This window comes from Coffea arabica, chromosome 6e (genome assembly GCF_036785885.1).
Source record: "Coffea arabica cultivar ET-39 chromosome 6e, Coffea Arabica ET-39 HiFi, whole genome shotgun sequence".
Classification (NCBI taxonomy): Eukaryota; Viridiplantae; Streptophyta; class Magnoliopsida; order Gentianales; family Rubiaceae; genus Coffea; species Coffea arabica.
In genome coordinates, this window is record NC_092321.1 from 27,403,727 (window position 1) to 27,475,815 (window position 72,089).

The 72,089-nt window shown below is 36.6% G+C and overlaps 1 protein-coding gene and 1 pseudogene across 2 annotated transcripts; both read right to left on the reverse strand.

The window, feature by feature from the left end:
- Positions 1–11,544: 11,544 nt before the first annotated feature.
- Positions 11,545–36,736, reverse strand: LOC113696671 (uncharacterized; annotated as a pseudogene).
- A 9,655-nt stretch (positions 36,737–46,391) lies between these two features.
- LOC113695585 (cytochrome P450 81C13-like) lies at positions 46,392–48,758 on the reverse strand. Of its 2 annotated transcripts, none has more exons than XM_027214713.2 (3): positions 48,576–48,758; positions 48,248–48,338; positions 46,392–48,147 (listed from the first exon to the last, which is right to left on the reverse strand). In XM_027214713.2, exon 3 carries the CDS (start codon positions 48,094–48,096, stop codon positions 46,561–46,563), a length of 1,536 nt encoding a protein of 511 aa, XP_027070514.1. In that variant the 5' UTR covers positions 48,097–48,147; positions 48,248–48,338; positions 48,576–48,758; the 3' UTR covers positions 46,392–46,560. The 2 variants fall into 2 exon arrangements, with proteins under 2 accessions (XP_027070514.1, XP_071911798.1); XM_072055697.1 differs by having other exon boundaries at positions 48,606–48,756.
- Between the last annotated feature and the right edge of the window lie 23,331 nt (positions 48,759–72,089).

Here is a 72,089-nt window from a genome sequence, read left to right on the forward strand (position 1 = left end):
CAGAATTTGACGGTCAAAATAGGTCTGAGTATTTCATTTATAACTCAGGTTATACCACTCCGTTAATCCTGAAAATTTACAGGGATATCCAGGACTTAAGGGGCTACAACAATGTAGAAGGCCTCTCAGTCCAAATCCTAGCACAACTAAGTCAAAAATGCAGAAAACCAACCCAGAACCGTAATTGCAGGTTCCCACAGTCCAAGTCAGTCTATACAGGTCCAAAAGCATTGATTCCAAAGGCATATGAAAGCTAAGACATCAAGCTACATTTCATCAGAAGACACCAACAACAAAATCCAAACCAATTCCAGTCAAAACAGACAATTACTATCGCAGTTCGGACATTCTGTTCACCCAGAACAGCAACAGTAAAAATGGCATAACTCACTCTACACTACTCCAAATGCCCTGAAATTTTGCAGGCACTTCAAACTCATCAATACCTACAACTTTCATGTTTTGAGCAAAGTCCAATTGGTCCTCTATCTATGACCTAAAATTTCGGACAGAATGTTCAACCAAGAACCCTAATTTTTCAGAAATTCTTCCAAATCCAAAATTGATTGCATTTATCACTAATTTGCACCTACTAGAGCCTATATAGACCATTACCAATCATCATAAACAACCACACCATCATAATCCAATTAAACCAGAAAAATCATCATAAAATGAAAAACTTCAACAAAACTCTTCAAATCAAGAAATAAATCACATATTCCATTACTCAAGCCACCATTAGGCACAAAATAACCATCATTAAGTATAGGAGGGAAGTTTAAGCATCAGTCACGCTTCATTAAGTGTAGGAGAAAGTTCAAACACCACTTACCTAGAACACAAGAGAGGAAGAGTTGTTGGACACCTTAGCTTCTCCAAACACTTCACCAATCAACTCACCACCACCAAAAGAAGGATTTTTATGGAGCAATTCTAAGTTTAATTGGTTGGAATGGAAGATTGAGCTAGTTGGAAGCTTGAAATTTGGAGAAGTTTTCTTTCTTTTCCTAGAGAGAGAGCCAGCCAAGACGATGAAGACAAGAGTGAATTTTGTGTGATTTTTGAGATATTTAAGCAATTGGTCAAAAAAGTCAAGAAAATGAATAGTTGTCCTACAAGTGCCACCACTCACCAAGTGACACTTGTCACTACATTTAAAGCATTTCTATCCCTTAAGTCTCTCTCACATCAATCACATCTCAACCTCTACTTATCTCTTAACACGCGATAAATTTCAACCAGTATCCAAAACTTAACCTAATTGGCCGAATTTTTCCGAACTTTTCGCACTAGTGGGTCCCACGTCCGATATATATCCTTAATTTTTCAAAAACTCTCCAATACAAGAAAAATCATCTAAAAACTATAATTACTCATAAAATTCACCAGGAAAATTTCCTAAGCCAGAAAATGCAGAAAACATGCCATTAAAGGGGATAAACCCTAGGAAAATTATTAAGAGGAATTTACGGGTTCTCACACTAAGCATCACTCACAAAAGGTAGAGCAAAAGAGTTTTATTAGCTTTAAGTTTTGAGTCCTGGCGCGAGTTAAGCAGGCGGCCCGCCGATACCCTTGGGTTCGCCCTTGGGAGAAATGGGGTCGTCACATGTACTTTATCACGCTCGACCTAAATGAAATGTGAAATTTTCAATGATTTAATGATTGAAACATTAGTTGCGCATGATGTAAGCCTTTTGGCTGAATTGGGCCCTGCCCTTCGTTACCGATCGACTCGAGCCAGAAGCGGACTCGGTCGGGCGATATGGTGACCCTGGGTGAATTTGGTATACTTGAGTATTACCTTGTAGTCCGGCCACGTCCGGATGGGTGGAGTCCGGCCAACGTCCGAAAGGGGATGAATGAACAAACGAAGGCACGAGGGTTTTATTTCTCAAAAGGAAATTTTCAAATAATTGTAGGAATAAGGGGAAAGGTCAGGGGAACGAACGAACGAACGAATAGCTCCATGTGAGCCAGTATCCTTTTAATGAATGTGTTACTATCGCTTTCCGTTGTAAATATTTCTTGACTTATTGATACTCCATGTTTAATGTATTGAATTGATTATGTGTTAGGAACCTCACTGAGCTTTTAGCTCACCCCTTTAGTTTTGTTTTCCTTAACAGGGGACGGCGAGCAGGATGAGAGCATAGACTAGCCTAGTCTAGTTCTTTTGTTTTTTCTTTGTAATGGTTCTCACCCTAGTGCTTGGCACGGGCTGGACTTATGAAGGATTGAGAATCTTTGTATATTCGATCTTTGTACTCCCTTTTGGGATGGCAATGTATATAAGTTCCGCTTTAAGTTTGGATCGCTGCCCTATTTATTCTTGTGATTTATTCCTATTTTAATTGAGGACTGTAGTGAACGACTGAGTCCCGGCGAGAGCTGGGCAGGCGACCCGCCGAACCCTGGGGTACGCCCTAGGGGGAGGTGGGGCCGTCACAGAAGAGAGAGGGTGTGTTTGCTGAAAATGAAGCTTCCTTGGGAAGCTTAAATGTGTGGTTCAAATTGTCTCAAAAGTCAATTCTCCCTCCGCGACCGCACGCACGCGTTTTGTGCTCGATTTCTCTCGAGTTTGTTTCACTAGTGCACTAAACCTCTAATGCACTTCTATTCATACTATTATTATTCACTCTTAATAGTCTAGAATAAATTTCTTAAATCTCCAATTAACCGCTCCGTCTTGATATACGCGAACTTTCAATTCGCGCGCAGTACGGCAAAATTTCTAAGGAACTCTTATAACGATGGTATCACTAACTAATACTTGAGTACTTAAACATAAAAATACCTATTTTAAGACTAATGTATAAGTCTCCAATTTTCCAAACTCATTGTACTCTCGAATCGGTTATTGTTTCCAAATGCGCATTCTCTATTCTCACTTAACGAGGTTCAAAAATTAAATTTTGAAACAAGTCACTTTAAAAATATAAGTAAGTCATAGTTCCATGTAATTGAGTATAAAGAGGTTGAAATAAAATATTCAAAGTAAACGGCCAAATAAATATTTAAACGAGCTCATAATAGGAATTTAAAATAAGAAAATTTGCGAGTTCTCACAGAATGACTGCTTGTTTTGTTGAGGCTAAATGAACCTTGTAACTTTTGATTGCCTTCTAATACAACTTAATGAAGGCGACATGTAAATATTGTTCCTCAATGAATGAAATATATGCAAATATTATCCAGAAAGACATTCCAAAAATTGAATCTAGTATTGAAGTTTTTTAATAACCATTACTGCTTACAACCAAGATTGTTGCTACCATATAAAGCCTCAAATTAAGTGCATGTAATTGAGTTTTGTCTCGAACTTTTAAATAATTGTTGCTGTTTATTCATTAAACTTCAATAAATACATTTTTGAAAAGTCTTACTTCATGATAGAATAACACATATAGCTTCAGCATTGCTATTTGAATTTGAATTTGGTGATTGATTTGAGCTTTTAATGTGAAACTTTTCAACATTCCTTAATTGCATGATAAATCCTATAGTTGGCAATGGATGTATTTTCGTCATGTTGAATTGAATTCAAATGGTCCTTCACATGTAGCTAAAAATACAAAATACTTCTCAGTTATAACATACTTCTCATTGTGCTTCCACTGGATCAAGTTTTTGATTTTCTGCCATTGATTAGTTTTGCTCTTATTTGTGCCTTTCCTGGTTACTATACCTATTATTCTTTGTTCTACAGTTTCCATTTTTACATTGACTTTCATAATCTCCCATTTCGTAGTTAGTGTTTGAATCCGCATAATTATTTTGACCTTCCTCATATGTTATGCAAGCTAAAATTGATGGTTTGTATTATCATATTCGGTATCATATTAGCAACATTAGATATCTGAACCAATGTTTTAAAAGACGAGGGCATTGGGTGAGGCGTCCTATGTTCGCCCAAGCGGGGTGAAAGCCCCAAGGTGTCCGGCGTAAGTCTCACAAATTTTGATTTTTTAAATATATAAAATAATGCTACAAAATTATAATATTCATACATATATTTGTGTATATATGTTAATAATAAATATTAAAATTTTTGATAAAATTATAAAAACTATAAAAAAATTATTGTTTTAACAAGTAAAATCACAACATAGCTCTTAACTCATACATTAGCCATCCAGAGTCATGTTAATAAAAAAATAGTTATACTTTGGAATCAAAGAAAAAGAAAAAAAAAAGGGAAACAAGGTCATGGATGATTTTATTTTGTATTTCTCCCAAACTATTTTCAAAGAGAAAATAAATGAAATAATTCTTCAAAATTATTAAATAATAATAAGGACATGAAACAAAGATAAGAAAAATAAAATAGTAAAATTAAAGTTCAAAATTTAAAAAAAATAATAATACAAAAACGTCTCTAACACCCCAAATGCCCAACGCCGCCCTAAACACCCAGGTGTTTGCCCCATACCTATGCCTCAAGACATAGCATGAGGCGAACGCCCAACAACACTTACGCCTCGAGGCATTTGGGACTCGCCTCAGAAATGCTTTTTAAAACAATTGTGAGAACTCGGAAATTTATATGTACACTTTGAACTTATTTCATTACATTTAATCTGTTATTAGAAATATTATATGTAACAAATGAATGATTAAATTAAATGCATAATTGAATTCCTATAAAATTTAAAATTTAGGAAAAATAATAATAAAAACAATAATAATAATGATAAAGATAAAATATATGTATATGTATATTAATAAACAAATAATAGAATGGTGTAGAAAAATTTAGATAATCAAATAAACATATGATGGACATATTGCAAATTGTGACATTTGAATTTATTATATAGTTGAATTAGGTACATGTCTAGTTAATTTTCTTTAAAAGCAAATGTGTGAGAACCTACTGGATCAAGGAATACAAATAAGGTTAGGAGTTAACGTATGAATTAATAAAAATTGCAGTTTTAGTAAGCAAATGAGCTAATGTTAAAAGACTTAACTAACCCTGAACCTTGGCTAAACTATTATGCAACCAGCAGGATATCTAAGCTTTAGAAGTAGAAACTGAGTGGAGGAACTTTGTAATCATCATCCACCGACTGAAGAACAAGTTTTGAGTGATCAGCCACTTTGATATCATCAACCGAGAGGAAACAAAAGAAAGAAAACAGAGCAACCGAAACTTTTTCCCTTCTTTATACCCAAAACCGTGAGGAAAAGTGAGAGTGAGGGAGCATCTCTAGTTCCTTCCAGCCACAACCAAGTGAGTAAGAGAGTAAGGTAGAGAAAAAGGGGAACTTGGAGCATCTCATCATAAAGAATCGAAGGAGGAAGGAGTCTGCCTGCATTTTTCTTTTTTCGGCTTTGATTGTAGGAAAAGGGAGGTAAAATGCTGCAACATTCTCTTGCTTATCTGGTATAATTGAATGCTTAAGCTGCATGTTGAATTTTAGCTAGGAAAATGGGTTTTAGCTAAAGGGAAATCTTGTTTAGTGACTGACTAAGTGTTGAAAAAGAAAACTAAAATAACCGAGAAGATGAAGCTGGAATTGCAGCTTGTTACCCGAGTTTTCTTTGGAGAATAATATTAGGAAAAGCATGTAATCCTTAAGTATTATAGGAGGATTAGCTGAAGAGACTTGTGAAAAGCTGGAAATTTGGGTTGAAAATTTGGTAAATATATTAGCACCATTATCATTTGTATGCGCTTTCTCAAGTGTCAATAACTTGAAATCCAATACTTCTCGAATCCAATAATATCTCACATCAATGTGTTTGGATCGAGAGTGAAATGTGGAGATCTTACACAAATGAATAGCACTCTGACTGTCGCAATAAAGACCATACTTCTCTTGTTTCATACCCAACTATTGAAGGAATTTCTGCAACCAAAGAGTCTCCTTGCATGTTTCAGTGGTTGCGATATACTCCGCCTCCGTACTAGAAAGGGCGATACACTTCTGTAACTTGCTTTACCATGACACTACTCCCCCTGCAAAAATCATCAAGTACCCAGATGTAGACTTCCTATTGTCAAGATCACCTACCATATCTGCATCAGTGTATCTATCTAACATAGTTTTACCATTGTCGAAAGATAGACACAATCTAGAAGTTCCCTTGAGATACCTGAGAATCCATTTGACAGCATTCCAATGCTCCTTACCAGGAATAGAGAGATACCGACTGATTACTCTAACTGCATGAGTAATATCTGGCCTGGTGCAAACCATAGTATACATCAAACTACCAACAGCCGAAACATAAGGAACCTTCTTCATGTCTTCTTTATCTTTCTCACTTGTGAGACACTGTTTGATATTCAGTTTGAAGTGACCTGCAAGTGGAGTTGAGACTTCTTTAGCATTGCTCATGTTAAACCTGTTGAACAATTTCTTAATGTATTTTTTTTTTGAGATAACCAGAGCTTTCCATTTTGCCTGTCACGTGAGATTTTCATTCACAGTATCTGTCTAGCCGGACCCAAATCCTTCATTGCAAAGGATTTACTTAACTCCTTTTTCAACTTGTCAATTTTTAAGTGTCACGGCCAACAATCAACTTGTCATCAATATATAGCAAGAGAATAACAAAATCACCATTTGAAAAAATTTTCACAAAAACACAGTGATCAGATGTAGTCCTGTGATACTCATGGTCTGTCATGAAGGAGTCAAATTTCTTATACCACTGTCTCGGTACCTATTTCAACCCATACAAACTTTTCATGAGACGGCATACAAGATTTTTCTTGCCACTTTCTTTGAACCCCTCCTGTTGCTCCATGTAGATTTCCTCTTCCAAGTCGCCATGCAGGAAAGCTGTCTTCACATCAAGTTGTTCGATCTCCAAATTCAAACTGGTTGCAATATCAAGAACAACTTGAATTGATGACATTTTTACCACAGGAGAGAGAATTTTTTCAAAGTCTACACCCTTCTTTTGACTAAATCTCTTCACAACCAATCTTGCTTTGTACTTTGGTTGTGAGTTGTGCTCCTAAGTCTTCAACCTACAGACCCATTTGTTCTTCAGCACTCTCTCGCCCTTAGGCAGTTTCACTAGCTCATAAGTGTGATTATCATGCAGGGACATCATCTCCTCTTGCATGGCTCGCAACCAATCTTCTTTATTCTCATACTCTAGAGCCTCACCGTAGGACTCTGACTCTCCTCTATCTGTCAACAACACATATTCATGAGGATTATATCTGCTAGAAGGTCTCCTCTCTCTGGTAGATCTCCTAAGCTCATCTTGTGGTGGCGGTGATGGAGTAGATGGTGCCTCATGCTCAGGTTCATCAGCAGTAGGATTATCACCATCATTAACATCCTCTCTCTGCTCTGTCTCAACTCCCCTTGATTAAAATCAACAGGTACTGAAATTGGATCTGGATCTAAATTTGAACTAGCAGGTATGTCATTTGAGCATGTTGAGTTATCATCTTTATCAATGTATTCAATGGTTTGATCTTCAAAGAAGACAACATCTCTGCTCCTGATCACCTTCTTCCCAATAGGATCATACAACCTATAACCAAAATCTTCATGTCCATAACCCAAGAAAATACACTGCTTTGATTTTACATCAAGTTTTGACCTTTCATCTTTGGGGATATGAACAAATGCCCGGCAATCAAAAACTCTCAAGTACTTAAAATATATATCTTTTCCCGTCCATACTCTCTCTGGGATGTCACTATCTAGGGGAACTGATGGAGAAAGATTAATAAAATCGACCGCAATCCTCATTGCCTCACCCCAAAAGGATTTTGGCAACTTAGCATTGGAGAGCATGCATTTGATCCGTTCAATGATGGATCTATTCATCCTCTCTGCTACTCCATTCTCTTGAGGAGTTTTTGGCACAGTCTTCTCCAATCTGATCCCATAGGACTTGTAATAGATTTCAAATGGTCCTCTGTACTCACCACCATTATTAGCACGTACAAACTTTAACTGTTTACAAGTTTCTCTTTCAACTTTGCTATGAAAATCCTTAAATACATCCAAAACCTAAACTTTGGATTTCAAAGCAAAACACCAAACCTTTCTAGCAAAGTCATCAATAAAAGTTATAAAATAAACAACACCACCAAGAGACTTATCTTTCACATAGCAAACATCAGTGTGCACCAATTCTAACGGATTCAATTTTCTAGATGGAGGAAAATTTTGAAATGCAACTCTGTGTTGTTTCCTATAAATGCAGTCAACACAGGGTTTAAGTACATTATCTCTAACTTCAGGTAAGAGCTGTTTACGAACAAGTGTCTGAATCCTTTTTTCACCCATGTGCCCAAGTCGTCTATGCCAAAGATCAATTGATGAATCACGAACTGCATTGACTTCTCCCTTCCCCAACTTGACTTGCATCAGGTAGAGGGTGCTCTGCTTTTTTCCTCTAGCAACAACGAGATTTCCTTTGCTGAATTTCCATTTACCTACACCTTGCAAGTTATGATAACCCTCATCGTCAAGTTTTCCTATAGAGATAAGATTAAAACGAATATTAGGGACATGTCAAGCATTTCTTAATATCAGCTGGCACTCGATATCTGTATCCAAATATATGTCTCCCATGCCAACAACTTTGCATGAGATCTCATTTCTCATCCTAACATATCCAAAATCTCTTTCGGTGTAGGTTGAGAAGAAATGCCTGTGAGGAGTAACATGATAGAATGCACCCGAATCAACTACCCAATCACTGTCATAATAAATAATATTCACCTGGCCATCATCACAGAACACAAACATATCATCATGAGCTGCTGCAACTACTGTAGTCTCTTCATCACCTTTTTCCTTCGTCTTACCTTTTTTCTCAACTTGTTCCCATTTTAGAATTCTGCACTCCTTCATATAATATCCATTCTTTCTACAAAATAGTATGCAACATTTTTTCGCAATTTAAACCTGCCTCTGGATTTGTCATTCTTGTTGTGGGGTCCTCTACTTTTGCTTCTCCCTCTTCTTTTTTTCTTTTCTATCACTAGGGCCTGAGACTTATAGACAATTCCTTGTTTCTTCCTCCTGAACTCTTCATTCATACGACCTCTTTTGCAATGGTCATGGTCAACACACCATTCGGAGCGGAATTGCTGACGGAGACACCATAGTTTCCCAACAATCCGATAGTGAACTAAATAATAATGAGCCTGCACTTCATCATCCAACTTCAAATTTAACGTAGTTGTCTGGTTTATCAATCCCTGAAAATTACTCAAGTGTTCAGTCATATTTTCCCCATCTTTATATCTCATTCGAGTAATTTACTTCAGACAACTAGCCTTAATCAAACCGGTCTTCCATTCATACATACTTTCAAGCTTTTTCCATAATACGTCAGCTCTGGTGTCATTCGCAAAATGTTGAAAAATACTTTGACCAATCCATTTTCTAATATTGCCAACAATTTTTCTGTGCATAACAGTCCATTTTTCATCACTCATATCACTTGGTCTGCCTTTATCCCCTAGAACAGGTTCAAACAAATCTCTACAATACAGGTAGTCTTCCATTCTAGACTTCCAAATCGAATAATTAGTAGCAATCAATTTTATCATGCAACTATTATCCGAATCGTTCATTTTTAACCAGTATAATTGAGCAGCCTAACCTGACTGCTCTGATACCACTTGTTGGAAAAAGGGTACCAGTACAGACACACAATATCAGAGTTAGCTCAGGACAAATTTCTTTTTTCTCAAGTACCAGTTAAAATAGTAACAAACCAAATCACCAAGTAATAGTATCAGTAGTGATAATAAAATGTAAGAAAAATAAAGGCACAAGACACCAAGATTTTTACGTGAAAAGCCCAAATTGAGAAAAATCACGGGACCTAGTCCAGTCAAAAAATCTCCACAACCACAATAATGGGAAGAAATAATTTTAGAAACCTCCCCTGAGGTTTCGTGAAATATCACTAAGCTCCCCCCACGTTTTCAAAATCGCTCTTACCACCCCTCAAGTGATTGTGGTGTCACATGTCACTATCAAAATGGATAAATTGTCAACAATAACCTCATGCCCTCTAGCAATTATTTAGCATATGAAAAGCAAAAAAAAAAAAGAGAAAGAAAGCATGTAATAGCCTAAAGCCCGGGAAACAATTGGTCCATTTACAAAAAAAAAAATTTGTTTTGATTTCTAGTTCAATTTTTTCCTTTAACATTGGACTTTATAATTTGACTTGAATTTGGGGCCAATACATAATAGTTTTGACTTTTCATGTGCACTTAGTATAAACCATTATTGATATTGTGCAAGCGTCTTGATAATTTTTTAATATAACCAAATAGTTTTTAAATAAAAAATCACCCATGGCCACCTTTGCTTTTAGTTTCATACTTGCCTTAGTTCACTAGTTATTTCTTAATCTATTATCCTTAGTTGGGGTAAAGAAATCAGCACCATGTCTTTTGACATCTAACACTGGTAGCAAGTTTAGAAATGAGAATAGGATCTTTATTATTACCCTTTCGATACTTTTTTAATATTTTTGTTTTATTTTAGTTTTCTTTCAATTTTCTTCCTTACACTCATATAATCAGAATATGTGGCTACGATAATGTTCTTTGGAATATCAAATTTTTTTATGCATACATCCAATAATAATACCCTTATAACAAGGGTGAGTTGAAAGGAAACTAACTTTGTATATATTGAAAAAAACTGGGGTGGTTTTGAATGGTTTTCTTGGAAGTTTTTGTCAAAAAAAGTTAAATATATAATTTTTCTATTTACATTGCTGATTACAAAAGTTTTAAAGTTCCAAGAAGGTGTACAAATAACATAGCACAAACAAATAAATAAGAGTAAAATGTCATACTTTTTAATAGCTGGTCATTTTCTTGTACCAATTTCCTCTCAATCTGCCCATTTTCTAAAGCTATTTCTGCCTTTTAATATTGCTGCTGGGAAGCCAAAACTAACTTTGCCTTCCTAACGGTCATTCACCTTTCTCACTTGCAGTCCAATTTTCATGCTTTTCACACTTTGACCCTCTCACTTTCACTACAAGAAATTTGACCTTTAGTGACAATCTATTGTTGTCACAAAAAAGTAAAAAGTCATCACTAATGGATTTTACTGACAACTTTTCGGTCGTCACAGGGTCGTCACTGAATGCCCGTCGGTAAAAGTATACACTGATGACTTAAAAGTCGTCAGTGAATAAAGAGCTTTTGTGACAACTTTTCTCATCAATAAATGCTTTAAGTTTAGTGACAACATGACTTCTTATCAATGATGCATGAAACAATATCGTCACTAAAACTCAACAATGGCCATCAGTATATGGTCCAATTACTAGCAATTTTGTTGTCACTAAACACCTTTCAACAGTGACAACATATTGTTGTCAATATAGAATTTAATTCAATTACAACAATTGTTGTCAATAAAGACATTTGATTTACTGACAATAGGCACTTGTCATTGGAGAAATGTGATTCAGTTACAATATCTTGTCACTGTGTAGTTTGATGTATTTCTTGCTAGAGTAATATAAAAAAATGGGAGCCACCAACAATGCTTAATGAATAACAAACACATTCACCCATTACAATAGAAAATGCCAAAATATTATAATAATCCTTCCAATATCATAATCATGTGCAACATCACATTATAAAGAGTTTGACAAGTAGTATTAGAATGAGTTGTATCATATAAGGCAAGGGAGCAGTACAAAACGAATCCAAGTCCCACAACATTTTTGTGTTATACGAAACATTTCCTAAGCATAAGATAGCACTATAACCAGTTTTTGAGCTAATAAGTAGCCTCGGCTACTCATCTTCCAAAACTCTAAAATGTGCAATATATCTGCAATAGAAAAATACAATTATTAGTAGATGACAAAACAAACTTGAGACAAGGAAAATCAAATGAGGATTCACAAAAAATAAAGTCTCATTTATTTAAACTCTCATCCAAATAGTGACTACATAAAGAGCAGAATAAGAGACAAAATAAAAGCAAAGATAGCTCTTAATATGCACATAGGAACCAATTATAGAGAGTAAAAACTAGGTATTGTCACAGACAAAGAAAACTCTTAATATCAAAGACGTATAACAGCCTTCAAATTTTCTAAATAAAAAAACAAAAGTAACAAGCATTTACTAAATTCTTTGGCAAATTACATGTTAATATTGTCACAGACCAAGGATTAAGGTTCAATAACTTATGCTATTTTTGAATCGCAACAGCCACTGTATCTATAATAAATATGCCTTAGTCACAATTTAAGGTCTCATATATGCTGGAAAATTACAAGAGCGTCTCATTTACAAACATAACACAATTTAGACAAGTATATATAGTTGAAAATAGGTTTATGCTGGAAAATCACTTGTTGTCCATAAAAGGGCAGCAAGTAACATAATGAAGACACGGCAGTTAATTTAATCTTCCCAAACAACAACAATGAAAAGTAAACAAAATGGAACACAACCATATTTGAGATTGTCATGAACTGGAGCAAGAACACAAAAAAGTACAAAAAAAATCATAGTAGTTAGTTTTAGCTATTAAATCACATTAACCACTGTGCACCTACATATGCATTATATACATAGTGCATTTAGTAGCTGTATAGCAACATTTCAATTTTTGGGATGATTTAGAAAGTATAAATTTATAGTGAATTGGATTGGCTATAAATAATAGAAAAAAAGAAGCAAAGAGGAGATAGAGAGTATAAGGGTACCACAAGCGAAAATGGTAGCTTGATTGGTAGATTGTAATATCCTAGACCCAAATCCGAATCCGAAGCCTCTGTCAACAGGTTCAATTGCTGCAAATAATAACAAAAATCAGTCGACTGCAGGAGACATTAAGAAGCTAACTTGAAGCTAATACTAGCACTAGAAAACTATAGAAGGAATTCTTGGTCCTAAAACTAATTGAGAGCCCTCTTGGCCAATAAGTCAGCAAACAATAATGCAAAAAAAAAGGAAGCTGAATCAATTACTCTCACACAAACAACTCAACTAAACCATGCAAAAACTTCCAAAAGGAAGGAAAAGAAAATTACTCCTATCATATTCATTAATTGGCAGGAAAATCAAACACAAATCAGAGACCACTTGTAGCTTGTTTATATGCAAATGTCTCCTAGAACAAAGTGAAAATTGTCACTTTTACAAAAACTTTGTTGACAAGACCCAACCATTTGAAACAAGTCTAACATAGATAGAAAGGAGTATATACTTACCCAAACATCACAATAATTGGGAATTCCATAGCAGGGACCAATAGCATCAGCATAATGAGCTGCAAGACAATAACAAACCAATGATGTCCCTACGAAATGATAATGTGCATTATAAGCTCGAAGACAATGAATAAAATGGTAGCTGTAGTTCTTATAAGAAAATGTTTGCATATAAAACATATGTTTTCTTCTTTTAATTTTGATACTAATCTATACTTGTACCTAATTACGTTACAACTACATATTCCAAGAGCACTACATAATCATCAAAACTTACATATTCATTCGATTTATTTATTTATATTTTTTAAGTCCAAATATAAGCAATTGGAACACCTATTCATATCACAGTAATAATGATACACAACTTTCAGGCTGAGTTCCAAGTTCAAAATAAGCTACTCATTACTCGCGTATAATCTACACCTATACCTACATAATTCCACATACAAACTCACATTCAAGAATTAAAGCAAATTATCTCATTCACTTTTGATATCACTTAGAAACCAAAAGGATCTCAGGCTTTTTAGCCTTACTGGGTGTATTAGCATTGGAGGTAGCACTGGTAGCTGCAACTGTAGCAACAGCCTCGCGTGCCCTGTTATCTAGCTAAATCAGACTGCTAGTCGCCAAAATGGCCTGCGGGTTCAGGTCATGGGAGGCCCAGCATACAAGCTCCTTATTGCCACTGAAGTTGCTGCTTTCACATCCTCTGTAATCAAATGCCCTAGCAAGCAGTGCCCCAAAATCCTCAATGCCGGCTGTAATAACTCCCATGGCAGCGGAATTCTCACCCCCTGTGACCTCAACTCGTCATCCCTCCCCTCACTTCGCAAATGCCGAATTTCTTCCACAACATCCTCAATCTCATTGTGACCCCTCGAGTCACCCGAAAGCCCATGGCTACTTTCAGTAAAATTATCAGGTTTTTGGGTAGTAAAATCATCGAAATCAGATTTACAAGGGCAATCCTGACTTGCCCAATCTGCCGAAAATTTGCAAAAATCAAGCTTTGACCAACTGGGCATTTGCGAGATCTGCTTATAATAACAATCAAGGGCAATGCCTACAATGGAAGCTCGTTTAGTAGACTTCACCGCCATCTGGGGTTCGAGAGGAGGCGATAGAACGCCGACTAGAGGCCGAGACGAGGGGTTATTGTTAATGGGGTTCGATTTATTCGAAGGGGGATTTCGAGAGGAGTGATAAAGAGAAGGTTGAGAGAGATCAGGGATTGAAATGAGCACGGGTATACCCGAATGAGCCTTGACTTCAGATGAGTAGAGGACAAGAAGGAGAGCTTCGAAGCCGGCGAGATTAGGGGTGGGGGAGATAGCGGATGTGGTGGAGGAGGAGTGGATGCGGGATAGATAGAAGGAGGAGAGGAGAGGGATATAGCAGAGGACAACGAGGCGGAGTTCGGAGTCAGCGGAGAGGAAGGTGTCGTATAGCCACAGGCAAAGAGAGTCGTCGTCGGAGCCGGATGAAGGGGAGGAGAGGGAAGATGAGATGGAAGAATAGGCGGCGGAAGAGAGGAGGAGGGAGCGGGCAGGGCGGTCGGAGTCGGCAAGGAACGAGAGAACTGAGGAGGTTTCGGGGAGAAGAGTGGAGAGGAGATGGATTCGAGTGCGGGCTTTTGATATGGACTCCCACCAGGATTGCATCGAGTCGGAGTTATTTGCTCCGGCAGTGATGCGGTGGGGAGCAGGACCACCGTTTTGGTGGTTGAAGGAAGTGGAGGTAGATGGGTTAATCTCGGTGGAAGAGGTGGATGAAGAAGGGGATCCACTCCTACCACTATAGCTAATTAAAACCTTCACCTTCGTCCCCAAACTCAATCTCTCAAACCCGTTTCCACCACCAACTCCGCTGAAAACCTTTATCTTGCACAATAAAAAAATGAAGTAATGGTATTCACAACTAAAATAATTCTAGTAGAGATGATTTCGCCCATAACTCAAACAATATCCAAAAAACTTGGGCACAAATTTTCATATCAAATTAACTGATAATCATTCTAAGTTAAGTAGTCACAAGTTTATTTACACTAATGAATTATTTATTTATTCAATTATTTTTATTCTAATGAAGTTATTACATATACAAGAAAATTAAATTAAGAAGGAGTCTCATAAGTATATAACAGTTAAAAATCATTAGAGAACACATAATGATTACAAAAACACAATGCTTTTTTTTATTTTTAATTTGGTTTGAAGCATAGATTTTATTGCTATAGTATTATTCTTTATTTTTTAGTACAAAAACACAAATTTTCATCAATATAGGTGGCAAAATTTGTTAATTACATATAAGTGAAAATATACTTTTATAATTTGCAAATATTTTAGCCCTGCAATTTTTTATAATTGCAGCACTAAAGTACATCATTAATTGAAAATAACGAAAGTCAAATTCTATGGTTATAACAGACTTTCATTAAAAATAATCAAATGCTATTAATAAGACATTATTGTTAAGTCAAAATCAAAGAAAATTTAGTGATGACATAATGTTATCACTAATTTATTCAAGATTATAATGACAAGAAAAGTCGTCATTAATTAAATTGCTAGTTTTTAATACTTTTGTGAAAATATTGATAATGGTAGAGAAAATTTTGTTACATTACCGCAAGTGATAAATGTACTTTTGTTCTTTTTGAAACATTTATTTTAATGTTTAATTTTGTTTAAAACTATTGTACTAGTATAGATTTGCAAGACAAAACTTAAGTTCTCAATAGTTAAAAAATTCATTACAGAGAAAATACAAAGTAGTAGTTGCAAAATGTGTATAAATTACCAATATTTTAATGTGTATAAATTACAGTTTATTTTAATGTTTAATTTTGTTTGAAACTATTTTACTAGTATACATTTGCAAGACATAGATTTATGGGTAATTTCTTTTTTTTTTCCTTTCACATATTTAATTTATGTTAAATACAAAACCTACCAGTTTCCCTTCCATAAAAATATTAGTGCAACACTTTTTTGAATTTTACTTACAAACATTTATGTATTTAACATAAATTAAATGATTCGGAGTGAAATGCCCATAAAGAGCAGAATATTTGTTCATGTAATGGAGGAAACCCACAAAGAGTTGGTATTTTATGGGCCATTTCTTTTTTTAAAAAAATTTAATTTATGTTGAAAAGATAACCTGCCAGTTTTCGTTTTGTAAGAAATCAGTGTAACACTTTTTGAATTTTACTTACAAATATTTATAAATTTATCATAAATTATATGTTTGAGAGTAAAATGCCCATAAAAAGTTGGTACTTTGAATAGATAATGCTCATTTGCCCATAAACTACACTCCCTGAAGGCTATTTTGTTAATTACTTTGTAGTACTTTGTTATTCCTTTGCTAATACTACTTGGCATGTAGTACAAAGGATAAATCTGGCATAAATTTCTTATTCCATTGATAAAAAGACATGTCTGCCTTATAACTATTGTAATGAAAGATATATCTTTAGAGTTTATAACAAATTATTACTTAAGTTTGAGAAAATTATAAAATATTTATGCATAGTTTATCAAGATACCATTCGCAATTTCCTAATAAAAAAATAGGGGCTAAATTGTAAAAGTTAGGGTGCCATAATAGAAATAATAAAATTGGTGTATTACATATGGGGGTTAAATTGCAAAAGTTAGAGTGTCATAGTAGAATTAATGAAATTGGTGAATTACATATGGGGCTAAATTACAAAAGTTAGGGAGTAATAATAGAATTAAAGAAATCGGTGTACTACATATGGGGCTAAATTGTAAAAGTTAAGGTATCATAATGGAATTAATGGAATTTTTTACAACATTTGGGGCTAAATCGCAAAAGTTAGGGTGGCACAGTAGAATTAATGAAAGTGACTTAGAAATAAGTACTTTAAACAGTGACGATCAATTCTTGTCACTAAATCCGAATCGGTAGAGTGACAGTGACGATATTAGAAGTTGTCACTATATAGAGCATTTTAGTGACAACTTTTTCAAGGTCGTCACTGAAGACTTAGTTGCTTTGAGCAATTATGACAACTTTCCTTGTCGTCACTAAACAACCTCGTTTTGTGACGACTTTTGTCGTCACTAAAAACTGTTGTCACTAATGACCATATTTCTTGCAGTGTAGTTTGTGACGAAAATAACGGGTCGTCACTAAACATTTAGTTGCTTTGATGCAATTGTGACAACTTTAGGTGTCGTGACTAAAGAAGCTCCTTTTGTGACGACCTATTGTCATCACTACAAAATGTTGTCACTAATAACTTTTTTTTTTAGTGATCAGTGACGACAACAAAATGTCGTCCGTAAATAGGCCAAGCAATAGTGATGATGTTCTTAATGTCGTCAAAAGTACTAAGTTTTATTTTTCTTTTAATTGCACGTTTTTCCACATTTTATTGATTTGAAAAATTGTGAAAATAATTTTTATGAGTAAATAGAGTTTTTAGGTGATTTTTCTAGTATCGGATAGTTTTTGAAAAATTTAGAACGTATAACGGATGTGGGACCCGCTAATGCGAAAAGTTCGGAAAAATTCGGCCAGTTAGGTTAAGTTTTGGATACTGGGTTTAATTTATCGGGTGTTATGAGATATTTAGAGGTACCAAGTGCATAGGTGTGAGAAAGACAAAAACAAGTTAGGCATGAATTAATGAGAGGGACATGTGTCACCATATGATTAAATCTTGTTTTGACTTACTATTCAACCTTTTACCAATTACTAAATAAAACCAAAAATTGACCAAATATCTTCCATTTTTCTTCAAGCTTGGCCGAATTTCTCTCTAGGAAAGGAAGAAAGAAAACCTCTTCAACTTCTTGATTCTCTCTTGCTCAAATCCAAGAATTCAACCATCTAAACTTGTTTTTGTTCCATAGAAACACTTAAGGGAGTGATAGTGAGTTGTTTTGTGGAGTTATTTGGAAAGCTAAGAGGACCAATAACTCTCTCTCTCTTGTTTCTAAGGTAAGTTGTGAAGAACCACTTTCCTTCCTTGATTGATGCTTAAATCATGCTTAGTGGTAGTATGAGATGCCATTTTATGGATTATATTTTGAGTTGTGGTTGAATTGATGAACTTTTATATTTTTTGGGGATTTTTCTGTTTTAATATAAGCATGATTGTGTGGCTATCTATGATGATTGGAAATGGTCTATAATGACTTAAAGAGGTGGGAAAAGTGATTAATTGCAACCAATTTCTGTTTTGGAAGAAAATTGAAAAACCTAGGGTTCTTAAGGGAGCATTCTGTCCGAATTTTTAGGTCCTAGATAGAGGCCGAATTGGCCTTAGCTCAAAACATGAAAGTTGTAGGGAATGACATTTTAGAGGTGCCTACAAAATTTCAGGTCAATCTGAGTAGTGTAGAATGAGAAAAGTCGAAATTACTATTGCTGTTCTGGTTTTACCCGAAATTGAGAACTGCGCCTGTAATTGGTTGTTTTTCCTGGAATTGCTTCCGAATTGGTTATTGAGGCCTTCTGATGAAATTTATCCCTGTTTCTTAGCTTTCAGTTGGTTTTGGAATTTCTGGATTTGGACTTGTAGAGCCTGAGTTATGATGTTTCCGCTAGAATGCGTTTTGGTGAATCTGTTTTACGTTGTTGATGTAGTATCTTGCATTTTTGACCTGTTTGTACTCAAAAATGGGTTGAGTGACATTCTGTGATCTTGTAGCCCTGTCTTTTAGCTTCGATATGGTGGGTCTTTCACCCTCATCCGATAAGCGTAGTGAAATTGGTACCATTACCGCAAAATGAGGACAAAAACTGTTTTTTCAGGGCCAAAGCTAGTTACATTTCCGAAATTTCTGGTTTCCTCTAATGCTTATATATGCTTATGGAACCCTATTGTGATCGTGTTGGCATCGGTTTATGACTTGTAATCGAGTCTTCTTGTGCTTATTGGAATATTCTAGGGCTTGACTTTTATTTCCGGTCATTTTCCTAGCTAACTTTTGTACTTGGATAACCTTGAGCCTATTGAACGGCTGTGGTGATGAATGTATATTGAGTATGACTTTGGGAGTTGATTGCGAAAAATAATGAAGCCTTGATGGCTGGAAAAGTAAGAAATTTAGGGGAAGTGCTGTCCAATTTTCTAGGCCGTTTGGTTCCTTTAAGTTTGAATTGACTTTTGATAGAAATGAACGGCTTTTGGGTTGTTTGAGCCTAGGCCTTCATGTTACCTTTTCGTTCCCAAAAATCATGTTTTGCACCCTTGCATTAGTTGTTTTTGGCGAGGCATACGACTAGTTGTCGAGCCTCACATGTGTGTTTTGTTTACTCGAATCTGGATGTGAAACCTTCAATTGGTTTACTTTGATTATTTTAGGGTTTCTTGGCGATTAAAGCCAATCCGAAGTGAAAACTTTTGAGGTATCTGTACTTGAACCGGTGAGTGTACCACTCCCCTCCATTGCAGTTTAACTTGATTTCTGCTCTGCAATCTGTTTAATTTGTTTGAGACGAGGGTGTACTTTATCACACTCATTCTCTTGTCTGTTCATATGCCAATTTTGGTGTCAATCTGAATCTGTATCTGTATCTGATATCTGTATCTGTATCTGTATCTGTATCTGTTCGGACGTCGTTTGGAAACTTATAACCAACGACCTTTCTGTGACCTATGAGCTCAAATCCTGTGGCTAAGTTATTCGAGTCGGGCCGGCAAGGGCCTGGACGATTAGATAACGAACCACGGTAGTCTGTTTTGGGATCTTTGGGTATTGAGACCCTTGATTCCGGTATACTCGAGTATTACCATTTCTGTTTCTGTTACGGTGAGCGGGCCCGGTAAAGGGGTGTTTGGTGGACGGAATTTGGTGTAAAGTGGGGTCTACGGACGTGTTGGTTCTATATACGTTGACGGAGAGTCAACCGGCTTGGATCAAGTACTGCACTGGAAAGCTGGCTCCTGAGAGCCACCTGTATCCTTCCTATTTGAGTTCTTGTGTTTACCTGTCTTACTTTATAGCGAGCATGTGTATCTGGTTTGTATAACGTGAACTACCTGATTTTTCTGCTACATGTTTGGTACCTCATTGGGCGTAAGCTCACCCCCTCCTCGTTATCTTTGTTTTCCTTACAGGAACCTCTTTTGGAAATCATGATTTTGAGAAGCTAGTTGAGCTAGTTAGAAAATCTTTTGTTCTTTTGTATAGCTCCTCGAGAATGAGCAAACCCTAAATGTATTTCGTTTCACTGGTTCCATTTGAATTGTAAACCTAGTGACATGTATATATGAAAGCGTTTTCTCCATGTTTAAGCTTGGCGGTCTTCAAGCGCTCATTTCTTTTGGGTTCTCTCGCGTAATATCGGATTTGTGTGATTCGACTCCCCACCTTACCCTAAGGCGAACCAAAGGGTTCGGCGGACCGCCTGCCCAGCTCTCGCCAGGACTACGGAGTCGAATCACACAAATCCGATATTACACAAGATAGGACCCAAAAGAATTGAATGATTGAAAACCGCCAAACTTAACAGTAACTTACCAAAATCACATGGAAAAAAAATACATTTTCATATATACATGTCGCTAGGTGTACAATTCAGATGGAACCAGTGAAACGAAGTACATTTAGAGTTTGCTTCCCCTCGAGGAGCTATACAAAAGAACAAAAGATTATCTAACTAGCTCAACTCGCTTTTCAAAATCATGATTTCCAAAAGAGGATCCTGTAAGGAAAACAAAAGGAACAGAAAGGGGTGAGCTTGCGCTCAATGAGGTACCAGACATATAGCAGAAAAATCATGGCATTTCACATTTAACAAATCAGATACACATGCTAGATGTAAAGTAAAGTAACTCATGATTCACATAGGAAGGATACAGGTGGCTCTCAGGAGCCAAATTCCCATTTGCGTCACCGAAGCTTGATCGACGTTGACACTCCGCCAACGTATATAGAACTAACGTCCGTAGACCCCTCTTTACACCGAATCCCGTTCACCAAACACCCCTTTACCGAGCCCGCTCACCGCAAACGAACAGAAATGGTAATACTCGAGTATACCCGGAATCAAGGGTCTCAATACCCAAAATCCCCGAACAGACTACCGTGGTTCGTTATCTAATCGTCCAGGCCCTTGCCGGCCCGACTCGAATAACTTAGCCACAGGATTGATAAAGAAAAAGGGTAACAATTATACTCGAGCGAATTATACAACCGACGGCATGTGGTAACAATATACGAGCGAATCAAAAGAAAAGGGATATATCGTCCCAAACCTCTAAAATAACCCCGTCCGGTCTCTCACATCACCTATTATCCAAATGAAATATCCATTAATCTCTTGTACTCATTCCAGTCGAACAAAGCCTATTCATGTTCCCAAAATGCAAATCTCACCTATGAACACCGCATCAACTCTGGAGTACTCAGGCACAAGAATCCGAAATAAGACAATTCAGCTCTCGAGCTGGCCAGTCCCAAGAGTAAACCATCTACAATCGAAATTCCCACCAGACGTACCGATCTATGATCCTCAGATACCACAAGAAAAGTTCAGGCCTATAACATTCACAATTCAGAGCTTAGGCTCGAACGAGCACTTAATCCTTCATACCTATTTACCACTTAGTCCAGGCTCACTCCGCGCAGAGACCACGCGAAGTAGGCTCTGATACCACCTGTGACAGCCCCACCTTACCCTAAGGCGAACCAAAGGGTTCAGCGGACCGCCTGCCCAGCTCTCGCCAGGACTACGGAGTCGAATCACACAAATCCGATATTACACGAGATAGGACCCAAAAGAATTGAATGATTGAAAACCGCCAAACTTAACAGTAACTTACCAAAATCACATGGAAAAAAAATACATTTTCATATATACATGTCGCTAGGTGTACAATTCAGATGGAACCAGTGAAACGAAGTACATTTAGAGTTTGCTTCCCCTCGAGGAGCTATACAAAAGAACAAAAGATTATCTAACTAGCTCAACTCGCTTTTCAAAATCATGATTTCCAAAAGAGGTTCCTGTAAGGAAAACAAAAGGAACAGAAAGGGGTGAGCTTGCGCTCAATGAGGTACCAGACATATAGCAGAAAAATCATGGCATTTCACATTTAACAAATCAGATACACATGCTAGATGTAAAGTAAAGTAACTCATGATTCACATAGGAAGGATACAGGTGGCTCTCAGGAGCCAAATTCCCATTTGCGTCACCGAAGCTTGATCGAAGTTGACACTCCGCCAACGTATATAGAACCAACGTCCGTAGACCCCTCTTTACACCGAATCCCGTTCACCAAACACCCCTTTACCGGGCCCGCTCACCGCAAACGAACAGAAATGGTAATACTCGAGTATACCCGGAATCAAGGGTCTCAATACCCAAAATCCCCGAACAGACTACCGTGGTTCGTTATCTAATCGTCCAGGCCCTTGCCGGCCCGACTCGAATAACTTAGCCACAGGATTGAGCTCATAGGTCATAGAAATCCGAACAGATGCAGACACAGATAACAGATTCAAATTTTGCATGGTAAATTGGCATATGAACAGACAAGAGAACGAGTGTGATAAAGTACACCCTCGTCTCAAACAAATTAAACAGATTGCAGAGCAGAAATCAAGTTAAACAGCAATGGAGGGGAGTGGTACACTCACCGGTTCAAGTACAGATACCTCAAAAGTTTTCACTTCGGATTGGCTTTAATTACCAAGAAACCCTAAAATAATCAAAGTAAACCAATTGAAGGTTTCATATCCAAATCGAGCAAACGGAATGCACAAGTGAGGCTCGACTACACGTCGTATGCCTTGCCAAATAAATACTAATGCAAGGGTGCAAAAACATGATTTTCTTGGAAACAAAAAGGTAACATGAAGACTTAGGCGCAAACAACCCAAAAGCCTTTTATTTCTATCACAAGCCAATTCAAACTTAAAGGAACCAATCGGCCTAGAAAAAAATGGACAGCACTTCCCCTAAATTTCTGACTTTTCCAGCCATCACGGCTTCATTATTTTCCTCAATCAACTCCCAAAGTCATACTCAATATCCATTCATCACCACAGTCGTTCAATAGGCTCAAGGTTATCCAAGTACAAAAGTTAGCTAGGAAAATAACCGGAAATAAAAGTCAAGCCCTAGAATATTCCACTAAGCACAAGAAGACTCGATTACAAGTCATAAACCGATGCCAAGTATGACCCCAAGAGGGTTCCATAAACATATACAAACATGAAAGAAACCAGAAAATTCGAACATGCAATTAACTTTGGCCCTGAAAAAAAACAGGTTTTGACTTTACTTTGCGGTAATAGCACCAAATGCACTACGATTATCGAATGAGGGTGAAAGACACACCATTTCGAAGCTGAAAGACAGGGCTACAACATCACAGAAGGTCACTCAGCCCAGTTTTGAGTGCAAACAGGTCAAAAATGCAAGATACTACATCAACAACGTAAAACAGATTCACCAAAATGCATTCTAGCGGAAACATCATAACTCAGGCTCTACAAGTCCAAATCAAGAAATTCCAAAACCAGATGAAAGCTAAGAAACAGGGCTAAATTTCATCAGAAGACCTCAACAACCAATTCGGAAGCAATTCCAGCCAAAACAACCAATTACAGTCGCAAATCCCAATTTCTCACCATTGACTTAAATAACCAAAAATGACCCAAAAATCCTCAAAAAAATCCTCCTTGAAGCTGGCCCTCTCTTGCTCTCTTTCTCTCTCTCTTACTCCAAGCACAAGGAAGAAAACACTTCAATCTTGTTCCAAATCATCAAAACTAACCATCCAACCTTGATTTTGCTCCATAAAATCACTTAAGGAAGTGTTGGTGAGTTGTTGTGTGAAGTTTTTTGGAAAGTTAAGGTGACCAATAGCTCTCTCTCTCTTGTTTTTAAGGTAAGTTGTGTAGAACCACCCTCCTCCTTTAATTGATGCTTAAAGCATGCTTAGTGGTTGTATAAGATGCAAGTTTATGGATTAATTCTTGATTTGTGGTTGAATTGATGAAGTTTTATTATTTTGGGGGAATTTTCTGTTTTAATATAAGCATGATTGTGTGGCTATGTTTGATGATTGGAAATGATGTTTAAGGACTCTATGAGGTGGGAAAAGTGATTAATTGCAACCAATTTCTGTTTTGGACCAAAAATTGAAAAGTGAGGGTTTTGTGATGAACATTCTGTCCGAATTTTTAGGTCCTAGATAGAGGCCGAATTGGCCTTAGCTCAAAACATGAAAGTTGTACAGAATGACATTTTAGAGGTGCCTACAAACTTTCAGGTCAATTGGAGTTGTGTAGAGTGAGAAAAGTTGAAATTACTATTGCTATTCTGGTTTACCCGAAATTGGGATTTGCGACTGTAATTGGTTGTTTTGGCTGGAATTGCTTCCGAATTGGTTGTTAAGGTCTTCTGATGAAATTTAGCCCTGTTTCTTAGCTTTCATCGGGTTTTGGAATTTATGGATTTGGACTTGTAGAGCCTGAGTTATGATGTTTCCGCTAGAATGCATTTTGGTGAATCTGTTTTACGTTGTTGATGTAGTATCTTGCATTTTTGACCTGTTTGCACTCAAAACTGGGCTGAGTGACCTTCTGTGATGTTGTAGCCCTGTCTTTTATCTTCGAAATGGTGGGTCTTTCACCCTCATTCGATAATCGTAGTGCATTTGGTGCTATTACCGCAAAGTAAAGTCAAAACCTGTTTTTTTCAGGGCCAAAGTTAATTGCATGTTCGAATTTTCTGGTTTCTTTCATGTTTGTATATGTTTATGGAACCCTCTTGGGGTCATACTTGGCATCGGTTTATGACTTGTAATCGAGTCTTCTTGTGCTTAGTGGAATATTCTAGGGCTTGACTTTTATTTCCGGTTATTTTCCTAGCTAACTTTTGTACTTGGATAACCTTGAGCCTATTGAACGGCTGTGGTGATGAATGTATATTGAGTATGACTTTGGGAGTTGATTGAGGAAAATAATGAAGCCGTGATGGCTGGAAAAGTCAGAAATTTAGGGGAAGTGCTGTCCATTTTTTTCTAAGCCGATTGGTTCCTTTAAGTTTGAATTGGCTTGTGATAGAAATAAAAGGCTTTTGGGTTGTTTGCGCCTAAGTCTTCATGTTACCTTTTTGTTTCCAAGAAAATCATGTTTTTGCACCCTTGCATTAGTATTTATTTGGCAAGGCATACGACGTGTAGTCGAGCCTCACTTGTGCATTCCGTTTGCTCGATTTGGATATGAAACCTTCAATTGGTTTACTTTGATTATTTTAGGGTTTCTTGGCAATTAAAGCCAATCCGAAGTGAAAAATTTTGAGGTATTTGTACTTGAACCGGTGAGTGTACCACTCCCCTCCATTGCTGTTTAACTTGATTTCTGCTCTGCAATCTGTTTAATTTGTTTGAGACGAGGGTGTACTTTATTACACTCGTTCTCTTGTCTGTTCATATGCCAATTTACCATGCAAAATTTGAATCTGTTATCTGTGTCTGCATCTGTTCGGATTTCTATGACCTATGAGCTCAATCCTGTGGCTAAGTTATTCGAGTCGGGCCGGCAAGGGCCTGGACGATTAGATAACGAACCACGGTAGTCTGTTCGGGGATTTTGGGTATTGAGACCCTTGATTCCGGGTATACTCGAGTATTACCATTTCTGTTCGTTTGCGGTGAGCGGGCCCGGTAAAGGGGTGTTTGGTGAACGTGATTCGGTGTAAAGAGGGGTCTACGGACGTTGGTTCTATATACGTTGGCGGAGTGTCAACTTCGATCAAGCTTCGGTGACGGAAATGGGAATTTGGCTCCTGAGAGCCACCTGTATCCTTCCTATGTGAATCATGAGTTACTTTACTTTACATCTAGCATGTGTATCTGATTTGTTAAATGTGAAATGCCATGATTTTTCTGCTATATGTCTGGTACCTCATTGAGCGCAAGCTCACCTCTTTCTGTTCCTTTTGTTTTCCTTACAGGAACCTCTTTTGGAAATCATGATTTTGAAAAGCGAGTTGAGCTAGTTAGATAATCTTTTGTTCTTTTGTATAGCTCCTCGAGGGGAAGCAAACTCTAAATGTACTTCGTTTCACTGGTTCCATCTGAATTGTACACCTAGCGACATGTCTATATGAAAATGTATTTTTTTCCATGTGATTTTGGTAAGTTACTGTTAAGTTTGGCGGTTTTCAATCATTCAATTCTTTTGGGTCCTATCTCGTGTAATATCGGATTTGTGTGATTCGACTCCGTAGTCCTGGCGAGAGCTGGGCAGGCGGTCCGCTGAACCCTTTGGTTTGCCTTAGGGTGAGGTGGGGCTGTCACAAGTTAGAAAGTCGTCAATAAAGGATCCACTTTTGTGACAACTTTTTTTCGTCACAGAGAAAAGTTGTCACTGATGACCAATTTTCTTGTAGTGTTTCTACGTAGATTTTTTTTGGTCAGCTTAAGGGTATTCAGGGAACTAAAACACTTTCTCTCCTCCAAAATGCATTTTCTATTAATACTTTTGGTTAGAGGGACCGACATTGTGGCAGCCCCACTTCCCCCTAAGGTGAACCAGAGGGTTGGCTGGCCGTCTGCTTAGCTCTCGCAAGGACTCACACAAGCAAACTATCCAACTCCTTCCGAAGAATAACCTAAACTATTACAACACCGTTTCCTTCCAAATAGGCTGAAGACTAAAACCACATTAACTTCAGAGATAACAGCATTTTTAAGATAGCCAATCGTCGACTCTTAAATACCTTACGCGTTACAAACCAGGCAACAAAAACATACAATCCAAATACATTAGTACAAGCCAAATAACAATTCCAGGGTTTACACTTTTCCAGCTTCAAGCGGCAATCCAAAATAAAAGATACAATGTTTAACTCAAACTACATGCATAAAAGTGAAATTAGATTTCAAGTCTTGCTCAAGTGCCAGGACCTGTCAAGGAAAACAAATGAACGTGGGGTGAGCTAAAGCTCAATTGTGCCCCAAAACATGCAATCACGTAAATCAAACAACGAGTAACAATTTCACAAATTGAACAATTAGGAAAGCGTATAATAGCACAAGAAGGTATACAGGGTTCTCAGGAGCCATTCTCCACGCTTGATCAAAATCTACCGTAGTTGACCCTTCGTCAACTCTCACTACCTAAGGTCCATGTAGATCTTTTTATTTTTCTTAACTCCGGCCACCAATCATACCCCTTTACCAGGCCCGAACACCAAACACGAGAGTGGTAATACTCGAGTATATCTTAATATAAACTGGTCGAGGGATTCACCCAACGACTTTATGTCCAACACGTGGTTACCAGGTCAGGATAAGAGGCCCTCCCACCATTAAGGTGTGGTACATTCCCCTGCCTAGTGATTTAGTACTTGAGATAGGATAAGAGGCCCTCCCACCCCCTCCCACCCTCAGGTGTGGTACATTCCCCTACTCAGTACTTAGCACGTGAGATAGGATAAGAGGCCCTCCCACCCTAAGGTGTGGTACATTCCCCTACTCAGTGCTTAGCAAGTGCAAGCAGGATGCTCACGAAAATATTTCAAACAAGTCACCACTCGAAAGGCTAGTGTGATAAAGTACTCACTACTCACTTCGATGGATCAGAAACCATTTTCCAATTATCACATATCAAGTCAAGAAAGAACTTTAATCAAGTAGGCATAGAACAAGCAGGGACACTCACCAAGAGTGAAGTCACAGATCAAGCTGGGAATCGAAATCCACGTCCTCGCTAAACCCTAGAAAACCAAGTTTTAAAACTATAAGTTTTACTATACAAGTTCTTGGTTTACGTATATAAAAGATTATCTAGTATATAACTAGTTTATTTTCTTGAAATAAATCGACAATCCACTTAAAGTTAAAAGTAGTAAAATATTTCGTATAGTTTCCTTCAAAATACTTTTCTTTCTAGAGGTGCAGCTAAATCTAATTTACTTAAAGTAAGTTTTCTTGCCGAGCAAGTTTTCTACATTTTTTTTTTAGTTAAAATTATTAAAATCTCCTGTTTTTGACAATTTTCCTCTAGAACAACTAGCCGGGACAATTTTAAAAGAAAGAAAAGAAAATAAAATAAAACCTAGGGTTTTAAAAACTAATGCAATCATTTTCTAAAGGTAATAAAGCTAGTTTAAGCGAAAGAAAGAACTAGCTGGTTAGCCAGGTTTTAAAAGTACCGACACTTGAATTTTTAGCATTATTGTGTTATGCTTAGTCTTTATAGCTTATAATCTGCCCAATCTCAAACAACATAAATGTTACACCATTCCAGAAAATAATCTCACGAAAAACCTTAACTAATTCGGCCAGCGACCGTATACTACCTCCAGCAGTAAACGGTTAACTTATAATGCTTTGTCCATAATTTTTCTTTAGTTTACTTCAATTCAACAAGCAAAAAGTGACTAGCAAGCCACAAAATAGTCTTAAGCATCCAGTATGAAAGTTTCAGCTATAATTCGAAGGAAAACTGATCGGATGATCAATCCCCTTCTCTTGGCCAAATTTTCTCACAATAGTCAACCAAGTGCACATTTTTCTCGAGTAATCTCATCCATTTATGTTCAAAATTTTTTTTTTTTATGTATGTCCAAAATTATTTTTGGGGGTCACCAATTAAGCCTCAGAACTTCCACTTCCAAACCTGTTAAGGAAAACAAATTGGGGTGAGCTAATGCTCAGTGAGGCCAAGGGAAAACATGCAAGTATGCGAGCAAAAACACAATATAAAGCAATAACTCGAGTAACAAGTAACTGCGAAACATTAAGCAAGTAGGGAATTTAATCACAATAAAAGGATACGGGAGCTCTCAGGAGCTAATCCACGCGCGATCCAAGCTCAGGTAGTTGACCCTCCGTCAACTTTCACAGTTATCCATGTAGAACTCCACTTACTACCTCCAGCCACCATGACACCCTCTTGGATCCGTAACCAAACAAGCATGTAGGTGGTATCACTTAACAAGTATACCTAGCAAGACCCTTATTTGGATCAAGCTATAACACTTCCCAAGGTTCACCAAGTTTCTCGACCAAACCCTTGCCGGCTCGAGTTACAAGGCTAGCCAATGGGTTGGGGCGTCCCCCCCCATTCACTTTTAGGTCGATGAGACGAAACTCCAATCGACAAGATTTGGGTCATAGCATTGAGGCGGGATGAGCGGTACCTCCTACCCTAAAAGGGCATGATACATTCTGCCGCTCAATGCTCACGAAAAACACTTTCATTTGCATTCACATGTAACACGTATCACTTATCAAGCAAGCAATTTCATGAAAGAGAGGACAATGGCGATAAAGTACGCCCTAGCCTCATTAACTAGCAAGTACAAGAATCATTTCATTTAAACACTTCACATGCACTTGATACTCATCAAGTATCAAAAGTCAAAGTTTGAGAAATTAGCTCTAAGACGCATCGCCGGGAGTTCCCTCGAAATCCTCTTGAGATCCTGAAAGTATGCAATAATGCATTGTATCTCAAATTCCAGGCCATACAGTATTCGTGTAAAGAAAAGAAATAGTCAATTTTGACTCCAAACTTCAAATTTTTAAAGTATTTCAGTTCATAAGGAACCGACTTTCAAATGAGGTCTCAAGTGATAGGTGAACTCAAGTTCACCATGAAAATAGGTTTGAAATGCTCTAAGAGTTGTAAAAATGTAATCTAGGCCCTTAAAAGAACATTTAGGTCCAAATTGAAAATTTTCACTTTTCGAGTCATTCTTGGAAATATCAGTCCAGAAGTTCGGAAAGTCTAAAAATGGAAAATTTTACACCGTCAAAAACTTCATTCGAAGCATAACAACTTTGTAGAAGGTCACTTTCCAGGAATCAAATCAGAAACAAGTCAATTTCTCCAAGAAAGTTTACTATTCATTGAAGATAGGTCAAAACAGTCCAAGTTTTCCAAATAACTTTGGAATTTCGGTAAAAATCATAGAAGCAAAACCAGCCTTTGAAATTTGATATGCATGTAAACTTCCAATCCAGGTTTCAAATGAAAAAAACGGAACTCGATTCCGATATTCCTAGCTCAAGAAATAAAAATTGAAGTTCGCTAAAATTCCTGGACTGTTGGCCTATTTTCCAGATTTAATGCCCTTCGCTAATTAGGCCGTATCTCACTCGATTCTCAGTGAAATTGAAAATGGCTGGTGGCTTTAGAAACTAGGTTTACAAGGCTATATTTGTGTAGAAGAAATCATTTCCAAAATCCAGACATAAGCGGTTCAAAATCAAGCAACAAAATGGATTTTCTGGGCAGTCTCGGATGAACAATAATAAACAGACAGCCAACTTACAAAACTCGCCACGAATCGCTCGGAACGAACTAGAAAATGAGCTTGGTACCATTTTAAAGATCTAAGAGTCTACTTTAAAATGCCTCAAACGGCACTCAATTTTGATGAATGAACAAAACGTTATAGCTACACAAATGTTGCTGGTCAGAAAATTCTGGAGCTTGTTCCAGTTTTGCTTCTTTACTTGTAACTCACAATTTAACCAACCATTTGGGTTGATTTTTGGTAGACAACCACAATACACATAGCACAACATATCTACACCAATTTGGAAGCTCAATTAACACCAGAAAAGTTTTGAAATTACAGGGCAGCAGCAAACAAGAAAGTCGGGCGGCAAGTCAGAAATTTCAGACAGTACCTTCTCCAAATTTCTAACTTTCTTCCAACTTCATTCCATCAATCATTCTATATACATGTAACATAGCACAATATCAGCAACCACAACATGTTAATTCATCACATCAGCCACCAATAAACATCCTCAAACCCTCGAGCATGTCATGGAATTGCAAGAACATAATTACTCAACCAATCAACCCAAATTTTACCATAGGTTGCAAACCCATGGTACCTTTGCTCCATTTGAGCTATAATTTTGCAAGATTAAAGTGTGGGTGAGTGAGTTACCTCAAGAACTTAGTTGGACAGCTTTAAGGCAGAAATTTTGACCGAAATTCCTCCAAGAAAACTGATGAACAGCCCCCTCTTCCAAGCTAGGATCAAAGCCCTCTAATGGATGATGAAATTTGGAGTTGGATTGAAGCAAGTTTGTGAGGATTTTGGCTAGATTTTTTTTCTTCCCATCTTCGGCCAACTAGAGAGTGACGAGAGGAGAGATAGTGAAATCAGGTATTGTAATGAAAGTGGAGAGAATTGGTGACTTAATGGTTATGTCTAAGTGTCAACTCATGCTAGGTCCGTTTAGGGTCTTCGCGTGTCCAATTTTCGCGCTCGTTTGCAACTTTTGTGCACTAAACCTCTGAGGTAATTTCCCTAGTACATTACTAGTAGTCTAATATCATGTTCTTAAAATCTCCAATTAATCAAATTAATGTGCCTGTCGGGCCCTTTTCGGCACGGGGGCGTATAAAGGTCAAACTTAAGGGTTTTCTCGTTTGAACTTGGAAATTCAACTTATTCGATTCTAAAACTCTAAAATATGATAATCCAAGTATATATATATATAACAATAAAAAAAAACACGATAAGCAATTCATCTTGAATAAATTTGGGCATTAAAATAATATGCGCGTAAAGAACCAATCGGTAAAATTTATTTTCGAGAAATTCATATACTTTAGTAATTTTTTTTTGGGTAACTCGAGTACGAAATATTTGTAAAATGACCAATTTAACAATATTTTGAAACAATAAAATTATGGGTCCTCACATCCTCTCCCCCTTAAGAGAATTTCGTCCTCGAAATTCATACATTTACTCAAAAACTCCAGATGTCACTTTTGCATCCCACTCTTACGAATTGTAATACTTATTCCGCATTAAATATCACGTAAGTCTTGTATTCTTAATCCGTTCACAACGAGTGAGATAACAATTCCTTCATGCGGTTCACAGATTCAATTGCCTTAAGAAATTTGTCAATTCAAGAACAAATGATGTAATAGCCCTTTAAATTGGTATACGCAATGAACTTTAAATATCTCGCAGATCAAATTCGATAAGATCTTATTAGCACACAAGTTTTGTCTTACTGGACCTTAACCCTAATAATCTTTCAAAATAGGTAGTAAGAGCCCTCAAGAATCCATAACTTCAAAAATCATATCCGGTTCGTATACATGTATGCAGATATCGAGGTACTAAATGAAACCTTAAATTCAATAATATCTTATTGTAGTCCCAAGTCATTTATGAGTATTACTGCCAATTTTTAACCCAAACGACTTAAAGACCCAAATCCATTAATGCTACTGGTGTATTCATTACTCCCAATGGCATAATTGAATTTCAAAGTGCTTACTTTTCTGATGAACTAGCCTTAATCACATCTTTCTCTAGAATCCTCAATTAGTTGTAGTCCTGTATTAAATCTAACTTGGAAAGTACTACTGTCTCTTGTAGATACTCAAATGATTCATTTATGCAAGGTAAAAGATATTTATTCCTAATACCCACTTGATTCCAGCCTCGATATTATAGACATGGCCTTCTCACAAGGTTATAAGCGTAACAAAATTTAGATATACGAATAAGTCATGAAATTGATTAAATGCAAAGTAAACTTTCATTTGTTATAAAAGACCATAATAGTGTAATAGCCCCACTTTTCCCTAAGGCGAACCAAAGGGGTTAGCGGGCTGCCTGCCCAGCTCTCGCCAGGACTAACGATGCAGACTAGAACTATCTATTGCGATCCGGAACTTACAAACGAGCGTAAACAAGTCAAAATGGAAAAATAACCCAAAATAAGAAACATGAAATCCGGAGTCGGCCATGATAGTAACCGACCCGTCAGAACCCAACCGAAAGAGCACGCAAACATTCACATCTGAACGTTAGCGATTACAAATCAAAATGACATACAAAAGTTTTCAAAAGTTAATATATACACACGGTTTGCCAAATCAAAAGAGAAAACGCCCCAAAAGTACACTTAGGGTTTTAATACATGAGCTATACAAAAGATATGTTCAACTAGCTCAATTTGGCAGCCATTTGTCAAATCCAGACCAAAAGGGTTTATTTTCCTGTAAGGAAAACAAAAGGAACGGAAAGGGGTGAGCTTGCGCTCAATGAGGTACCAAACAGATAGCATTAAAATCATGGCATTTTACATTTAACAAATCAGATACACATGTCAGATGTAAAGCAAAGGAACCAATGATTCAAATTAGAAGGATACGGGTGGCTCTCAGGAGCCAAATTTCCAGCGCAATACTTGATCCAAACCGGTTGACTCTCCGTCAACGTATATAGAACCAATGCGTCCGTAGACCCCTCTTATCACCGAATTCCGTCCACCAAACACCCCTTTACCGGGCCCGCTCACCTCAAACGAACAAAATGGTAATACTCGAGTATACCTGGAATCAAGGGTCTCAATACCCAAAATCCCCGAACAGACTACCGTGGTTCGTTATCTAATCGTCCAGGCCCTTGCCGGCCCGACTCGAATAACTTAGCCACAGGATTGAGCTCATAGGTCATAGAAATCCGAACAGATGCAGACACAGATAACAGATTCAAATTTTGCATAGTAAATTGGCATATGAACAGACTAGAGAACAAGTGTGATAAAGTACACCCTCGTCTCGAACAAATAAACAGATTGCAGAGCAGAAATCAAGTTAAATAGCAATGGAGGGGAGTGGTACACTCACCGGCTCAACTTCAAAAGTTTTTACTTCAGATTGGCCTTAATCGCCAAGAAACCCTAAAATAATCAAAATAAACCAATTGAAGGTTTCATATCCAAAATCGAGTAAACGGAATGCACAAGTGAGGCTCGACTACACGTCGTATGCCTCGCCAAATAGTTACTAATGCAAGGGTGCAAAACATGATTTTCTTAGAAACGAAAAGGTAACATGAAGACCTAGGGTCAACAACCCAAAAGCCCTTCATTTCCATCAAAAGGCAAATCCAACTTAAAGAACCAAACGGCCTAGAAAATCGGGCAGTACCTCCCCTAAATTTCTTACTTTTCCAGCCATTAAGGCTTCATTATATCCTCAAATCAGTCCCAACATTTCACACAAAAGTCATCTCATTTACCAAAAGCCGTTCACTAGGCTCAAAGCAGTACAAGTACAAAAGTTAGCTAGGAAATGACCGGAATAAGAGTAAGTCTTAAAACATGTAAGCAAGTACAATGAGACTCGATAACGAGTCAAAAGCCATGCCAATCATAACCCCCAATAGGGTTTATCTGCATGAATAAGCATCATAGGTAACCAGAAATTAAGAAATGGCATTAGTCTAGGCCTTAACAAAAAAAACAGTTTTCGTCATACTTTTGCGGTAATGGTACAAAATGCGCTACGCTTATCGGATGAGGGTGTAAGACCCACCATCTTGAAGCTATGAAACAGGGCTACAACAATGTAGAAGGCCACTCAGTCCAAATCCTAGCACAACTAGGTCGAAAATGCAGAATACCACAACCTGAACAGTAATTGCAGGTTTACAAATCACACAAAACTGTAATCAGTCCAACTCGGTCTATACAGGTCCAAATGCATTGATTCCAAAGGCATATGGTAGATAAGACATTCATCTACATTTCATCAGAAGACACCAACATCCAAATCCAAAGCAATTCCAGTCAAAACAGACGATTACAAGCGCAGTTCGCACATTCTGATCAACCCAGAACAGCAACAGTAAAAACGGCATAACTCACTCTACACTACTCCAAATGCCCTGAAATTTTGCAGGCACTTCAAACTCATCAATACCTACAACTTTCATGTTTTGAGAAAAGTCTAATTCGGCCTCTAACCCTATGATCCAAAACCGGACAGAATTGGGGGTTATCAACCCTAACTTTTCTCATTTCAATCCAAACCCAAAATTGATTGCAATTATCACTAATTCACATCTACTAGAGTCATTCCCCCTCATCATCAACCATCATAGATGACCACAACATCACATTCATATTACACCAGAAAATTCCTCAAAAATAGAAAAACTTCACCAAATCACTTCAAACCAAGATAAAAACCAGAAATTTCAGCACTATAATCACTACTAAGCATCACTTAAGCATCATTAGGTGTAGGAGGAAGTTTGAGCATCACTTACCAAGAAAACAAGAGAGAGGAAGTAGTAGGACACCTTAGCTCTCCAAGAAAGCCTCACCAAATCACTCACTATCACTAACTAAAGGGATTTTATGGAGTAATTGCAAGATCAAATGGTTGGATGGTTCACCTTGAGCAAGATTGGAGCTAAAACTTGAAGAGTTTCTTGCTTCCTTTTGGAGAGAGAGAGCCGGCCATATGAGGAGAAGAAATGGTGAATTTTTAGTGATTTTTGAAGATATTTAACTCAAATGGGTCAAAAGTAAAAAAAATGAATAGTAACTCTTAAGTCAAAACCAATGTAGTGGTGACACTTGTCACCTTCATAAATGCAATCTTATCTTTCTTTTTCCTCTCACATCAATCCAATCTCACTCTCTACTTATCTCTTAACACCCGATAAATTTTACACAGTATCCGGAATTTAACCTAATTGGCCGAATTTTTCCGAACTTTTCGCACTAGTGGGTCCCACGTCCGATATACGTTCTTAATTTCTCAAAATCTATTCGATACTAGAAAAACTATATTTACTCGTAAAAATAATCTAGAAAATTTTCCGGATACAGAAAGTGTAGAAAACAAGCCATTAAAGGGGATAAACCCTAGGAAAATTATTAAGAGGAATTTACGGGTTCTCACAAATAGTTTCATCAAGTTAGGATAAGTTTATCAAATCATTTCAAAAGAAAAAGGGAATAAACAAGATTGTAGCAAAACATGCTAAGTCATCCATGTTCAAAGCAACAAAAGATTTCATCTCTTACACAAAAGATTACAACCTTCAAAAGTCTCAGTATAGGCTAGGTTATAATCATAATCCCTGTCTTTAAGCAACAAAAGTGAATGGGGGGCAGCTTCTAATACTTTGGTTCTTCTCATAGCCATTAGTATTAACCACTCCCTCTAACACTCGACTGTTTTGCAGCAGACTTAACGAGCTGCTGAGGAGTTCCTCGGGCAATTTAAAACTTAATGCTCAGGACTCCCGCATAGCAAGCATTTCCTTGTTTCCTTCATCCCATAATTTCAGTGTGATTAAACTTGCCACAGTATCCACAAATTACTCTACAAGTTACGGCCTGATTAGCTTGAGAATTCTCCTTTTTCTTTTTCTTCTTTTCTCTCTGCTCCACAACAAATTCATGTTCACATCTCTCTTTACGTTTCCCTTTTTTCATTATGGGAGTTTCCTTCACTACCCTTAACTTGGTTGCTAGAAATATACTGAGGTGAAACTTGAATAGTGGGTCGTATCCCCTAGAGTTTTTTTTTTCCTGAAGTTCCTCCAATACTCCTTCGTATTTCTTTTTCATTTCCAAGTTCTTGTTCCATAATTCCATCTTCTCTGCAAACTCTTGTTTGCATCGTTCTTCCCAGAATTCAACCAATTTAGTCTGGAATTCCAACTTCTTGCGAAGAACTTCTATTTCTATACGCATCTCTTCCAAACTTTTCATTTCATCCATTTGTATAATCCTGACTGTCAGCCTATCAACAACTCAAAGCATCTAAATGAGTAGCAAATCAAAATTTAAAACTTAACTATCCACAACCTATAAATTCTCACGCATCTAAGTCATCCAGGTATATTTACTCTTACCTCTCCACGAATTTGATACGTAAGAAAATCCACACACACGAATAAAGTAATACCCCTTGATATAATGATATGTACTTCCATTCTAAGGTCTTACTCACGTATGTAGTGAAACCATAAATTATACGCCATATGAAACAAGTTCCAAACCCTGACTAAAAACTGTTACGCACTAGTAGGACCAGAATCCTTTTCCTCAAAAGTTTGTCTAAATCAAACCAATCACGACCTACAAGATAAAGTCGAGACTTTTGATGTATTTTGAATGTATCTGTGGCAAAATGCAATTCAAAATTTTCAAAATTAGAGTTAAAGATACAAATTTTCTTCATGATCCAAAACTAAATTTTCTTAGTAAGAGATTTCAAATAATGTTTAACCACAATCATCAATACATATTTCAAATCTCTCAAATAGATTTAAGAAGATTAATCATGCAACTTAATGCATGAATTTTAAAACATATACATAATAATCATAACATATACATGGAGGGTGTTCCAACACTTTTCCTCAAAGTTTCGAGTTAAATCTATGTTCGGGTAAAGCGCATATTTTAGAAAATACCTTTAAGAAAGATAAATAGACATGTAGGTTCATATTCGCATAACCTGTGATCTAACACCTTTACCACCCTTTTATATCCAAACCAAGAGCTAACTCTACTAGTACATAAAGCCTGATCATTTCTAATCTCTGATTCATAACAAATAGGCATTCATGTTCCTAAGAAAAGATTCAAACTTGAACTCTATCTGATTTCGATTCTCAAACGAGTTCAAAATGTGTATACACACACACACATATATATATATATATATATATATATATATATATATAAATTTTGTGAAAAAGTAAAACAAGTGAATCTGGATATAGTAATAGTCAAGTAAAATTGAAAGCGCTTTTGTTCAAGTAGAACAAATAGGTAATGAGTTCAAGTCATCTCACCAAACCAACGAAATACTTTCGGAGTTCAAACTTCATAAAAGTTGAAAGATGGCCATAGGACCACTCATAATATACGTATAAAGCAACTATTAAAATTTCGCACAGGAAAATCTCACTAAGTTCCCAACTAGGTTAATCCATTATACACTGGTAGATCTAATCTTCTGGTTTATTCTCGATTCATATTCAGTACTAGGGTCTCATTAAATTATATAAGACTATCCATCAATTTTTTCTCATGAGTACGGGGTTGTCTAAGCCCTAGGCCACGACCCCTTTTTCCCATTCCTGCTACCATACTTAATAGAAGTCTATAAGCGCAAGAAAAGGAATAATTAAGTATAAAAGAACTTAATGCATATACAAGTTGCAAAAATATTTAGAATCAAAACATGCTTCTTTACATGTATCAAAAGTTATAGCATGAATTAAGAAGTCACAAAACAAGCCCAATATGTCAAATACTGTATATAGGCACTTAAGTGCCACAAAATATAGAAGTATATGCAAGCAGGGTACAAAAGGTCTCACGGCGTGCACCACCCTTCCTAAGCCCATAGTTAAACCAAAGGATCCAAATATCACTAATTTCAAACAAATCACATGCCTTTACGAAATTAGATCCAATCAAACCATAACACAAGCTAAAACCAAAGGTTATCCATTCGAAATTCAACTCAAAGTTCCCTCAGCCCGTACACCTAAAGATAGGCTCACTCTTCTGGAAAATCAAGAATTTTAAAACATAAGAAGAGTATTTAAAGTAACCAAAAATCTTATCAAGTTCAAGATTTACATTATAAAAACATAAGTTCGCCATTCTTCCGAAAACTCAAGATTTTTTTTTTTTTTTGTGTAAAGCATAGACAAATTCAAGTGTGAGAATACACCAGTATACAATCAAGGGGGAAAACTTAGTTTAGAAAATTTCAACCTTGTATCAGCCCATCATATACAAAATTCAACAAACTCATCAGTTATTCATAAATTTTCAGATTGAAATTCAAGTAAAATTCACATATTTACCAAAATCGGAAAATTATACATACTTAAAGTATATATATATTATTTCCAATCATCGTTTGAAAATAAACCTAGTACATCCTAGTTTTTCATTAGAATTTCAAAGCAGAAATTCTCTAGGAGGTAAATGGGTGGGAAAATGCATTTTATTCCTTTGAAACTCTTTTATCTTGGTTCAAAATCACCATACATGGAGTTTGACCATCAAATCCTGGTCTCTTATCCTCTATAGCCAGTACTAATAATTGTCTCAATTCTTTGCACACTTACAAGTATAATAATAATTCAAATTCGTCCAATCTTTCACTACTAACCCTCAGCCCATATTTTCCTTCAATATAACATCACCTAATTCCTCAATTTTTATTTCTACAAGTCCCAAGTAAGTAACTCTCTAATAACCAATTTCTTTAACCCCTAGGATACAATAGATCCTCCAGTTCACATAATATGCAAATTAATCCCACAGTTAGGCATCCAAAACTTTAAGCCTAAGATACACTACAAAAACTTTAAGCCTAGAAAACACTACAAGATCCAGAGCCAAGACTCTGATACCAACTGTGACAGCCCCACCTCCCCCTAAGGCAAACCAAAGGGCTCGGCGGACCGCCTGCCCAGCTCTCGCCGGGACTCACTACAGTCCTCAAATAAAATACATCACTCACATCCAATAACATAGGGTACAACCTCAAGAATAAACGAAATAACATTTTTCAAACTTAGAACGAGATAAGATACATTACAAATCTCAAGTAAGGGAATCATTTCCCGAATAAGACAAAAGTCCTCAGTTCTCAAATAATTACATCAAATACTTATCAAGTGAATCGAATTCAAATTATATATGAGATATCCCTTCAGGCACTAATAAATCAATACAAGCGCTTTCTTTGGCCTCGAGCCCTGTGGGGAAAAATTATTTTTGGGGGTCACTAATTAAGCCTCAGAACTTCCACTTCCAAACCTGTTAAGGAAAACAAATTGGGGTGAGTTAATGCTCAGTGAGGCCAAGGGAAAACATGCAAGCATGCGAGCAAAGACACAATATAAAGCAATAACTCGAGTAACAAGTAACTGCGAAACATTAAGCAAGTAGGGAATTTAATCACAATAAAAGGATACGGGAGCTCTCAGGAGCTAATCCACGCGCGATCCAAGCTCAGATAGTTGACCCTCCGTCAACTTTCACAGTTATCCATGTAGAACTCCACTTACTACCTCCAGCCACCATGACACCCTCTTGGATCCGTAACCAAACAAGCATGTAGGTGGTATCACTTAACAAGTATACCTAGCAAGACCCCTTATTTGGATCAAACTATGACACTTCCCAAGGTTCACCAAGTTTCTCGACCAAACCCTTGCCGGCTCGAGTTACAAGGCTAGCCAATGGGTTGGGGCGTCCCCTCCCATTCACTTTTAGGTCGATGAGACGAAGCTCCAATCGACAAGATTTGGTCATAGCATTGAGACGGGATGAGCGGTACCTCCTACCCTAAAAGGGCATGATACATTCTGCCGCTCAATGCTCACGAAAAACACTTTCATTTGCATTCACATGTAACACGTATCACTTATCAAGCAAGCAATTTCATGAAAGAGAGGACAATGGCGATAAAGTACGCCCTAGCCTCATTAACTAGCAAGTACAAGAATCATTTCATTTAAACACTTCACATGCACTTGATACTCATCAAGTATCAAAAGTCAAAGTTTGAGAAATTAGCTCTAAGACGCTTCGCCGGGAGATCCCTTGAAATCCTCTTGAGATCCTGAAAGTATGCAATAATGCATTGTATCTCAAATTCCAGGCCATACAGTATTCGTGTAAAGAAAAGAAATAGTCAATTTTGACTCCAAAATTCAAATTTCCAAAGTATTTCAATTCATAAGGAACCGACTTTCAAATGAGGTCTCAAGTGATAGGTGAACTCAAGTTCACCATGAAAATAGGTTTGAAATGCTCTAAGAGTTGTAAAAATGTAATCTAGGCCCTTAAAAGAACATTTAGGTCCAATTTGAAAATTTTCACTTTTCGAGTCATTCTTGGAAATATCAGTCCAGAAGTTCGGAAAGTCTAAAAATGGAAAATTTTACACCGTCAAAAACTTCATTCGAAGCATAACAACTTTGTAGAAGGTCACTTTCCAGGAATCAAATCAGACACAAGTCAATTTCTCTAAGAAACCTTACTATTCATTGAATATAGGTCAAAACAGTCCAAGTTTTCCAAATAATTTTGGAATTTCGGTAAAAATCATATAAGCAAAACCAACCTTTGAACTTTCATATGCATGTAAAGTTCCAATCCAGGTTTCAAATGAAAAAAACGGAACTCGATTCCGATGTTCCTAGCTCAAGAAATAAAAAGTTGAAGTTCGCTAAAATTCCTGGACTGTTGGCCTATTTTCCAGATTTAATGCCCTTCGCTAATTAGGCCGTATCTCACTCGATTCTCAGTGAAATTGAAAATGGCTGGTGGATTTAGAAACTAGGTTTACAAGGCTATATTTGTGTAGAAGAAATCATTTCCAAAATCCAGACATAAGCGGTTCAAAATCAAGAAACAAAATGGATTTTCTGGGCAGTCTCGGATGAACAGTAATAAACAGACAGCCAACTTTCAAAACTCGCCACGAATCGTTCGGGACGAAATAGAAAATGAGCTTGGTACCATTTTAAAGCTCTAAGAGTCTACTTTCAAATGCCTCAAATGGCACTCAATTTTGATCAACGAACAAAATGTTATAGCTACACAAATGTTGCTGGTCAGAAAATTCTGGAGCTTGTTCCAGTTTTGCTTCTTTACTTGTAACTCACAATTTAACCAACCATTTGGGTTGATTTTTGGTAGACAACCACAATACACATAGCACAACATATCTACACCAATTTGGAAGCTCAATTAACACCAGAAAATTTTCGAAATTACAGGGCAGCAGCAAACATGAAAGTCGGGCGGCAAGTCAGAAATTTCAGACGGTACCTTCTCCAAATTTCTAACTTTCTTCCAACTTCATTCCATCAATCATTCTATATACATGTAACATAGCACAATATCAGCAACCACAACATGTTAATTCATCACATCAGCCACCAATAAACATCCTCAAACCCTCGAGCATGTCATGGAATTGCAAGAACATAATTACTCAACCAATCAACCCAAATTCTACCATAGGTTGCAAACCCATGCTACCTTTGCTCCATTTGAGCTATAATTTTGCAAGATTAAAGTGTGGGTGAGTGAGTTACCTCAAGAACTTAGTTGGACAGCTTTAAGGTAGAAATTTTGACCGAAATTCCTCCAAGAAAACTGATGAACAGCCCCCTCTTCCAAGCTAGGATCAAAGCCCTCTAATGGATGATGAAATTTGGAGGTGGATTGAAGCAAGTTTGTGAGGATTTTGGCTAGATTTTTTTTCTTCCCATCTTCGGCCAACTAGAGAGTGATGAGAGGAGAGAGAGTGAAATCAGGTATTGTAATGAAAGTGGAGAGAATTGGTGACTTAATGGTTAAGTCTAAGTGTCAACTCATGTTAGGTCCGTTTAGGGTCTTCGCGTGTCCAATTTTCGCGCTCGTTTGCAACTTTTGTGCACTAAACCTCTGAGGTAATTTCCCTAGTACATTACTAGTAGTCTAATATCATGTTCTTAAAATCTCCAATTAATCAAATTAATGTGCCTGTCGGGCCCTTTTCGGCACGGGGGCGTATAAAGGTCAAACTTAAGGGTTTTCTCGTTTGAACTTGGAAATTCAACTTATTCGATTCTAAAACTCTAAAAGATGATAATCCAAGTATATATATATAACAATAAAAAAAAAACACGATAAGCAATTCATCTTGAATAAATTTGGGCATTAAAATAATATGCGCGTAAAGAACCAATCGGTAAAATTTATTTTCAAGAAATTCATGTACTTTAGTAATTTTTTTTTTGGGTAACTTGAGTACGAAATATTTGTAAAATGACCAATTTAACAATATTTTGAAATAATAAAATTATGGGTCCTCACATCAATTCTAATCAAAATTAAGCAAAGGTAGTCCAAAACGTCAAACAAATCCAACCAAAATTTTACTCTTGCAAAAATTACCCAAATGGCCAAGAGCTTCATCAATCATTAGCTCTTGGTATCCAACAATTACTTCTTACAACAATTTAACCAAAATTTCAAAGATTAAAAATCAATTTCATGTATTTGAAACCAAGGACAAGATTTGCAACAACCTCTTTTCCAAGATTGCAACCAATAACCTCATTACACATAACAATTACAGATTAAACATTTTCCAGCCATTTTTTTTTTCCAAAATATCCATTCCAATGCCAAGAAATTCCATCGGCTAAACCGCTAGTGGTTTATCCACCAAGTAACTTCCATGTCAACATTTCAGCCATAAAATCAAATGGTCACCCCAAAATTTCACATGCATGACCATCTTAATATATTCTAAAGTGAAATCAACCAACTAGAACTAATAACATGTAATTCCAGCAATTAATTCCATTAAAAATTTAACGCTTGTGCAAATCACTTAAATAGCCAAGAACTCAACCCAAAAACATGAAGAATATCATGGCGGCTTAACTCTCAAGCAATTCTAAAAATTCAGATTTCTTTCTTCTTCTCTTTTTTTTTCCACGGCTCAACAGCCACATGCATGGCTATCTTACGATATTATAAAGTGCAATCAACAAGTATAGGATATTTTACAGCGAATCAAACTTTAATGTAACAATCTGGAACCCAAAATTTGCAAAAGAAATCTAGACAAATTCTTTCTTCTTCCCTCGGCTAAGCTGAGAAATTCCAGCACTTTGCTTCAACATTTTTGGTCTTAAATCCGAATTTACCTCGGTTGAATCATTGTGTTAAGTACCCAAAACTAACATGCAAGGCTACTTAATGAAATTACTATCATTTCTAGTTCAGATCAAGTTCGGACAACAACTATAAACATCCACAAATCCAGAAATTCATTCGGCTATTCTCGGATGATCTTGCATGCAGCAGATTTTCTTGTTCATTTTTATTTCTTGCTTAACCGAGCTAATGAGCTGCATGCAAAGCTTAATCATCTTGTCTTAAGTTAGTTAATCACATTTATAAGCTCAGATTGCCTCAGGGAAACAAAATTAAAGCTGCATTTCCATTTCAGCTTCTCGGCAAACCCATTCCTTCCAAATCAGATTTTTCTAATGCTTTGTTTTCATCATCCGGAAGCATAAACTTCACATGCAAGCTCTTAAACAGCTTCATCTACCGATAATTAGCTAGCCTAAGTCTAGAATTTACCTCAGCTGGAAGCTCAGCTCACGCAACAAGAAGCTGCAATGTTTCTTTCTCGGCTAGCTCTCGGACAGCACAGGAATGCAGCCCGCCAACTCCCTCTCTTGCTCAAGCTTGCACGCGGAATGGAATGGTGGATGATCGCAGCTGGTTGAGGTTGAAGAAAGGAATGGAAGCTCTAGGCAGTGAGGAAGAGGATGATAAAACTCACGCAGTTATCTCTCACACTCACTCGCGAACAATTTAAGAAAGCAACTTGCGCAACTTCCTCCCTTGCTCAAGCTTCTGATCAGACAGGAAAATGGGAAGCTCGGCTCTTCACTCTCGGTCGATAATAACAAGGCAAAGAGAGAATGTTGTTGTGGTTTGAGGTGTGATAGTGGAGTGGAGATGGGGTGCTGAAATGAAGATGAATCGCGGATGGAGGAGGTTGAGTGTTTGAGAGGAGAAAGGAAATGTGATCCGACAGAAATGGAATTGTGATTTTAAAAGGTTGGCCAATGGATCCTTGGTGGTTGCATGGTAACTTCCGAGGTGGTGGAGGCTATTTTACTCTTTTCACGTTTCCTCCGAATTTCCACTTAAGTCCTTATTCTTAATCTAATTCCAAAATTTACCCCAATTGTAATTTGAATGCCTAATAATATACTATTCTCGCAAAGATTCGATTATCGAGATTTTAACGTCCTAAGTATACTAAGTGCACTTGTAACGGTTTTGTCTAAAATTTACCGACTTCATCTTATTGCTAAGGTTCCTATTAACACTTAACATTATTAACGATTAAAACTAGCTATCGGAATTCAAGGAATTAATATTAAGGCGATAAAATAATTTACATCAAGAAATATCAATTTATCTCGGCAAGAATCAAGTAATTTCAATATTTTACACAATTGAATTGTTTGTAGCATAAAAACTATTTTTACGTGCTTATTTAAGAACAAGTAAAGATAGAAGTGGGATTTATTAAAAATCTAACATGCAAAAGTAATATGTAACTGCATATTTATTATTATTATTATTTTATATATATTTTTTTTCGAGGTTCTCACAGACATTGTTAACAAAATGTCAATTCAAAGGGTGGTAAGAGAGATTTTGAAAACGTGGAGGGAACTTTGTGATATTTTTTGAAACCTCAAGGGAGGTTTCTGAAATTATCCCTAATGGGAATACACAGGTCTATTCGAAATAATCGGATGACAATAATAGCACCAATATCAACCAAGCAAATCTGCTATAAAATCACCCCCAAAAACTACAACTATCAGAAAAGTGGGTTTGGAAAGGTGTTACCAAACGAAGAGGAAATTTGAAATCTAAATCGGTGGATAAGTAGAGTTTGATGAGAAGATCCCGTGTGTAAAATTTCGTCTCAATCGGACTTCAAATCACCTTCCAACTGAGGCTTCAAAATTGCAAAGAATTTTCTGTCTCTAGCTCTCACTCTTTCTCTCTCTTCGTTTCTCTCAAAGGTGGCTGGCACTTTTTCTCACATGAAAAACTAATTGCATCTTGCGGCTGCTACTTGTATTTAAGCTTGAGAAACCCTCAAGCGTTGCTTACTTGCACAAATGGACTGGCCCACAAATGGGCTGGCCCACACACAAGTCCAACAAATATTGATGAGAGGTTGCTGGAAATTTCTCAGCTTCATCCGAGAACAAGAAATAAAGAAGTACCAGCTTCCTTTTGCGAATTTTGGTTCTAAAATTCTGTACTAAGCTGTAATATATTGTATAATACCTTGATTTCATCATGCATGAAAGATTTGAATATAAACTGAAGGGATTATCGGAGAAAAATTTGTGTTTTAAAACTGGTTGCTGTTAGAGTTTTGAAAACATGGCCGAGGGGGAAGATTAAGACCTAGCCCAGCTTTGCTCTGCGATTTCCTTGGCTGTAAACTTTATATCACTGCTAAAGATACTCTGTAGATTGATCACCATCCTCTGCATGTTAAGTTGGAGTTAACATAGAAGAAATTAAGGAAGTAGCCGTATGTTGAATTGCCAATTGATGACTGTTACACTTAGCTGATGACAGATTAGTATATATATGATTTCTTGACTGATCCATTTGCTGGAGTTAAGTGCTATTTGCCTTGGGCTGTGTTGAACAAAATGTATACTAAGAGATTAGTGTTTTAAGCAAGTAAACAGTGGGGCGTTGTTTTTTTTTTTTTTGGCAAACAATAATGGCCAAGGCGACAGCAACATTAGCCTGATGTAGATGACAAAGGAGGGGATTGTAAACACAAAACTAAATACTAATTTTAAGCACAGATAGAGATTATTGTTAACACATAAAGATTTTAACTACTCATACAATAATTAAGAATTGTCTTGCAGGCCACTGGCTGATAACAACTTGATAGCTTCGTACCACCAAAACTCACAGCTTCTAGTTGTTGGCTTTCAAAGTTGAGAGAGAAGCAGAATTGATTCTTGGCGTGGAACGCATAGGGCCTCCAAATGTTTAGCCTTCTGCAGAGTGATTCTATTACTAAAGTTAATGTCCAAGTCACCATCCTGTTCGACTTTATCCCAATCAAAACATTGGATGATTGTACCGATTGCCAATGAAACAGTCCGAATGCCTAGATTGGCTCCTGGACAAGCTCTCCTCCCCATCCCAAATGGCAAGAACTTGGAATTGAACTCTTCTTTGTCCATCAATTTCTTCACTTCGAATCTTTCTGGCATGAATTTCTCAGGCTCCTCCCAGAGTGTTGGATCCCGATGCACGGCCCAGGCATTAGCTAAAACAATTGTACCTTTGGGAATGTCATACATCCCTACCTTGCAATCTTCAGATGCATAATGAGGTTGCAGAAGTGGTGCTGCGGGGTACAGTCTCATTGTCTCATTGACAACACAATGAAGATAAGGAAGCTTTGGGATATCAGATTCTCTCAACAGTCTTCCATGTCCTATGTTGATGTCAATCTCAGTCCTGAGTTTCTGTAGTGCCGTATGGTTATTTAGCAAAAGCAGCATAGCCCATTCGATGGTCAGCGTGGACGTTTCTCTTCCTGCTGTAAGCATTATAAATGCAAAACTCTTTATGGCGTCATCTGATAAAAAAACAGATTCATTTTCCTTACGAGAAAGCAGATTTGCAATCAGTGCCTTCTTCTCCTTGTCCAGCAGAGTATTTGAACATCGAAATTCATCTATGAAACCCTGACCGAAATTATCTCTCTTCTTCTGCAAAGAGATCATTTCCTTTTCCAACCCTTTGTAGCCAAGCCACCTTAACACAGGGAAGAAGTCACACAAATTCATTGAAATGCTTGAACCAAACATTTCTCTGAATTCTTCAATTATTTGCATGCCCAACTCCTCTCCAGCATCCTCCTCTCTGACGGAGCATCTTCCAACAAGCATCCTCATCATAACATTGAGTGTGAAAATAGAAATCCAATGGCTCAAATCAACTCTTACTTGGCTTTCATTCTTTGAAACTCTGTAGATTGACCTGAGAATCATCTGACATTCCTCTTCCCTGATAACTGAAGTCCTCTGGAGGCTGTTGAAAGAGAGAGATTCAACAACAAAGAGGCCACGAAGAACCCTCCACAAGTCGCCATAAGGGGCCACCCCAGGGCCTGTGTAGTTATAGGTCAATCTATCTCCAGCCATGGTCCGAGGACGGTTTGCAAGCGTAATATCATTCTGGGTGAAGCACTCTTCAATGGCAGCTGGAGACGACACAACAACAAAGGAACGCCAACCGAATTGGAGAAAGAATATTGGACCATATTTAGCTGATAATGAAGTTAAGTCTTGGAAGAGTGAGTTCTTGATAAGGTAAAGATGGCCAATTATTGGCAGAGCAAGTGGACTTGGCGGTAACTTCTTGTTCTTGACATGGTTGAATAGCAAGTTTTTGGAGATGAGAAGCAAAGAACACGATAAGATGGTGATGAGGCAGCAGTAGAGATTCTCCATGGCCAAAAAGCTCTGGAAATACTTAAAGAGTCTTCACCCTTGTTGGTAATGCTATTGTAGGAACAGGAATGAGATGTCGGTGTCAGAGTGGGGATGAGCCGTTGATATTGGCCGCTTTTAAAGCAGAGAGAGAGATGCCGAAGTAGCTTACCTCTGAAAGTGGGTCTTCGCCGGAGTTGGAGATGCTGCCGGCGAAGAAGAGTGGGTCTTTCCCTTGGATTTGTTTGCTGGATGAGATGTCACTGCGGAAGAAGAGTCTGTTATCACCGCTTCTTAAGACTGCTTTTACAAAAGGAAAATAACTTCACAATGGTAGATCAAAATTTTGTAAACATTGCTAGAATTTTATTGAACATTTTGAAATGATATTGCTGGAAATTTTACTTGCTGGCCGAAACGGTGATAAGTTAAATCTGCCATGATGTTTTCTGAATTCTAAGATAACTTGTAGTAATTATGTATATATAACAGCTTATAACCTCTTAACCTTGCCTTCATAAACATCTTACTTGGATCAGATGCGCAATGGGTTTGATAGGGGGTCTAGTTGGTATTACATCAAGGAATCAATGTTTGGCAGGGTTCAGAATCCAATTTGGATGTTAAAGAAAAGTAGGTCAATGATTGGGAGAAGAGGTAACCTTGGAAATTAAGGTGGCTTACATGTAGTATTAAAGTAGGATTGAAGAAGAAATTATAAATTTGGATTCAATGTAAACTCATAAACGTAAAAATTGTTAGGTTCATGGCTAAAAGAATTATGTCTCACATTGGTTTGAGAAATGGAAAAAAAGCAATTAATATGTAAGTAAGTGCATAAGACCTAAAAGCCTAAGTTTTTGCATCAAAATTAGATTCTTCACTTACATATTGGGCTTTTTTAGTAGACTTTCTTGAGGTGTTTCTCCTTAACAACATCTACATTATTTGTCCTCTGATCTAAAATAATCAAATAAGTTTAAAAAATATATTTCAAATTTAGTTCAATGAACAAAATTGAACAAGATGCTTACCTCAATATTATATTTAAAAATGTAATATTTTATTATGTGAGTAATTTGGCATGTTCTAGGATGATGAACACGAACTTAAACAACAACTAAGAAGTATGATAGGATTGAGGTGCATAAGGATACTCTCTTTAAAATGATACATGGTCCTACAGTTTTTCTTTTTTAAGAATTGCTACAGGAGGTCTAAAGCGCCATCTACAGGATACAATAGTCCGACTCAAAGGATGTTGCTTCTCTTTGACCTGTACAATCAAGAGAAGCAGAAGCCTCCCCAATACCTAAATAGAGTACTAGAAAAAGAAATGACTGTAGAAAAAATTCTATTTAGAAGATGTTTCTGTTGAGAGAAGTGTAAAATTTTTCAAAGAATTTCACTATTTATATGCTACACAATTCATTTAGAAATATAGGTTACATATCCAAGTACAATATGAAATAATTACACACACACACATACATACATTCATTTATTCATACAAATACATAAAATATATAAAATTGTAGGATTTGTAACCTATACAAATTGATGACATAATATTTCATGCATTTAAAAATGGTAAGAAACATAATTTGTAACTCCTCTATCATAATTCTCAACATTAAGGTTTGCAATCCCCAAAAACTCCCAAATTAAATTGTTGTAAAACTTTTTGAGAGAATTGATCAAATAAATTTCATATTTTATTAAAATACTCCAACATTCCTCCAATTATTTTAATAGAATAGGAAGAAAATAAATATTTAGACAAAGTGAGAATTAGTCTATACATATTTATATTAATGATAAATCTAGACATGTTAGTCTTAGATATGAGTATCTTAAGCAAATGCCACGAAATAACGTGGTGACTGTTGTACGTATGAGAACATACACCAACTTAATGGACCCGTAGATTAAGTGTTTGCCAAGAGACTTTGTGAGGATAACATCATTGGAGTCACAATTGAAATAATTTATGTAAAATCACTAGCAAACAGGTAAAAGCAATCTAAGAAACAATTATTAAATTCTAAAGATTGAAATGCACAAGAAAGACATAATCTAAAAGAATCAAAACTATTCGAATTAGATCGAAATCCAAATCAAGGAGATCGACAACTAGAATCATGTGATCAAGAAGTGCAACTACAATTAACACACGCAATCGTTTATCAACTCTTGAATCACGCAGTTATCTCTTTGATTTTTTTTTTTTTTTTTTGTTGGTACGAAGTAGGAGGTCAATCGGACGTATCCACAACATAGAGGCAAACCAGAGCTCAGAAGAAATATAAGAATCGATATCCTGAAACCAATATCGTGCATAACAAATTGTTTATACAGAAACGGTGCCCACCACAACATGAGAGCCCACTCCGAGTTCAGAAGAAATATATGGTTGGTAAGGAATCAATCTCAAGAAACCAACGTTGCACCGAAGACGTTATTTTAGCAGTAAAACTTAATATAAAAATTAAGTAGACGGACAATCATAGAGTTAATAAATCAAAGTTTTCCATTCTCGACGCATCCCACGCTAGCTCTTCAAATTAATCTTGTCCCACAAAATATGTATTTGAAAAACAGAACATAGTGGTTGCATTTTTTGGAAAGCCTTTTGAAAATTTTTTTGTATATTTGTTTTACATTTTTTGCGCATTTTTTAATTTGTATGTAATTGACTTGTGATTCTTATGTCTTTCAAATTGTTTATTTTTAGCATTTGTTTAAGTCCAACCAATTGAACTTAAACCTCTCGACTTCTGAACCTGAACTTAATTGAATTTCAAAACTCTGCTATGTATACGCTAATGTTTGCCATTCTACCATAGTGAGAGGAAAAGGTCTACTTTTCAGAGGATACATTATTGGTTGAATCAAATACATATTTTACTCAAATCACATATTAAGAAAAGGTTGAATTAAGGAAATACATATTTTACTCAAAATAACAGCAATGCCCATCATAAAATTAACTTTTACTTCTTTCGTCCGGCAAAGAATTTCATTCATTTTTGCGCCCTCCTTCCTCCACAATGTTTGTCATTTCCAAAAGGTCCACATGATATATTTACTATTTGTCTACCCTTAACCCTTGTCATCTTGTGGATGACATGTAGCAATCGTTCAGATGTTGAATTTTGGTGAAAAGTAGAAAAGACTGAAATTAACTTACTGATCTTAACAAGCAAGATTTTCATTAAAATAAAAAATTGTGACAGATAGAGTATAACAAAGACTGACAAATTGTTTCAACATCCTCCTAGGATATACTTAAGGCAACTAATTAACTAGGAAGAGAAAAGCACTTGTTCACCAATTAAGCATAACATTCTAATCCAGGCTGCTGTAAATCAGTCCTCTAAGTAAGTTGTTTGAATTGATAAACCTCCATCCGGGGAAAATATTAAAAAAAAAAAATCTGCATTAGGGTATACATTAGCAGAAAATGAAAAAAAAAAACCTTTAGACTGCAATCTAGTAACATGTGTTCCAGATGCACAAAGAAATTGAAACATATAGAGCTTTGATTGTCAAAAGTAGCACTAGTACTCCTCGGAGTTTAATTAAAATACAGATGATCAAATATGAGTGACGCCAATGTAATGATTTCAAGTATTACACATTCGGACAAGGTTAGTAGCACTAGTACTCCCAGCACTTTTGGAAGTTGGAGAGTTGGACTTTAGGTTATTAGCACATTTAAATTTTTATACTAATTGTAGTAAGTAATATTTGGAGGGACCATAAGTTTCAGGTTGAAAAAAGGCATGGTGAAAATCTTTCCAAATAACATAGCACCCAGCTAACTTCCCTTACCCTACTACTTGTACGAAGAAAAGAGAGAACAAAAATATATCACCCATTAATACATACTAAAAGTTTTTACAGCAATTACATGGTGAATTCACTAAATTAGGCATTTGGTTGACTTTGACATGTGTGTCAAGTCAAAACATTGTAAAAAATTGCAACTTATTGTATACTGATTTTCCAGGGATAGAAATTAAACTTGGAAATCTGAAAGATAACTAAAGAATCAATATTAGAATCAATAAAAAAAAAGTTTCCAAATCAAATCAAAATTATTGAAATTTGACGAAAGATCAAATCCAAATCAAATAAATCCTTACACGTTAAACCCACGAGAAACCTGTTATCAAGAGGTGCAATTACCACTTGAGAAAACTCCAATGTATCTATCACCTCGTGGATCACACATATAATGGGTCCTCTTAATTATTTTCAGTTGGTACGAAATCATTCAGATATGATTTCCGTGACAAATTCTGAGTGTAACCCAGTATTCACCTCAACCAGTCGAGACATTAGTCTGAAAACCATGAAATTTGACTCTCCAATTCTTGGGTTTTGCCTCCCTTTTTATAAGGTGTAGAATCTCCTCTGAACTAGAGATAAAATTGCTAAGACAGGGATGCTGAACCATGGAAAAATCCAACAAACGGAAAAGATATCTTAAGCTGGTAGAACTATTACATTCGATGAAAAAGCTTTCCATGCATCGGAATAATGAGCAGTAAGGGATGGTCTAATTTTACCCTGGAATGTGGGTTTTCTTTCGAAAAAATGCTAACTGGTTGACAATTGCTGAAGTTTTTGTGCATATCTCTACCATGAAGCCAATCAAAATGTCAATGGACTAGACAGAAAGGGCAGTAGTTTAAATTTTGTAGTGAAATTAACTTAATTACCTCAATGGAATTGAACTGAAAAATGCAATCTTCTATTCAGACAAAATTCACATGTTCTAAGTTCATTAAGAAAGATCAATGCCTGTCATATTAATGCAAAATTATTGATAACAGCAAGAAGGATACTTTTAGAGCTGATATAGTCTAGAGTCCATGCATCTAACCCACTCTCTTGACATAGATCGGAGTTCGATGCGTGTTAAACTCAAGTCTTTATGCCAAAAACAAAAAAAAAAATAGACTCAAGTCTATTCAAAAAACCAAAGATTGGAATCCAAATCAGTGATGTCGAATTGATTATCCATGGACGCTAAAACCGCCAGAACAAGTCATCAAGAGGTGAAACTACCACATACTACAATACCCAATTGTTTAGCAAATCAAGGATAAGGATCAGACAAGTATCAGGGTATTAATGGGTCCTCTGTGTTATTTATTTGCAGCAGGTACGAAGTCAATTAATCAGACATACCCACCAAATGACACAACTTAAGGCTTGGAGGAAAAATATGATTGCTGAAGAATCGTTATCAGAATCAAATCATTGTACCTTAAATACAACTTTTTTGGATTCGGTTAGGTTTGCAGCGAGGTGGAGAAGATCGCAATTACATTCAAGCAATTAACAGCAGAAGAAACATAACTTTAACATCTGATTCTAGTAATGGTTTCTGGCAAAGAATACGTTTCCTTCACGAGTAATGTTTCTAGAAATAATCTTTATATTTTTAGTGTTTAAAATAACTTGAAGAACACGGCAAAAGTAAACTTTGCTTTGTGGACTGATGAGTAAACACTATGAAATGATGAGTAAACATCAACACCATATGTCTGGAAAGAGAGGAATTACATAATTGTTAGCAACAAGGTTACTAAAATTGGGGGTTATTATAACTTTATCCCTTTAAACTATAGTGCTAATATCAATTTACCTTTTTAACATTATTTTGTAGGGATTTGACCTCGCAGTTATTCTCCTTTTTCATTCTAAGAGGACCAAGAAAAAATGTAAAAGGGTTCCTTGTTTTTTCATTCTCAACTAATAAGAAAAAAAAAAGAAATGGGATAGAGGTTGATAGAAAACTCAATTTAAAATAAAGAAGAATCCAATATTATAATTAATTTAAAATAAGTTAGAGTGGGTGGTAGGGGTGAAGAGTAAGTAGTAATTTTAAAATAAAAAGCACATTGGATTCTTTATTATTTTTATTTTCTTTTTTCAAAATTGAGTTATCTCTCTATTTTCTTATTTTAAGTATTGATAAGTGCACGAGGAAAAAAAGAAGAAGACATTTTTTTTGACTTTTTTCCCCTTGTTATTAAAGAGGGTGGAAAAAAGGGAGAAGACACTTTTTTATTTTTTTTCTTGGTATTAAAGGGTGAAAAAGAGGGAAAAAAATCATTCCAATTTTTTTTTATTTTTAATCATACAGGAGAGGGATGTACTTTCTTCTAAAATATTAGGTAAATTATATATAATTTCATGTGGTTTCATCTATTGTCACATGATCCCCAAAACATTTTAGGGTTTTATGCGGCTGATGTAAGGGAAAAAATTCATATTAATACCTCATATTTGCCTTAAGGAGTTTTATATTTAAATCAAATTATTCAATGAATATATTTTTGTTTTTCTCCTAGTCTTAAAAAGCCTTACCTCAGGCCTAAATCATTTCCTCCATATTCATTTGGCCAAATTTACAATCATATATTTGTGTTTGTAGCTGTTGATTGAACTTTGGTCTAAGAAAAAATGATAACAAATGGAAAGAGTGAGATACAAGTCAATTAAAAAACATGATTAACACTAGAATTTGTGAGACATGGAGACTTGGATTATAAAAAGGATAAGAAAACTTGAAGAGGGGAAAAAAGGTGGATTAAAACTATACGAAAGAAGTAGCATAACAGTGATATAGTATTTGGTGATGGGCAGAATCTTGGTGATATGTTTTTAAGTTTGATAGGCATTTTATTACTTTTGGGAAGATTATTATAATCATTTTGAGTCCTTAGAAAAAGCATGGAAGTATAATATTTGAATATAGAGGTGGGCAACATGAGATTATCAGAAATCTTGGAAGAAGTTTTTGAAATTATCCTATCCTATAATACTATTCCCTTTTTTTTCTACCTTGTGATTATTGATTTCCACATTCACACTCGAAATGCTAAAGCAAAAAAGCAAAATTCAAGGATTAAAAATGAAAAAAAAAAGAGACAAGGTTATAAACATAGGGAAAGACTCTAGATTTGATTAATGCTAAAATATTATAAAATGATTATAGAATTTCATTTTCATTTTTTTTGAGTGACACTTTTTTTAAAAAAAATAATAGGGGAATGATGAGATTTAAAAAGCGAAAAGAGAACAGGGAGATCAAAATTCAGGATCTCTAATTCCTGGGAGTAACATGATAATATTATTTATAAAAATCCAATATCAAATCCTATTGGTGTAATATAAAGGAATTTGGATGATTGAAGTGTTTAGAATATAAAATACTTCTTAATTATAATATCTTATTCATTAGTCGAATGTGGAATCTTATGTTTGTTGCCCCTTTCTTTTTTGCTTTGGATTTGGGTTTTTGGCGTTGAATTTTGAGTATGAATTGAGTAAGATTATAGCATGACAAGGTTCATTTAATTAAGGTCTTCCTACATTTAAAATGGGAGCTTACATGACATAAAAAGATTAAAATGGTAATAATTTACAAAAGAGCATCATACTAGGAATATTTTTCCTAAAAAAGGTCATTTTAGAAAAAATATTCCGTGAATCCATGGTTTCATGTGGAATGACTTCTTTTCATGGACGTGATTAACATCATGTCTCTTATCATTTCGATGAGGATTATTAACATCCAAGTCCTGGAGCCTGATTGCTTTAATACTATCCTTTTGGGTATAATATCACAAGTTCCTCCCCGTAAAGTTTGCAATGCGTTTTAAGACAGTGAGAATTAAGTATATCACGGGAAAAAAAATTAATGGCAAAGTAACTTACCAGAACAACCAACAGATGGAGGACGAGAATCCAACAAGCAAGTCCTTTGGAATCCATCAATTGGTAGGTTTTATATCCCTTGCAACTCCTCCTTTGAAGGTTGATGCAAGAGCAGAAGCAAATGCCAAATTTTCATATGGATTAAAAATGTGCTTGATTAGAAGGTTCTTCTTCAAATAGTACGATTAAAATATGACCCCATGAAAGATAATGTTTCTCATTGAGACTGAAAAATGAATCAAATTGTTTGATATTCAAATCAAATTTGGCTAAATAAAAGTTTGTTTGAACTTAGTTTGTCAACTAATCAAATCAAATTGAAGTATTATTATGTGTTTGATTAACTATCAAACTTGGCATCAACTTGGCTTCATTAACGTATAATTAGAATTTACAAGTAAAATATTTAAGTTAATCAAGTTCGACTTGTGCTCAACTCTATAAAAACTCATTTGAGTTTGGCTTAATTAATAAACAAGTCAAGTTTGAAGACCTTCCTCTTACTTAAAAATATTTTAAAAAATCAAGTTTGAATATAGTTTCAAATTCATTAAATAATCTAACAAGTTTGAACTAGAATGTTGAATCTAGTAGATCTAGACAAAATCACTAAATTTATTTTAGACCATAACTGTAGATTGTTTAGAAAAAAAGGACCAAAATGTAGACCTACCCACATGATGCAAACCAACCAGCCATGTGATCCATGCTGTAACCTTGCTAGCTTTGTGAGTTCCCGAAATTTTACTTGTGTATTTGAATTTACTTGTATTAGATTCTTGGTTGAATGTGAGCCAAGGGAGTGAATTTTAGTAAGAAAAGTTTCATAATCTCAAGTTATTAGAAAATCTAGAAATTTTAGTAGGAGGCTCTGTGCAACTTTGGAAAATTGGCTATAACTTCGTATAGAAAAGTCCGAATTGAGTTCTGTTTGTTGCGTTTGAAACTAGACTCATAAGAGCTTCCTATGGTGAAAAATTTAGAGTTTGATTCAATTGCTATAGATTCCATAAAATTGGCAAAGTTGACCGAAAATTCTGCCCTGCACAAGTAAACATAGGAATGTTGTAGTAGTTTATTGCTCAATTTGGACTAACTTATGAGCTGAATTTCTTTGAGGTGTCTTCTAAAGATTATTAATGTTTTAAGTCTAGTTTTCAACAGGCCAAGTTATTTTAATGTTGACATTTATAACTCAAGTTATGATTTTTCTAAAGGAATGGCATAAGTTAGGGTTTTTTATGCATACTAGGGTTTTTGGTGTGTTTTTGGTGCATTTTGGTAGTGTGATTAATTGGTGAGGTGTGTGTACTAAATTTGGTGTTTAAGAGTGAGTTTTATATAAGAAAAAGTGTGTGATTAGAAGTTCTAATAATAAGTTAGTGAATCATAAGTTAAAACACTAGTACGTGTGCGAGTTAAGGAAAATCGGCTTATACCGATGCGCAACGTTTGCTACCGATTGAGTACACCACTTGAACACTACTTTATTACCTTAATCTCCTTGCTATTATTTCATAAATATCAGCCCTTCATCAGCCTTAAAATGGCCAAAAATTTTGACCAAGAAAAGAGGGAAAAAGAAAAAATTTGAGCTTTAATCTCGCGGCGACACTTGGCGACCATCCATCCAACTTTGACCAAACCAATTCCTATCTTCTTATCATTCTTTTAGCTTCATTTCTTCTCAATTTCTGACTTGTTGGCCGAGCTTGAGGAAAGAAAAACAACAAGAGAGAAAACTCCACCTTTCACCTTGAATTCATCCTTGTTTGAGCAAAAACAACCAAACTAAACCGATTAAACTTCTCTTTTGGTGGTTGGAAAGCTTTGTGTGATAAAAGTTTTGGAAAAAAGTGGTGTGATTTTTACTTACAAGCAATTATTGGAAGGTATCATGGCTGCCTTTCCTTTCTCTTCCTTAATCTTGTTTAAATTTGGATAGAAGCAATTGTTCTTGGCTTGTAATGGTTAATGATTCAGTTTTGGATGATATAATGGAAGGGTTAGCTAGGGTTTACATTTTCAGCATTGAATATGGTTGTCTGTGAGAACCCTCACTTTAAAACGCAATTTCCCTAAACTACATGCCTTGCCCTAAGATTTAAACCACTTTTTATATGTCCTTGCATTATATTCTACATGTGTTACAACAATTCCCTTGTATTGCATTTCATTTCCTCTACTTGAATTAACACATTTCTTTGAGTTAGTTTTAGTTTATTTCACCACTTACATTTTTACCAAATATATGATAGGTTAGAAGTGTTAAATAGGTATTGGAACATTTGGAAGGGTTGAAACACCATTAGTCAAAGATTAAGGAAGAAATGGACAAGAATTGGGCCAAGTGGCCAAACCCTAGCCATGCATCTTGTTTGACCAAAGGTTAGAGGAAATTTAAACCATTTTTGGCTCTATTATTTCTTAGGTTGGCTGAATTCTTGAAGCTTCTCAAGGAAGAGAGAAAACTCCATTTTTCTTGCTCTCTAACCCTAGTTTGATCAAGAGCTAAAACCAAAAGAAAAAGAGTTTGAGTTAGTAGAGTGAATCTCCTCCAACCCTAGAGAATTTGTTTCAAGCTTGAAGCTTTCATTTTGGTGGATTGTTTTGGTGGTTCAAGCTTCTTACATGAGAGGTAAATAATCTTTAAATCTTGATTTTATGGTGTTATATCATGTACTATAAGTTTTAATAGCAAGCTACAAGTTATTTGGATGAGATTTGTGATTAATCTTCTTGAATTAAACAAGTAGTAGTTGGGTTAGTTAGTATGCATACCATGTGTTTGATGAAATGTTTAAACTTTGTTCATGGTTGTTTATGAAGTATTAACATGTTTTAGACCCCTTTTGAGTTAGATTTAACACTTGATATGTTGTTTAAGTGAAAATCATGAAAGGATGAAGGTTGGTGACATGAAGGAACTTGTGGACTGTTTTCTTTCTTCTTGGCTGACCGGTTTTGGAAGGAGAGATTCTTCCTTGATTTTTGTCGATTATTTGCACCTTAATAGTGCCTAAGAAACTTGGCTAGACATTAGTTAAGCTCATGTGCGAGTTGGAATAAAATTTAAGCAAGTAAAGTGGTTGGTTGGACCACTAGTGGATTGTTTTGGTTTCTCTTGATGACTAGGCTGCTATGGTCATTCTTAATCATGTTGATGTATTTCATTTTGAACTCCAATGGCACTAGGTGACCTAAATCCCTGTATATGAACATTAGAGGACTGATTTGGGAGAATTTGAACCAAAACGAATGAAGATAGCACCAAGAACTAAAGTAGTTTTGCTTGAGGTTAGGGCTGATCAAGAGTTGGAAAATCAGCCGAATTGTCTGAGCTACTGGTACTGATAGGAGACGAACTAGAGTATGAATGGTACGTTGAAAAGCCCTTCAAGTCTAGTTTCCAACGCCACCAACGGCACCGGATTCTGACCTTCCTACAGTGAGATATAGCTGTTTTCCCAAGACTGCGCGGGCACAACTGTTTTACCCGCTAAGAACAACTTGAGCTTGGATGAAACTTTTCTTTTGCCCAACTTTCTTGCACTTGTCAAACTTGTTTTCTCATGAACTTTTACTGCATTTTGGGCCTAACTTGCATGGTGAATTGAGTAGATTTAACCACTCACTTGGTCACCTAATGAGCTCACTTTTGGGTTAGAATTGAGCCTAGTTTGTTAATGATTTCACTCGTTGCCCTAGGATTGGGAAACGATGGTGAACGTAACCAAGGAACTTGACGTTTGAACTCTACATTGCTTGACAGGTGAGTGTTCCAAGTACATGAAAATATTTACATGGAATGTCTCCTTACTTGAATAACATGCTTACTTGGTTAAAGTAACTTCTCTTGAATTGATAACCTTTGGGACGAGGATGTACTTTATCATACTCGATCCTTTGTAGTTCACTTCATGATATTAATATGAGATGAAATGCTTTGCTTGCACTTGACTTGTTGGTTACTCGGGTGGTTATCCCACGACTTACGTGTTACATGCTCATTATTGTTAGACAATGCTAGGTACTTGATTTCTTGTCTCATAGATAAGTGTGTACTTTATTGCACTTGATCTCGCTCGACTAAACTTTGATATTTTGTTAAAATATGTACTGACCGTTTTGTTATAACTGATATGTGACCGGATTTGCTAAAAAGATTTCTAATTTTCTCTAGTTCTTCTTATTTGATCAAGTTTTGTAACCATCCGATTTTCAACTGTTTGGACTTGAAATGCTTGAATTGCTTAAAACATGATATGTTGAACTTAATTGTGACTTGAACCTGTTTAGGCGAGTGTGCTCTTATGTATACTCAATTGACCCGACTTGACTAAACACTTGATATCTTCTTCACGCATGAACAAGTAACTTGATTTGTATATTGATTTGAAATATTTGAAATACTTGAGAATATGAATTACTGGACATTACTTAAGAGTATGAATTACTGGACAGTACTGGAATACTTGCGAATATGAATTACTGGACATTATGTGATGACCCCACTTCCCCCTAAGGCGAACCAAAGGGTTCGGCGGACCGCCTGCCCAACTCTCTTCTGGACTCGTTCATTCACTTCAAACAAAATAAGATAAAATCTTGAGGAAAAGTAAAACAAAACCAATTCCCAAACTTGAAAAGCATACTTACATTCATTTCTTTCTCGTAATAAAATACAACCCAAATATAACAAAAGTTTTAAGTTCCAATACTTCCAACCCTAATCAAGCACTAGAGCGAATACAAATTGCAAAATTCAAAATTCCAAAACTAGACTATGCTATTCTATACAGGTCTCTTGCCCTTGCTCGTATCCCCTGTAAGGAAAACAAAACTAACGGAATGAGCTAAAAGCCCAGTGAGGTTCCAGACACATAATCAACTTAAACAAAAACATTAGTCATGTAATAACACGTAATCCAGGAAACATTAACAATATAAAACAATGATAACACATTCATTAAAAGGATACATGCTCACATGGAGCCTTTCGTTCTTTCATTCACCTTTCATTTCCTTATTCCTCCGATCATTTTAAAATGCATTTTGTAAGTGAAAACCCCTCCATTGACATTGTCACTCGTTTATTCGTTTCATCTTTCCCCCTTCTGGACATTGGCCAGACTCCACCCGACAACGTGGTAATACTCGAGTATACCAAACTTTCACCCAGGGTCACCAAATCGCCCGACCGAGTCCGCTTCTGGCTCGAGTCGACCGGCAACGATGGGCAAGGGTCCAGTTCAGTCAAAAGGCTTACATTCATGCACAACTAACATTTAATTACTTAAACATTAAAAATTTCACATTTCATTTAGATCGAGTGCGATAAAGTACACACTCGCCTAGCAAAATTCATTTGTAACAAACATTTATCATTTAATCAAATATCCACAACAAATCATATAGTTCATGGAAACATAACAAACAAAGAACACTCACTTATTTAAGCAAAATAACGTCCAAAGTATCCTTCCGGATAATACCCTCAATCACCAAGGAACCCTAATAATAACCAAGGGAAAATATTACAGTTAAACCATCCAAAGTTTAGGTGAACCAAAGAAAATCCGAATAACAACTAGTACAAAGTATAAATATGGTTTTGGAAGTGAAAAGAGTACATTTAAATCAAAGGACATGAGTAAAATATTTGTAAAATTATGCTTGCTCGTAAACCTTTGAAATCTCCATTTGAGTCGAAGTGACAAAGAAAACGTATTTCTATTAGTCGTAAATTTCATTTTTCCAAGGGTACAAGTTTCGGCCGAATTTTAACTTATATACCTCAATTAAAGAAGATGCAAATATCCTAGATGGGTCAAATGATATTCGTCCTCAAATCCTTACCTACTCCTCGAGTGCAAATTTGGGCAGCACGCCCTTTATATTTACCTATTTTCCAGCCATTTATGGCTTCATTTTTTTCCTCAATTAGTCCCAAAGTCACACATAAAGAGTCTCATTACAATAGCCGTTCAATAGGTTCAACATCATACAATTACAAAACCATACTACAGAAATGACCGGAAATAAGGTTTAAGGCAAAAAGTAAAAAAAAAACAGGTTCCACGTCTCTTATCGTATCGGTCACAACTGAAGCTATGCTTATTGGATTCAGGTGCAAATTATACCATTTCAAAGCTAAGACAAAGGGATACAACTTTGATGCAGACCACTCAATCCAGTTCATAGTGTATCCAAGTCAAATTCATCGTTTACAGAACCAGAATTTCACCGTCAGGCTGGTTAACAGCATTGTGTTTAACTAACAATAACATAGGCTACAAAAGTCTGATTGAGACGTTTTCAGAGGCGTTGGAAAGCTAAAACATAGCACTACAACTTTTATGTTTTGGCCAAATGCTAATTCTGTGAGGCCCCAGTTCGTTCTACGTCAAGATATTCATTAAATGGGCGGTAACGTTTGGTTTTGGGAGTATTTCGAAAACCCTAAGTAGGGATTAAGATTTAAACCCTAAGTTCCGGTTAAGATTGAAAACCCGTTTTTCTACATTTTCTTTATTAGAAAATTCCCCAGATAATTTTATTTGAGTAAATAGAGTTTTTAGATGATTTTTCTAGTATTAGTTAGTTTTTGAGGAATTAAGAACGTATATCGGACGTGGGACCCACTAGTGCGAAAAGTTCGGAAAAATTCGGCCAATAAGGTTAAGTTTCGGATACTGTGTAAAATTTATCGGGTGTTAAGAGATAAGTAGAGTGTGTGAAATGATTGATGTGAGAGAGAAAAGAAAGGATAGGAATGCATTAATGGTGGTGACAAGTGTCACCATTTCATTGGAGAAGACTTATGAATTACTATTTCATTTTTTTTGACTTTTGACCAAGTTGTTAAATATCTTCAAAAATCACCAAAATTCACCATTTTCTTTTCCCTCCATGGCCGGCTCTCCCTTGGGCTAAGAAGAAAGAAATACTTCACCATTTTAGCTTCCATTTGGTTCAATCTTCCAAAAACAATTGCCTAGATTAGTTTCTACTCCATAAAATCTTTCTAGTTGGTGTTAGTGGTTGATTTGGTGAAGCTTTTTGGAAGAGTTAAGGTGTCCAACATCTCTACCTCTCTTGTTACTAGGTGAGTGGTGTGTGTATCTTCCTGCTTCACTTAATAAAGCTTAGGTTATGCTTAGTAGTGGCTAAAGTGATGATATATATGGTTTATTTCTTGGTTTGAAGTGATTTGGTGAAGTTTTCATTTTATTGATGAATTTTCTGGTTTAATGTGGTCATGGTGTTGTGGTTGTTTATGATGATTGATAATGAGGGGTTATGACTCTAGTAGGTGTGTTTGATAGGAAATTGCAATCAATTTCTGGTTTGGAAGAATTTCAGCAAGTTAGGGTTTTTGGTTGGAACATTCTGCCCGTTTTTTTTGCTCCTAGATAGAAGCCGAATTGGACTTTGCTCAAAACATGAAAGTTGTAGGTATTGATGAGTTTGAAGTGCCTGCAAAATTTCAGGTCATTTGGATTAGTGTAGAGTGAGTTATGTCGGCATTACTGTAGCTGTTCTGCTTTGGTCAGAATGCGAAAACTGCGTTGGTATTTGGCTATTTTGGCTAGAATCACTTTGGATTTGGATGTTGGTGTCTTCTAATAAAATGTAGCTGGATGTCTTAGCTATCATATGCCTTTGGAATTTCGGCATTTGGACTTGTATAGACTGAGTTATACCGATTACAGTTTTGTGTGTTTTGCAAACCTGTTTTGGTAATTCTGGTTTAGTATTTTGCATATTTGACCTAGTTGTGTTAGGATTTTGACTGAGTGACCTTCTACAGTATTGTATCCCTGTTTCTTAGCTTCGAAATGGTGGGTCTTACACCCCCATCCGATAACCGTAATGAATTTGGTGCCATTACCGCATATTAAGGTCAAATACGGTTTGTGATCCTGTTTTGCAATTCTGGTATAGTGTCTTGCATTTTTGACCTTGTTACATTCAAAATTGGACAAAGTTTCCTTCTTCAACATTGTAGCCCCTTAAGTCTTGGATATCCCTGTAAATTTTCAGGTTAAACGGATTAGTATATCCTGAGCTATAAACGAAATACTCAGACCTGTTTTGACCAGCAAATTCTGTTACGTTTTTGGAAAGTTTACGACTGGAACTTTGGCTGCACATTTGACTGAGTTACAAGCTGTTTGGGCTTGCGACCAAAACACCAAACTTATAGCCCTATATCAGAGCTTTCTAACGCCCTTGGAATTTCATGAATCGGATTTATAAAACCTGAGATATAGCCGAGCAAATAAGGCCTGGCCGTGAAGATGACCATTTTCTGGTCAGATCTGTTTTGGTCTTGATGACCAATTTCCGTTCCGAATTTGGATTGTCGACCTTCATGAAAGTTGTTCCATTTGGAATGAAATATCTAACTGCCAATTTTCAGCTCTTTTGACCATGTGTAGCATAGAAAACAGTTCGCACTCAAAACTGACCATTTGTGCATTGGCCAGATTTCGTAAGTGATTGTGTTTGGTTCATTTGGGACTGAAGCCTCCAGTTTCAATTCTGGATGTCTTCATAACAGTTGTTGTTCATCCTTTAAGCCTCGATTTGGCATCTCATACGCCTTAATCCGATATTCGAAGCTCAACTTATGGGTAAACTAGAAATGAGTATCAAATCTGCCGTTTCCGTTTCCGTCCGTCATATTTACGTGCGCGCGTGTCATTTTGCCGTTTTGCTTGTTTTGGATCTGTTAGTAGTCGTTTGTGATATTATGTGATAAAATCTTCTATTTCATACCGTGGTGAGTTAGGCGGAGCCGGTGGGGCCCACTACTAGCGAAAACGCGCGAAGCGATTTTGTTCTTGTACTGCTTTTGGTATTTTGAGTAAGTATTCAGGCCAGTTTGATGTGTTTTCTTTGCTATGTGTTTGAGATATGTGAAAAGGGTACTTAGGCGAGGGTGTACTTTATCGCACTCGACCTAAACCCTAATTTGAATGTATAATTGTACTTGGCATATGTATATGAACCTTTTGGAACCAAAACCCTTGAGCTTGTGGCTCGGGGCGACTTTCGAGTAAAGTTTGTGAATTTTGTGAAGTTTGTGAGTTCGTGGGCCCGATCTAAGACCTGTTTGGACTATTCGAGCCGGTTAGGGCTTGGTCGAAGTCAGTCCAACTTGGTCTGAGGTCACCAAGTTTGTAGGTTCATGTTATGAACCAATTTTGTGAATCCGGTTCACCGAGAAGGTGACCAAGTTTGTGACCCGAGCTTGTGACTCAAGCTCAAGTTTGTGATTTCGTTCGCCCGGGCAAGTTTGTGAGGTGACTGGCCAGTGAGGGTGATAAGGTGTCGGTGGGTGTACAAGTGAAGTTCTACGGACTATTATTTGCGGTCGACGGAGTGTCGGCAGGAGATCACACATGGCACATGAATTGGCTTTGGAGCCACCCGTATCCTTATTATATGATGTTGTTCTTTTCTGCTTTTGCTTTACTCTTATTGTGTAATTGTTGCTACGTGAATTTACGCTTTTGCCCCTGTTTACTTACTAAGCATATAGCTTACCCCATTCCTTTTGTTTTCCTTAGCAGGGGCCGACGCGGGGACTTTTGTCACACACACTAGCATAGTTATGTTTGATTGTAATAGTTGGACTTATAGTATGTTTGTTTTGTTTTAGTTTTGGGTGGTTTGTACAAGGACCCTCCTTAGGGTCTACATTTTGGTTTTAGTGGTAATTATAAGGATGTAATAGTGTGAGCAGGTACTTTTGGAGAATGTAATTATAACTCTTTTGGGTTTGTATCTAGAACTCTTTTGAATTTTCTAGCTTTTATTGTTTTAAGTTTTGAGTCCTGGCGCGAGCTAGGCAGGCGGCCCGCCGATACCCTTGGGTTCGCCCTTGGGAGAAGTGGGGTCGTCACAAATTCAATACAGATCAAGGTGAAAAAATGCGGCCAGAATGGTGAAATGTCAAAACCGTCCATAGAGCTCTACCTATGGCAGTCAAGGGTATTTTTGTCTTTTCACATGATACAATTCTTAAATTGAGCTGCAATTTTGGAGGCAGCTACAAAACATCATTTCCTACAACTTTCATGTTTTAACCTAAGCCCAATTCGGCCTCTAATATGGACGAATGAAGCTGGTCAGAAGCAGGGCAGTTCATCATCAAAGCTGGAAATTTCATCAAACCTAACAATACCATGGTAGCTATCATAAAAGTCATGCCTTTTTCCTTATAAAGTATCATCCATCAAGTAGATACAAAGAGAAGTGGAAACGATAAGGTGGCTATCAATTTTACCTCCTAAATTCCACAAAACAATGCTGGGAAAAGCACAACACAACCTGAAAATCGTGAAAACCACCATACAAATCCTTCCTTTAGCTTCTATAACATCATCTATCAAAGAAACTCAAAGATAAGGGAGGATTTCTAGCAAAGTTCTCCTCTTTACCTCTAAAACTTAGATGGACAGCCAAGCAAGAAGTACTCAAGGGTGTCTTCCTCCAAAACTTCTCCAAGAGCTTCCCCTCAAGATTATCTCAAGGTTGATTGGAGTGGATTAGGGTTGATCTTGGTTTTTTTTCTTCCATGATTCAAGCAAGAGATCAAGGCTGAAAATGGAGTATTTATCTCTTCTTCTCCTCCCAAATTGCGTCCATCATGGAAGGCAAAGGAAGAAAATGGAGATTGACTTGAGTTGGATAAGTTTTAAGCTGAATCTTGGTCATGGTCTTGGTCAAGATTGGCTTGGTGCTTGACAAGTGGCACAAATCCAAGGGAAGTCTATCTAATTGTCTCTCTTAAGCACTCAAATATCTATTACTCCTCTAATCATCTCTTAACACCTTTTGGCACAAAATTTTTTTTGTACAAAACTCCTTCTAGTCGTTAAAATTTTACCGCACAAACCTCACTAGCGGGTCCCACGCCCAATATGCACTACTAATGTCACACAAACTAACTTATACTAGAAAAATGTCTTAGCACTTAATTCCCTTATAAAAATAGCTAGAAAATTAATATAATAAAGGAAAGTATAGAAAATGTATGCATAGAATTAAAATAAGGGTTAGAAAATAAGAAAATATCGGGTTCTCACCGTTTTCCTTAACTCGCATGTACTAGGAGTTTTCACTTATAATTCACTAACTTATTTTTTTTATTACTTCTAATCACATACTTTTTCTTATCTAAAACTCACTCTTAACCACCACATTTAGTACATACTCCGTACCGATTACTCACACTATGAAAAGACGTAAAAACCCTAATTTACGATAACAAGAAAACAAAAGGAAAAATCCTTGATTCTATGTTTGTTTGCACTTATTGTGGGGTGAATGAGTAGTATAGCTATTATAAGATAATGGATTTCAAATAAAAGGGAATTTTAAGAAAAATATGTTGGATTTTACAATTTCATAGATTAAAATTAGGATTTCGACTACAATATGAGAGATTTAAGAAAACCTGTTAGTCACAAGTAAAACTAGAGTTTTGAGTACAAGTAGGGTTTCTAATCTTTAAAACAAAATAATGTCTTAAAACAAAAATAAAATATAGAAACCGTAATATCCTAAAAGTCGGGGTATCACACATTACTTGTGACTTGATTCTGGCTAGGCGAGTGTGTCATTATCACACTTGGCCTCCCTTTCTTGAATGATCTTGTACTCACTTGAACTTGATTAACCTATACTTGTGTTTGTGCTTGTATTTGACTTGCAAGTGCTGAGCGGCCGTATGTACCACACTCCATCCGAGTGGGAGGTACCTCTCATCCCGTCTCAGTACTTTTATCCTGATTAAGTCAATTGGAGAGTTATCTCATCGACACTAGGGTTGAGCGATCGCATATACCACACTCCATCTGAGTGGGAGGTACCTCTCATCCCGTCTCAGTACCTCTATCCTGTTTTGTCGAGTATAGTGTTATCTCCTCGACTAATTGATATATTCGAATATTACCACCACTATTTAATTCTGAATACGGAGCGTTAAGTGACAACTAACGTCTCCAAGCTTTACTATGTGAGCATTGGATAATTGCCATTGACTCCAATCTTGATTACTGAATACTTGGGGGCTATAAGCCATATCCTGAATTAATATATATCTGGGACTATAAGTCTAACCCTGGGGCTAGTTGGTCAAATCGAGTCGGCAAGGGTTTGGTCGATGATGTGATACTCACTTGACGCGATCTAGACAACGAATCACCAACGGTTTAGCAGCGGAAATTTGACCCAAATCTAATCCCCGAGATAACGAACACTATTGATATTATCTCAATCCGTTACCTAATGAATTAGCGAACCAAACTATAGGTAGAGGAACGCCACAACCAAGGAGTTACTTGATTGATAAGTTCACTTGAATAACTTGAGAAAGATTCTCAAATATTCAAAGAGGCTCTCTTGGAAAGAGAAAAGTGAAAACTCACAATTTTATTGATCTTCAAAACTGCCTATGAAGGTCTCTTGCCTTGGCTATATATAGCCATACAACTTGAAAACCTAAAGTGACTTGAAAACCCTAACTCGGCTAGGCTAGGCCTTTGGCCCGATTCCACTACTCAAATCCACTATCTAATGGTCAGCTTATAATCGATCCAATGAAGGCTTTAAGCTGGCCCAACATAACCCAATAAAAGCTAATTAACCAACTTAAGTTATAGTGAGCCTAGACTCTATAAATCGGATCCAACTCAACATGAGGTCTTGGACCGAATTTATTCCTAGCAAATAAAATAGAAATCTAGAAAATAAACTACTAACTATTACTAAAAGATTCAATCTCTTGCAGCCCAAAACATGGCCCATAAGCGGCCCATATTTCGTATCAGTCGAGAAGATCTGTGATGGCCCCACCTCCCCCTGGGCGTACCCTAGGGTTTAGCGGACCGCCTGCCCAATTCTCGTCAGGACTCATTCACTCACAACCATTAAAATAAGGTGCAAAACTCAATAATAAACGAAATAACGGTTCCCAAGTTTGGAACATACAAATATATTCATTTCTATCTCAACCATCCATACAGTCCCAAATACATCAAAGGACTTAAGTTCTCAATATATTCAACCCTAATCGAGCGACTAGTGCGAGTACAATTACAAAATTCAAAACAACTAGACTATGCTAGTCTATACACGTCTCACGCCTCGCTCGTACCCCTGTAAGGATAACAAATGGCGTGTAATGGGCTAAAAGCCCAGTGAAATTCCAAATGGCAAATTGACCATTATTTATAAGTACAAGTTTTTGATATAGCAAAGTAACGAGCATGAAGAGTTCATAAAAGTGAGCAATAACACGTCAAGTAGCAATCTCAAAATGAGCGAGTGTAAAAGTTTTTCAGAATAAACAATAATCCAATAAGCAATAATCATTCCAAAGCATAAGGATACGAATGGCTCTCAGGAGCCAACTTCCATTCATCATCAAGAGCTTGATCACGTAATAGTTGACACTCCGTCAACTTTCAAGTAAAGGAACCAATCCAGTAGAGCATCACTTACACTACTCTCCGTCCACCATTCAAACCCCCTACTGGGCCCAAAATTCTCAATAAACACAGGTGGTAATACTCAAGTATACCGATTAGTCGAGAAGATATCACTCCACTCGACAATCAAGAGACCCAGGGTTCGTTACCCAATCGACCAAGCCCTTGCCGGCTCGACTCGAGTAACTTGCCACAGGGTTTCTGGAATTCCAGGAAGTGCGCACAACATAAATAAGTATATCAATTCAATTTCAACAATAAACAAGTATATATCAAATAAGGGCAAGTGCGATAAAGTACACTCTTGCCCGATCAAGCCAATCATATATCATTTAATCATATTGATCAAGTATTGGAAACAAGTGTCCAGTTCAATCAGGTATTTGGAAGCACTCACCAAAATGAAGTGCCCCTAGTAATCACGTCCGGGTTATACTCCGGGTTCGGAGTCCAAATCTGCGATAAAACTCAATTTGAGAACTTTGAAACATGACTAAGATTCGAAACTTAGACGTTTCGTTCAATAAGAATCAAGAAATGGAAATTCACTTGGAGAATATTCGTGAAACACTCGTTCGCTTTTCAAGCTATATAATTTTGTAACATTTATACTTGGAAATGCCATTTGAATCGAAAGTACAAGGAAAACGTATTCCTACTAGTCATAGTTGTATTTCTCAAGGGTACAAGTTCGGCCAAATCCTTACTTATATACCTCGGTAAAAGAAAACGCAAATATCCTAGATGATTCAAGTAGTAGTCACTCTTAACCCTTACTCAAGTCGCAAGTATATTTCTCTAGTCCTCGAGCGTAAATTTGGGCAGCATGCCCATTGTATTTTCCTATTTCCAGCCATTTATGGCTTCATTTTTTTCCTCATTCAAACCCAAAGGTACACACACAACAATCTAATTTCAATAGCCGTTCAATAGGCTCAAGACAATACAAGGACAAAATCAAGCTAACAACAAGTGCGGAAATGAAGTTTAACAAGAGACAGATTTGATAGAGTTTTGCGTAACGGACACAACCAAAGCTACGCTTATCGGATTGGGCTGAAACTTATACCATTTCGAAGTTAAGACGAAGGCCTACAACTTTCATGAAGATCACTTAGTCAAATTTCTAGTGTAACCCAGTCAAATTCCCAATTCACAGAACCAACTTCCAACTAACCGGCTAGTTAACCGTACTACATTTAAATGGCCATATCTCAGGCTACCAAAGTCCGTTTAAGGCGTTCTTGGAGGCGTTGAAAAGTAAGAAAGAGTTCTAAAACTTTCATTTTTTGGTAAATGCCTAAATCAGCACGGATCATAGTGAATAGACACGGTCAATTGGATGAACTGTCCAAAACGGATCACTGGATGCATCCTAGGGCAGTGAGGGTATTTTGGTCTTTTCACTGGCTACGTTGCTCCGATTGGGCTGAAATTTTGTAGACAACTATAAAACATCATTCTATACAAATTTTATGTTTTGTTCCAAGCCTAATTCGGCCTCTAACATAGGGCACTGAAACCGGACAGAACTGAAGCATACAATTCCAGAAATCTGGAATTTTGGGATTTCAAGGGCAATCTCTTCATTTTCTTGATTCAATCACTACCACAACCTCTTATACAAGCCTATATACATCATATACCACTCCTACAACAAGTATAAGAAGGAAATCAGTCAAACCCTAGCTTACATACATCACCCCAAAAATCATCACAACAACTTGTATAGCTACTAATCTAACCAAAACATGAGTTATATAACAACTTAAACAAAAATAAAAGAACCAAAGCCATGGGTCAGACCTTATACCTCAACAAAAGGGCTTGCAAGAGTAATACTTCACCTCCTCTTGAAATTTTTGGTTCCCTTAGCTTCCCAAGTTCACAACTCACAAGTTAATCGGTTTAGAATCTTGTTTCTTTCACTCAAATGGTGCAAATCAAGATGAAAGAAGGTTGTTTCTCTTGCTCTCTCTTTCTCTCTCTCTTATCTCGGCCAACCAGAAAAAAAAAAAAGGAAGAATGAGCTAATTTTCAAGATAAGAAGGTAAGAAAATTAAGTTTAGTCAAAGCCACAAATTGCCAACACTTGGCACTACCAAAGCCATCCAAATTTCTCTTTCTTTTCTTTGCATTTTTGGCCACAATTTTTGGCCACATGACTGAGGATGGGGGGGGGGATATTTTACAAAAATATCAAGGGTATGTGGTAGTAAGAAAGTGGTGGTCAAGTGGTGGGTTCAATCGGTGTGACAGCCCCACCTTCCCCTAAGGCGAACCAAAGGGGTTAGCGGACTGCCTGCCCAGCTCTCGCCAGGACTAACGGTACGGTTTACGTCAATCTAAAACGTTCCGGAACATAACATCGCGCGCAAACAAGTCAAAACACAAAATAAAATAAAATAAAATAAAACGAAAACCGAAGCCGAAATTTATCTAAACCATAGCCAAGCATATATGTACAACGGAAAATAACATTTACAACCATAATGGCATGCCAAAACTATCCATTAAGGAGTACACATTCGATTTGCCTATCAAAAGGAAATGAACCCGTTATACATTAGGGTTTCACTTCAAGAGCTAGCTATACAAAAGACATTTACAAGCTCAGTATGGCAATTGACTATCCAGTCCATTTTCAAAAGCAATTATATCCCTGTAAGGAAAACAAATAACATGGAATGAGCCAAAGCCCAGTGGTATACTACCCAATAAGCAATCAAAGTCATATAAGAATAAACCTTCATTTAAAGTGCACAAATAAGC

Excerpts from the sequence above, each read along its gene's own strand:
- LOC113695585 (XM_027214713.2), bottom strand. The coding sequence starts at position 48,096 with ATGGAGAATCTCTACTGCTGCCTCATCACCATCTTATCGTGTTCTTTG.